General features: G+C 41.3%; 3 protein-coding genes and 1 long non-coding RNA gene across 13 annotated transcripts; 2 read left to right on the top strand and 2 right to left on the bottom strand.

Moving 5' to 3' along the window:
* The first annotated feature begins 8,773 nt into the window (after nt 1-8,773).
* On the top strand, nt 8,774-30,081 carry plekhf1 (pleckstrin homology and FYVE domain containing 1). Of its 2 annotated transcripts, XM_008123331.3 has the most exons (3): nt 8,774-9,061; nt 19,599-19,822; nt 26,706-30,081. In XM_008123331.3, the coding sequence occupies exon 3, from the start codon at nt 26,719-26,721 to the stop codon at nt 27,523-27,525; it is 807 nt and encodes a 268-aa protein (XP_008121538.1). In that variant the 5' UTR covers nt 8,774-9,061; nt 19,599-19,822; nt 26,706-26,718; the 3' UTR covers nt 27,526-30,081. The 2 variants fall into 2 exon arrangements, with proteins under 2 accessions (XP_008121538.1, XP_003229359.1); XM_003229311.4 differs by lacking the exon at nt 19,599-19,822.
* LOC134294928 (uncharacterized) lies at nt 22,879-23,951 on the bottom strand. The gene is made up of 2 exons (XR_010001538.1): nt 23,793-23,951; nt 22,879-23,372 (listed from the first exon to the last, which is right to left on the bottom strand). It is a non-coding gene; the product is annotated as an uncharacterized LOC134294928 (long non-coding RNA).
* Nucleotides 30,082-36,486: 6,405 nt separating the features above from the next.
* LOC100552296 (protein C19orf12 homolog) lies at nt 36,487-41,510 on the top strand. Of its 5 annotated transcripts, none has more exons than XM_008123328.3 (3): nt 36,487-36,853; nt 39,292-39,520; nt 40,539-41,510. In XM_008123328.3, the coding sequence occupies exons 2-3, from the start codon at nt 39,361-39,363 to the stop codon at nt 40,802-40,804; spliced, it is 426 nt and encodes a 141-aa protein (XP_008121535.1). In that variant the 5' UTR covers nt 36,487-36,853; nt 39,292-39,360; the 3' UTR covers nt 40,805-41,510. The 5 variants fall into 5 exon arrangements, with proteins under 5 accessions (XP_008121535.1, XP_008121534.1, XP_008121532.1 ...); XM_008123327.3 differs by lacking the exon at nt 36,487-36,853 and adding an exon at nt 36,870-38,526; XM_008123325.3 differs by lacking the exon at nt 36,487-36,853 and adding an exon at nt 38,540-38,933.
* An 11,936-nt stretch (nt 41,511-53,446) lies between these two features.
* On the bottom strand, nt 53,447-69,603 carry cunh19orf12 (chromosome unknown C19orf12 homolog). Of its 5 annotated transcripts, none has more exons than XM_062966816.1 (3): nt 69,579-69,603; nt 56,498-56,673; nt 53,447-54,749 (listed from the first exon to the last, which is right to left on the bottom strand). In XM_062966816.1, the coding sequence occupies exons 2-3, from the start codon at nt 56,655-56,657 to the stop codon at nt 54,484-54,486; spliced, it is 426 nt and encodes a 141-aa protein (XP_062822886.1). In that variant the 5' UTR covers nt 56,658-56,673; nt 69,579-69,603; the 3' UTR covers nt 53,447-54,483. The 5 variants fall into 5 exon arrangements, with proteins under 5 accessions (XP_062822886.1, XP_062822882.1, XP_062822884.1 ...); XM_062966812.1 differs by lacking the exon at nt 69,579-69,603 and adding an exon at nt 67,386-67,611; XM_062966814.1 differs by lacking the exon at nt 69,579-69,603 and adding an exon at nt 61,740-61,870.
* Nucleotides 69,604-71,920: the final 2,317 nt, after the last annotated feature.

Genomic DNA, 71,920 nt, shown 5'->3' on the forward strand with positions numbered 1-71,920 from the left:
AGAAGAGGCCTGAAGCCTAACTGTGCCTGTCCCCTGGGCTGAGTAGGTTGCTAAGAGACCAAGTGGGCAGAGTTTAGCCTTGTAACTGGCAGCAATAGGATAAAAAACAATTATTCCTTTCCCTCTGATTAGGACTTTATTTTTCATTCTTTTTGTTGTATGAACGTAGAGGCATGGATGAGGGGTTGTGCTGCCAAGTTTAGTGTTTCTGGGATGTGTAGTTTTGTTGTTTTGTCCTAGGCCGAATTTTTTTTAATCTATATATATAAAAGAGTGATGACATCACGGCAATTCACAAAACAACAAAAGTACAGGCCCCCCAACCTCAAAATTTGACAACACAACCCACCATCCACGCCTCAAGGTTGATACAACAAAAAGAAAAGAAAAATAAAGTCCTAATTAGAGGGAGAGCAATAATTTTTTTTATCCAATTGCTGCCAGTTTAGAGGGCTAATCTCTGCCCACTTGGTTGCCTAGCAACCAAGGGACAGCCAGGTTTCAGTTAGGGGACAGGCAGCCTTAGGCCTTACTTAGGCTTCTTCCACAGATTATCTAATTTGCACTGGATTATATGGCAGTGTAGACTCAAGGCCCTTCAACACAGCTATATAACCCATTTATAATCTTATATTATCTGCTTTGCACTGGATTATCTTGACTCCACACTGCCATATAATCCACTTCAGTGTGCATTTTATACAGCTGTGAAGAAGGGGCCTCATATAATCCAGTTCTAAGCAGATAATATAAGATTATCAATATACAGTAGAGTCTCACTTATCCAACATAAACAGGCCGGCAGGATAAGTGAATATGTTGGATAATAAGAAGGGATTCAGGAAAAGCCAATTAAACATCAAATTAGGTAATCGTTATACAAATTAAGCACCAAAACATCATATTATACAACGAATTTGACAGAAAAAGTAGTTCCATGAACAGTAATGCTATGTAGTATTTACAGTAGAGTCTCACTTATCCAACACTCGCTTATCCAACGTTCTGGATTATCCAACGCATTTTTGTAGTCAATGCTTTCAATATATCGTGATATTTTGGTGCTAAATTCATAAATACAGTAATTACTATATAGCATTACTGTGTACTGAACTACTTTTTCTGACAAATTTGTTGTCTAACATGATGTTTTGGTGCTTCATTTGTAAAATCATAACTTAATTTGATGTTTAATAGGGTTATCCTTAATTCCTCATTATCCAACATATTCGCTTATCCAACGTTCTGCCGGCCCGTTTATGTTGGATAAGTGAGACTCTACTGTACTGTATTTACAAATTTACCACTAAAATATCACAATGAATTTAAAACACTGACTACAAAAACATTGATTATGAAAAGGCAGACTGCGTTGGATAATCCAGAACACTGTATAAGCGAATGTTGGATAAGTGAGATTCTTCTTTAATATGAAATAATTACTGGGATAGAATAATGCAGAACAATATAATCTCTAAAACCAAGACAGTAAATAAACAGGGGAATTCCACACAGGAAACAATCAGGGCCAGCTAACACCTCCCAACAAAGTATTCCCATCATCAAAGTCTGGCAAATCCTGTTTTCTCAGGGCCACAGACAGTAGAAGCACATAAAATATCGCAAACAACACCACTCTGAAAACAAGGGAATTCCAGACAGGAAACAATCAGGGCCAGCTAACACCTCCCAACAAAAAAATTCACTCAGGGAGGAAACAGCCATGCTTTAAAGCTGCAAGGCCATTACATCCTAATCATTTTTCCTAATTGCAGCATTCATACTTGCCTCCAACAAACAAAAAAAACCAATCAGAAATATTGTATATTCACAACCTTTCGGAAATAATATCCCCTGATGGCGCAGCATGTTAAAGCGCTGAGCTGCTGAACTTCTGGACCGAAAGGCCACAGGTTTGAATTGGGGGAGCGGAGAGAGCCCCCACTGTTAGCCCCAGCTTCTGCCAACCCAGAAGTTCGAAAACATGCAAATGTGAGTGCATCAATAGGTACTGCTCCGGCGGGAAGGTAACGCCGCTCCATGCAGTCATCCCACATGACCTTGGAGGAGTCTACGGACAACGGTTTAGAAATGGAGATGAGCACCAACCTCCAGAGTAAGACACGACTGGACTTAATGTCTGGGGAAAACCTTTACCCTTGACCTTAACTACCACCAATTCCTCAATACTTTATTTCCCATACCACCATACTTCACCACAGCAACGCGTGGCCGGGCACAGCTAGTCCTTTTATATATGTAGACTAGTTATGCCTGGCCACGCGTTGCTGTGGCGAAGTCTGGTGGTATGGGAAATAAAGTTTTGAGGAATTGGTGGTAGTTAAGGTAAAGGGTCCCCTGGGCTGAGTGGGTTGCTTAGGAGACCAAGTGAGCGGAGCTTAGCCTTCTAACTGGCAGCAATTGAATAAAAACAATTATTCCTCTCCCTCTAATTAGGACTTTATTTTTCTTTTCTTTTTGTTGTATCAACCTAGAGGCATGGATGAGGGGTTATGCTGTCAATTTTCGGGGTTGTGGGGTGTTTACTTTTCTTGTTTTGTCCGCTGCCGTGATGCCATCACTCTTTTATATATATAAGATTGAAAAATCGCAAAACAGTGAATCCATGAAAAGTGAACCGCGAAGTAGTGAGGGAACACTGTATCACCACTTTGTGTTTCCTGTAATTTCTCCTTCATAGTAACCTTGGCTTTTGAAATTGTGCTACTGCTAGATTTCTAATTTTACTTCGGACTTTTGCAATGGATGCGATTGAGAGAAAAGGAGAGAAGCGGGATTTGCCTTAAGAACAATGCCTCCTGTCTCGTTATGAGTAAACAGATTAGGAAGGGAAGGAACCCATGGAAAGAAATGGTGTCTGTTTTTGTCACAATGAAAGACAGCTTTCTATAACACATACTCAAGCCTTGACAGCTTCTTACCGATGGGCCTGAAGCTACCCTAAGTTTTATATTCTGCGTGGTTCTTTTATGTACCTCTGCAAAGGCTCTGTCTATCACGGTGAACACATTTACAACTTTTTAAATTAACTGATGATTATCATACACTTGTCCTCTGCAATATTTTTTCAGTTCTAATATTTGAAGTAGCTAATCTACCTAAGTTTTAGTGTTTGAAATACCTAATCATTCATCACGATTTCCCCTGTATAATAAAAGAACACACACAGAATATAAGATTGCTGTTTAAATAAAAGGGAGCCTGCGAAGAATGAGAATTCAAAACAGGGATCCGCACAGGGCTCTCTTCTTCGGTGAAGACAAAGTGAGGAAATGCACAATAACTTCCATTTCTAGGCAAAGGTAAGTCAACCGATCACAAAAGAACGCTGTTGAGAATGAAACAAGGTAGAATATTGCTTCTGAAGTTGCAGATTTAAAACCTGATTTTGACGCTGCAATAGTGTCAAGTATTACATTTTAAAGATGAATCGTAAAAATGCTAGGTGCTAATGAAGTACATGAAATAGGTAATATGATATTAGTGTCTTTCCCTGGCAATGAAGCAGCACAGCTTCTTAGATTTTGCCTGCTAAATAATTCCATCATCACTTGACACCGGTACACTTTTTCGTTGTCAGAAGCGAATACGCTTAAAATTTTCCATTTCATTTGTGACTGTCAATCTCTACAAATTAAACTTATTGTACACTTTAACAATCATAGTCTCCCTCTAAGAATTCTAGGGATTTTTTAAAAATCACCAGGCACTTTCCAATGGTGAAGTGTTTGCAAAAAATAAAATAAATTTATTTATGATGTCAGAAGCAAATTGAGAATAGTTATAACTATTTAAAAACACAAACAAAATTAAAATCTTGGCATTATACTAGATTTCCTTTGACCAGAAGCTGGCCACTTGGAGTGCCTATGGTGTCATGGTGAGAAGGTCCTCTACTGTGCATGTGGCAGGGCTCAGACTGCATTGTAGTAAGTGGTCTGTGGTTTGCTCTTCTCCACACTCGCATGTCGTAGACTCCACTTTGTAGCCCCATTTCCTAAGATTAGCTCTGAATCTTGTGGTGCCAGAGTGCAGTCTGTTCAGAGCCTTCCGAGTCGTCCAGTCTTCTGTGTGCCCAGGAGGGAGTTTCTCATCTGGTATCAGCCATGGATTGAGGTACCGGGTTTTAGCCTGCCACTTTGGGACTCTTGCTTGCTGAGGTGTTCCCCATGTAAGCTGCCTGAGTCCCTTCAGGGAAATGGAGGCAGGTTATAGAAACAAAGTTGTTGTTGTTGTTGTTGTTGTTGTTGTTGTTGTCAGATCTCTGTGGATCTTAGGAAGCTGTTTCTTGATTTAAGGCATTGGCATGCTGGCTGATATCCTAACAGAGGATGGGTCAGAGATGTCAATGCCTTGGTCCTTTCATTACAGGCTGCTACTTCCCCCAGTGGCGCAGTGTGTTAAAGCGCTGAGCTGCTGAACTTGAAGACAGAAAGGCCGCAGGTTCGAATCCGGGGAGCGGAGTGAGCGTCCGCTGTTAGCTCCAGCTTCTGCCAACCTAGCAGTTCAAAAGCATGCAAATGTGAGTAGATCAATAGGTCCCGCTCCGGTGGGAAGGTAATGGCTCTCCATGCAGTCATGCCGGCCACATGACCTTGGAGGTGTCTACGGACAACACCGGCTCTTCAGCTTAGAAATAGAGATAAGCACCAACCCCCAGAGTCAGACACAACTGGACTTAACGTCAGGAGAAACCTTTACCTTTTACCCTACTTCTGACATTTCAGGTGGTGCAATATTGGCTACAGTATCATTTTTCCAGAGGTGTAGGGTGTAGACATCACTAGATAATGTGGCATGTCTCATTAAGAGCCACATCGACTGTTTTCACATGATTAGTATTCCACACTGGGCATGCATATTCAGCAGCAGAGTAGCCAAGCACAAGGGCAAATGTCTTCACTATGTCTGGTTGTGATCCCCAGGTTGTGCCAGTCAGCTTTCGTAAGATATTATATCTAACACCCACTTTGTGCTTGATCGTCAAGCAGTGCTTCTTATAAGTCAGAGCATGGTCCAGACAACTCTGAAGTATTTTGCTTGCAGTAAAAAAAATTTTTAAAAAAAAACAAGTAGGAGAAGTAACACAAGTGGAAGAGCAGAATAATATCACCCAGAATAAGTCACATTGAATGCTGTGAAGCTTGCTTCTTACATAGGATTGCTTGACAAAGTAACCCAATTAGCACACAGGAATTCCTGTAGGTCAGAACATTGACTTTGTCTGCAGTTTTGCAAATATAAAGACTACTGTGTTATTATTTTGCTCTCTGTCCTACAAAGAACCATATGTGTGTTCTGATTAGCTTTAGAGTGGGCATGATCAAACATCCTCCAGGTGTTTTGGACTTCAACTCCCACAATTCCTAACAGCCTCAGGCCTGTAAGGCAATTGCCACGGTTCTGAGAGACCCCATATGCACTGACCATTTAATGCAGTTTGAAACTAGCTTCAAACTGTGGGGGCTAAGCAACAAACTCCCTCAATGTGCATCAGTGTTCTGTGGTGCATGTCATCACAATTTCCTATATAATCATCTGCACAGAGAAACCACTTTCTTCCCCACTTTCTTCAGGACTGATTTGGAACTGACATCAAGAACTCTCTGTCAGAGAATTGTATCTGTCTCTTTGTAAACTGCAGAGCCCAGGTTTCCACATTATGCTGTTAAAGTGGAATATAGCACTAAAACAGTGTGGTGTGATAGTGTGGGGAATCTTCAAACTCTCTTTTCCTTCTTATCCTCTGCCCAAATGGGAGGCTTTTGAGCAGCCTTGGCATTGGAAGGATGGTGAACACAGGCTGAAAAGACACGGGTTTTCTGCATCAGATTATCACAGCATATCTGCAGTAAAGAAAATAATGAAATTTAAGCTGGGAAAGAATGCTATTCTGTTTTAGCTGATGCTATTGTAACTGTCTGGAAAGGGATCTTGAGGCCAAGGGCCCTTCCACACAGCCCTATATCCCAGAATATCAAGGCAGAAAATCCCACATTATCTGAGTATGGACTCAAATAACCCAGCTCAAAGCAGATATTGTGGGATTTTCTGCCTTGATATTCTGGGATATAGGGCTGTGTGGAAGGGCCCTAAGATTTTAATTCACACATTGTTATGGTTTGTCATGGCAGCAGCTTTGAGTCTCCTTTGGCAGAGAAAAGGCAGGGAATAGATGCAAATAATAATAATGATAATAATGATACACAGCCCAACCAAAAAAAAAAATTAGTGTCTTGATTTTTAGGCCTGTTCCTGGGGTTATTTGGGGCATTGATTGACAGGGTCTTCTACACTGCCATATAATCCAGTGTGTTGAGGCAGATAATCCACAATATCTGCTTTGAACTGTGTTATCTGAGTCACACTGCCATATAATCTAGTTCAATGTGGACTTTATACAGCTGTGTGGAAGGAACCTGAGGGCCCTTCCACACAGCCAGAAAACTTAGAATATCAAGGCAGAAAATCCCACAATATCTGCTTTGTACTGGGTTATCTGAGTCCACACTGCTATGTATTCCAGTTCAAAGCAGATATTTATTATTATTATTAGTGACATTTATATTTATTTATTTATCTATAGTATTTATATTCTGCCCTTCTCACCCCGAAGGGGACTCACATTGTATACATATAAGGCAAACATTCAATGCCACATACACATAGAACAAAGACAGAGACAGACGCAGAGGCAATTTAACCTTCTCCTGAGGGGATGTTCGATTCCGGCCACAGCTGCTTCATCATCCACTGCAACGGCACTTCCTCATTCCAACGGCGGCTGGATGATTTTTTTTAATGGAGTCGTAAATTAGTTAAATTAGCCTTCCCACTTTATAAGTGGTACCTTAATTTCCTACTTGATAGATGCAACTATCTTTCGGGTTGCTAGGTCAGCAACGAGCAGGGGCTATTTTTTATTTTTAATTGTCAGGTGCTCACCCCACTATGGGCTGGCCTCAAACTCATGACCTCTTGGTCAGAGTGATTTATTGCAGCTGGCTGCTCACCAGCCTGAGCCCATCCTTCTCACCCCAAAGGGGATTTAGGGCGGCTTACAAGTCAAGGAGCCCCGGTGGTGAAGTGTGTTAAAGCACTGAGCTGCTGAACTTGCAGACCGAAAGGTCCCAGGTTCAAACCCCGGGAGTGGAATAAGCACCCACTGTCAGCTCCAGCTTCTGCCAACCTAGCAGTTCGAAAACATGCCAATGTGAGTAGATCAATAGGTACCGCTCTGGTGGGAAGGTAACAATGCTCCATGCAGTCATGCCGACCACATGACCTTGGAGGTATCTACGGACAATGCCGGCTCTTCGGCTTAGAAATGGAGATGAGCACCAACCCCCAGAGTCAGACATGACTGGACTTAAGGTCAGGGGAAACCTTTACCTTTACCTTACAAGTCATATGTACATACAGTAGAGTCTCACTTATCCAACATTCGCTTATCCAACGTTCTGGATTATCCAACACATTTTTGTAGTCAATGCTTTCAATATATCGTGATATTTTGGTGCTTAATTCATAAATACAGTCATTACTACATAGCATTACTGCGTATTGAACTACTTTTTCTGCCAAATTTGTTGTCTAACATGATGTTTTGGTGCTTCATTTGTAAAATCATAACCTAATTTGATGTTTAATAGGCTTTTCCTTAATGCCTCCTTATTATCCAACATATTCGCTTATCCAACATTCTGCTGGCCCGTTTATGTTGGATAAGTGAGACTCTACTGTACAATAGATTATATTACTTGTATAGCACAATATAAGCATTATATATTACTATATTGTACTATAACACTATATTGTAATATTATTAGTAACTAGCTGTGCCTGGCCACGCGTTGCTGTGGCGTTGTCTGGTGTTGTTGTTGAGAAATTGTTGAGGTAGTGGTGGTATTGAATGTGTGTTGTATGGTTGTCTTTATGTTTAGTATGCATTTGGTTGTTTGTGTACTGTGAAAGTGGTGAGGATAGAGGGCGTCTATGTGCGGAGCTTAGCCCTCTAACTGGCAGCAATTGGATAAAAACAATTATTGCTCTCCCTCTAATTAGGACTTTATTTTTCTTTTCTTTTTGTTGTATCAACCTAGAGCCGTGGATGATGGGTTGTGTTGTCAAATTTCAAGGTTGGGGGGCCTGTAGTTTTGTTGTTTTTTCCGCTGCCCTGATGCCATCACTCTTTTATATATATAGATATTACATGTAATATAAATATACCATTATAATCATGTATTATAATATTTTATTACATTAAAATAATATTATTAATATTATATGCATATACAATATATTATTGTGGGTTAATGTGTGATCTTACTTAGCGGTGTGGAAGGGGCCTGAGTGTACAGTTCAAAGCAGATCCAGTTCAAGCAGATAATCTGGATTTTATACAGCTGTGTGTGGAAGGGGACTCAGAAAACAAGTAGATTTTAATGTAGTACACTTTTCTTTTCTGCCATGAACTCCTGAGAGTAGTAACGTTTGGTGAGGCCCCAGCACTTTGGCTTTTAGACCCTGCCAAACTACAACTCCCAGGCAGTGACAGTGCTGGGCACTCCCCAAAGCTTTCAGCGGGCGACGCCTTTGCTTTGATTCACTTCGGTTCTTTCCGGGCGTGGCTCCGCTTCCCGCCTGGCCCAATCAGACGCTCCGGGCTCGGCTTCGCGCGCCGTGATTGGCCGCCGCGTGCTTTCGGGGGCGTGGCCTCTCGCAAAGGCACGCTGGCGCTCGGAGCGTCCCAGAACCGGACGGTCCTGCTCGGGAGGCGGCGCTCTGATTGGCTGTTCGGCGGCGGGGCCCGTGGAATGTTGGGGAGTTTGAACGTTCCAGGGATACTTCTCGCACTCCGGAGGCGGAAGCAGAGGGAAGGCAGGAAGGGCTTCCTCGCGGGACGAATGCGGGTTTAACTGCGCGTCCGTGTGAACGGGCTTGGAGCGAGCCTATCCCGGGCGCCTCCCAGCCTTGTCTTCGCATGAGCGGCAAAGGATCGGGTCGCGATTGGGAGGAGAAGCAGGAGAGTCACGAGGAGGTAACATTTGCCAAGAAGTTCTCCAAGTTGGACACTGCCATATAAAATCCACATTATCCGCTTTGAATCGGATTATATAGTAGTGTAGATTTATGTAATCCGATTCAAGGCAGATAATCCGGATTATAACTGCTGTATAAAAACCATGTGCTTTGAACTGGATTAGATGGCAGTGTAGACTCATATAATCCGATTCAAAGCGGATAATTCGGATTATATGGCAGTGTGGAAGGGGGTCCAGGGCTGGTAAACTATTGCTAACTATGTCAAAAATTGCGCCCTTTTTATTGGAGGAGGAGCGAATAATAATAATAATAATATAATAATATTCGATTATTACTACAGTACAGTCTCACTTATCCAAGCCTCTGGATTATCCAAGCCATTTTTGTAGTCAATGTTTTCAATATATCGTGATAATTTGGTGCTAAATTCGTAAATACAGTAATTACAACATAACATTACTGAGTATTGAACTACTTTTTCTGTCAAATTTGTTGTATAACATGATGTTTTTGAGCTTAATTTGTAAAATCATAACCAAATTTGATGTTTAATAGGCTTTTCTTTAATCCCTCCTTATTATCCAAGATATTCGCTTATCCAAGGTTCTACCAGCCCGTTTAGCTTGGATAAGTGAGACTCTACTGTAATGTCAAACATACATGTAGAATCCCTATTTGGATTCTTGAAGTGAATATTTAATTATTAATGATTATATTGAATTAATAATAATAACATTAAATAATTATTTAATAATTAAATAATTATTTAATAATTATTATTATGAGACATAATTATGCAGAGTTTGGGAAAGTTGCCCTTTGGGTGCTAACTCCCAACATTGTAACTCCCAGGGCCCAAAATGTAACTTTTTAAAGCTGTTTGATACCACTTTATTTGACTTAGCGATATCCCATAGAATCCTGGAGTTTGTAGTTTCGTGAAGTACACACCACTAAAACTACAAATACCCTGGTTCCATAGGGCAAAGCTGTAGTAGAAAAACACTGTGATTGCGCTGTAATTATAGGGATTGTTTTAATTATACCCCGTCTTTATACTATGGAGGTCAAAGAGGCATGCAAAGTTCACGTCCTTTTTGTATTTCATATAAAGCTGCAAATTAAACAAGTTAAGCATGAACCAACAATATGATGCAGCAGCAGCAGCAAAAAAAAAAAATCCAATGGGATTTTGGCCTGTATAAATAGAAGCCTAGTGCCTAGATCCAGGGGAATCATGCTACCCCTCTATTCTGCCTTGGTCAGAGGAGGGCAACTAAAATGATTAAGAGTCTGGAGAACAAGCCCTATGAAGAGCGGCTGAAAGAGCTGGGCATGTTTAGCCTGCAGAAGAGAAGGCTGAGAGGAGACATGATAGCCATGTACAAATACGTGAGGGGAAGTCACAGGGAGGAGGGAGCAAGCTTGTTTTCTGCTGCCCTGCAGACTAGGACGCGGAACAATGGCTTCAAACTACAGGAAAGGAGATTCCACCTGAACATCAGGAAGAACTTCCTCACTGTGAGAGATAGTTGTTCAGCAGTGGAACTCTCTGCCTTGGAGAGTGTGGAGGCTTCTCCTTTGGAGGCTTTTAAGCAGAGGCTGGATGGCCATCTGTCAGGGGTGCTTTAAATTCAATTTTCTTGCTTCTTGGAAGGGGTTGGACTAGATGTCCCACAAAGTCTCTTCCAACTCTAGGATTCTATGACTGTATGAAATCCGGGCTGTGGCGCAAGCTGGTGAGCAGCCAGCTGCAGCCAGCTGAGACCAATCACTCTGACCAAGAGGTCATGAGTTCGAGGCCAGCTCAGAGCCTGCGTTTGTCTTTGTCTTTGTTCTATGTCAAGGCATTGAATGTTTGCCTTATATGTGTAATGTGATCCGCCCTGAGTCCCCTTCGGGGTGAGAAGGGCGGAATATAAATACTGTAAAATAAATAAATAAATAAATAAATATAGCAGAAACATGATTATGATGTGATAAGGATGATATTTAGTAGTAGTAGTAGTAGTATATAGATGGGGGAGTGGCCTGGATAAATATTTAGTTTGAATGTTAATCCTGATAAATGTATGTTGGTTAAAATTGTTTTTATTTTTAAATAATGTATTGTTCTTTCATTGTTCTTGTTGTTGTTGTTGTTGTTGTTTTTGCACTACAAATAAGCCATGTGCAGTGTGCATCGGAATTTGTTTGTATATTTTTTTTCAAATGATAATCCGGCCCCTCAACAGTCCGAAGGATTGTGGACCGGCCCTCGGCTTAAAAAGTTTGAGGACCCCTGCTTTAGATGTTGGACAGCAGCTTCATTATTGTTGTTGTTGTTACTAAAACCATTTTTTTGCCAAAAAGAGACTCAAAGCGGCTTACAGGAAAACCGATACAACACAAGTCAAAACCTTAAAATATATGAACATTAAAACAGAATTCAATGTTGGGTTGTTGTGAGTTTTCCGGGCTGTATGGCCATGTTCCAGAAACAACCTCTCCTGATGTTTCACCCACATACAGTTTTAACTACATATTCTGCTGCCTAGGGCTGATGGGAGTTAGAGTCCATTGCCTGATAGGAATCAATATTCATTTCATTACCTGTTCATTGAGGCCTTTGGCTCCTATTAATTCACCTCCAATACATTTGGAAAATTTTGTAGCCTTTTAAGTCTGCTTTAACTCCTTTTTTTCTATTGTTGGCGGTTCATTAAGAAATAGGAAAAGCGAGAAATGTTCCTGTGAGTGGAAGTGACGAAAGAGCAGTTGAATGACTTCATCTCAGGGCCCTTCCACGCAGCCCTATATCCCAGATATCACGGCAGAAAATCCCACAATATCTGCTTTGAATTGAGTCCACACTGCCATACATTCCAGTTCAAAGCAGAAAATGTGGGATTTTATTCAGCTGTGTGGAATGGGCCCCAGAAGGCGGTGGACTCTTGCTGTTTTTGGAAGTTTTGAAACTAATATCAGGTGGTTGCATTTTAGGAGTATTTTTAAAAAATGATTCCTTGCATTGTTAGGAGGTTGGATTAGACAACCTCGAGATCCCTCCTGACTCTTACCATTTTAGTAATAAGACGAGATAAATTTCATCCATAAACAGAGCATTTCACATTGGAATTATGCAACAGGTTGTTAGCCACAGACATTGGCCACTGATCCATTTCTGTTGAGCTGTGCTGGTATTCAGTATAGGAATTGGTTAATGCAGGTTTGGTGTAACTTTGCTGGTAAATATAGACCAGCCAAGGGTAAACTTCGGCCCTTCAGGTGTTTTGGACTTCAACTCCTTCCGGCTGTTAGGAATTGTGGGAGCTGAAGTCCAAAACACCTGGAGGGAGGACCAAAGTTTGCCCATGTCTGGTATAAGACAGGATTTGTTGTTTGTTGTTGTGTTGAGTGTGGATTCCTAATTCATTGTCATGGTGCACCCAGATCTTGAGGTGTTAGTTGGCAAAAATAGAGATGGGCGTTGTTGTGACTGGATAGGCCGTGAAATGGGAAAAGGCTAATATTTGCAAAGCCCAAATGTATACAAGCTAGAGCAGTGGTTCTCAACCTGTGGGTCCCCAGGTGTTTTGCCCTACAACTCCCAGAAATCCCAGCCAGTTTACCAACTGTTAGGATTTCTGGGAGTTGAAGGCCAAAACATCTGACTGAGAATCACTGAGCTAGAGCCAATGTGGTGTTGTGGTTTTATGTTGGAGTAGATTACACTATGCAACACAATGTTTGTTCCTGGGTTGTAAACATAATTTCCTAACTGGTTCTACTATAAAAACTTGGAATAAGTGTATTAAACTGCAAAAACTTTGCTTTTGCGGTACTTCCTATAGCACATTTTGCTATAGCTTTTCAATGAATATCTTAGCTAGTATCAATCAATTCAACCTAGTTTGTGGCAGCCGCAAAAATGAAGTTTTTGGAGTAGAACAACTACTTTCAAAGTAAGGACCACACAGATAATAGGAAGTAACAATTTTAAACCAGGAACAGAAAATCTTTTCAAATTTTGTTATATAGTGTTATGGAAATCTATTCCAACCCAATGGAAATCAAGTGGATGAGAAGATAGAGAACTTTTAATGAGGTTACTACTCCATTGTGTTTGTTCCTATTACTTAAAAAAAGTCCTGAATTTTGACCCTGCTAGTCTTCACTCCACTATGACCTTGATCCTGTATGTGGAAATCTGTCTTCAAGAGGAGCAATACAGGAATAAATTGCATTTAAAGTGAGTGTTAAAATGCTAAATGGGCTAAATGGAGCCCATGTGGGAGTGAATCTCAAGTTATGACCTCCTTGTCACATTTTTATAACAACTGTCGAATTTGGCACAAATGGGTCTCCATCCACAACAGGCTCGGAGGCATCCGGACCACACAGAGAGAAGGTTCACATTCCCACAAAGCCATGCAATTCATCAAATTGGTTGTGAATTAGAAGCAGAAGTTCTGGAACCAATTTACTCCCATCAGAAGAGAACGGGGAATCCCACAAAAGGATTGTTGCTATCCTCATGAGTCCCAAACTTGAACATGTAGCTTTTTGTGGACTACAGAATCCAGAAGCTTTGTGCTCCAAAAAGCTAACTTTCCCAAGGTCTGCTCATGACTCATGTTCAGTCCTACTTAGTTCGCAGAGGAGTTTCTTTGGAAACCTGCAGAAATACAAAGGGATTCCTTGCCCAGAGGTTGTGAGTCATGGCTCCAAGTGTCACACGCAGGAATGCTCCAACCAAGACTCCCTTCTTTGACTCATCAGATTTGTACACTAAGGCCATGCTATTATTTCTTTGGAAGTAGTTCAGAAACAAAAAGACAACTAAGCTATGCAGGTGTAGTTTCTGTTTTTGGCTCTAACACTGTGCCAGGCCAGAATTGCCGTCCTTGACTGTTCTACAACAGCAGATGTTGCTGGGTTGCAGATCCCATCAGTTTTAGCTAGTGATAAAGGATTGTGAGGCATTAAGTCCAACAACACCTGGAGGGCCATAGATTGCCCAACATTAATATAGAGGAGGAACCTGGGGTTAAAGTGCTGCTCCCTCTTGTCCCGGCTATGTAAGGATAAGGCTGCACTTCTGCACTTGGTGACCTTGTGCAATTCATACTCTCTTGGCTTCTGAGAAAGGCAAACTCCTCTGAATAAATCTGCCAAGAGACTCCTTATAGTCCTCAAAGGTCAAAAGTGACTTGATCCCCCAAATGCTAGTTCAGCAGTCTAACTACTGCATTGCAATAACTGCTGTGGTTTTTTTTTGTTGTTGTTAATAATTATCCTGCCCATCAAGGCTTCAGTCCAAAAAGTTAGAAAACATAATGGGGGGGGGGGGTGGCAGTCAGGGAGGGGATTAAAGTCCAGCAAATGCTGACTACTATTCTCTCTTTCAGAGGCCACAGCAGTTCTGCTATGCAGTAGAGATATTGGTAGTACAATATAAAATCAAAACATTTTGGTCCCAAATCTGGGCCCTCCGGCTCCCCAAAGAGGAGCTCTTTTGCCATAGAGTAGGAGTCTTGTAGATGTCTACTTTGGCAAATCTCATTGAGTTCATTGAAGCTAATCATATTGATGATTGAAAAAAGGATATGGGGCTGTTAGGCACATCAGTGTTAGAGGGGCTGAGTTAGGAAACTTTTCTCCGTCCCTTGCATTTGAGCCACTTTGCTGTTGTGGCAGGATCCAGTCCAGGATGCAGTCTTCATGGGTCAATAAGTGCCTTTGTTTGTTCAGGGCAGAGGATGGGGAGGAAAGTCAGTGCCTGGGTGAAACAGAGGTCAGCTGCTCCACCCCATTGACATCTTCCTCAATGGGCGAGAAGGGCTTGGCCTTCATGCTTCCTCCCATGGTTACATTTGGGGCCAGAAGCAAAAAGAGAATGGAAAGGATTGGGATTAAAAAGAGGGGCAGTTCAACGCATTTTGGATAACCTTTTATTAAAAACTAAATGTGTATCCTTGTTAATGAAACAACCAGATCAAGTGAGCATTACGCAAGTAAAGAATAATATTGTGAACCTTTTGGAGACCATGTGAAGGCTTTCTCCAAAATACATGTAGCACTGGCTTTTTCTTTCACCAGCTTCTACTTCTCTTGTGGTTTCCATTTTGGCCAAACTTGCAGGTCTATCTATGTTTCTGGGCATAACTGGAGAGGCAGGCTTCTCTGTTGTCTTGCTGTTTTGTTGCTTGTGGATCCTCGGTTTCTCAGATGCTGAAGGCAGCTGCTGTTTGTCTTGCTTGTTGTAGGCAGGCATACATGGTTTCAATGGTAAATGCAATAATAGAATCCTGCTCTTTTTCTGCCCAGTTTATTGCATTGTTTGCTGAAGATGTTTTACTACAACCTAACAACAGACATGACTCTGGATGTAAGGCCGATCTGCCTGCAACATCTTTCTCCCCATTGATTGCCAGAATTGATAGTCAATTTCCTGTAGTCATTTTGGACAACTAAAGATTTCTAGAAAGAACTCCTCTTTAAGAATCTATAGGTTCTCCAGTGCAGTTCTATGGTAAACTTCCAATTGAAAGAGCTAGTGATTCTTAGAGAGGTGTGCCCCCAGGTAATAAAAAAGCAATTTCATAGGGTCCTGTGACCCTAAACCCAAAAATGTGAAGGGCAGACTGGACTTCCATCTATCCCGAGTATGTGCACACACAACTGCTTAACATTCATGAAGCCAATTGGGGCTTCATGGGATTGTAGGCCAGATATTTGCTATATCTATTCCCTGGGGTTGATTCATAAAATGATATGACTGTCCATGTCCTAAGAGGCATTAGAGGAATTAAACCTCAAATGTGCTTTGCGTGAACTCTAGACCCACATTCATGCTATGAATGGGTGGATTTTGGGGGAGCGTTCGTTCCTGTGCAGCTACAATCTAGTCCAATATACATGTTCTCCTGGTGTCGCCTGTTGTCTCCTAGATTGTTGTGTTGAGTTTCTGCAGCACAAAGACATGCTTTGACTTCTTTCCCTTGTGACATTAGAAAAGACAGTATTCTGTGTGGTCAGGATACAATGGCAAACTTGTTTGCCTTTTCCCCTTTGAAATCCGACTGGCTAAAGAAAGCTACATGCTGAATGAGCCCCACTGAATACATTAAGCTAAGGGAGGAAGTATGTGTTTACAATGTGTTTCATTTGTTTCAAGATCGCTGGAAACAGTTACAACCCAAATCATGTTTTGTTTGCCTTTTTAAAAAACAAAATGCATGTTGAAGCCAGGCTATAAATCACGGCTGTAGCGTTTGCAAAAGTACATTTGGAAAGAAAGAGGGCGGCCTGCCCATGACTTGGTAAAAAGTCATGGCAAATGATTTCCAAAAGCCGGATAAAACTGTTGTCTCAGCTCAGTCGTGTCTGCTCTGAAACCTGCTGACTCACACTATTCTTGTCCTTTGTGTCCTTTTCCTGTTTGAATTTGCTTGCGTATCCCTTCCCTTGTTAAAATGCATCCTGGTTTTTGCTTGACCCAAAATCAGTGGCCAATTGTTTTACAATCCCAGCCATCTTCTTCAATTATTGCCATCCTTTAGGATTAGATCAACTTTTGCCCTAGTTGCATGGAATTGCACAATGGCCTTACAAGACAGTGGCACATTTATTCAGTGGCTCCCAACCCGCCAATTTGGAATTCCTTCTAACAATTCCTTCTCACAGGTTCTGCCACTAGTCAGCACATAGTCATAACATCTGAAGAATGCTGGAATGGTTGACATAGGTCTTTCTCCTGCTTTCTCGTTGAGATCATCTCAATAGTATCATATTATATATTAAGCTTTTCACCAACTATAATATGCAGATAAAATTATTATTCCCCTGACATCCTTCCAAAATTCGTGATATTTCATTAATGGGAATTATGATTACACTATATAACACAATTTTTGTTCCTGGGTTAGAAATGTGATTTCTTAATTGGTTCTATCATAACAACATGGAAAAGGTTTGCTAAACTGCAAAAGCTTTGTGTTTGAGGAACATCCTGCAGCACATTTTGCTATAGTTTTTCTATAAATATCTCATCGTCACGTTTCAACCAATCCAACATAGTTTGTAGCAGCCACAAAAACAAAGTTTCTGGAGTTGAACAACTACTTTCAAAGTAAGAACCACTCAATTAAACAGGAAATAACACTTTCAAACCAGAACCATTTTCAGATTTTGTTTCATAGTGTAATTAAATTGGCTTGGAATGACTCTGACAGTTTTATCCAATAGAAATAAGCTGCAATAATTTCCATTAATGTCATGGGGCCATTACAAGGGGCCATGATGGTGCAGCGGGTTAAACCGCTAAGCTTCAGAACTTGCTGACTGGAAGGTCAGCAGTTCAAATCTGCAGGATGGGGTGAGCTCCCGTTGTTAGCCCCAGCTTCCTCCAACTTAGCAGTTTGAAAACATGCAAATGTGAGTAGATCAATAGATACTGCTTCAGCAGGAAGGTAACGGAGCTTTATGCAATCATGCTGGCCATGTGACCTAGGAGGCGTCTACGGACAACACTGGCTCTTCAGCTTAGAAATGGAGATGAGCACCACTCCCCAGAGTCGGACTGATTAGACTTAATGTCAAGGGGAAACCTTTATTTGCCTTTTAATAAACTTACAGCCTCCATTTATAATGTTGATGCACACTGTGATACATTGGCTCAATTTACACATCACTGTGAAACAATATCCTGTTTTATTGAACCACAGTTATGTTCACAACAGGTACGTACAGTCCCACTTGGTCCCTCCTGCTCAAGACAACAAATACATCTGATGATCATGGCAGGTTTAGCAGGATGCCTCCAAACTGGGCACCATGTTTTCCTTATTGAAACAAGATTGTTTTAAGCCAGGGTTTCTTAGTGGGAGGCTTTACAATAAATCCTGGGTTGGCCATCAAACAAAGTATTTGCTGCCTCTTTTGTTTACCTGCGTGTGTGAGAGGTGGAGGGTGAAAATAGGAGCAAATGGGCTGCATGTTTGTTGTGGCTCAATAAGCCAAGATTCCTGTTTTATTTGAAATGACAAGGAAATGCAGCCATTCTTTGACTCCTCCCTGAACATCACTTGCTTGTGCTGAACAGTGTGGTGTAGTTGTTTGGGCATTGGACAGAAGCTTTGGAGGCAAACACCTTCTAACACATCTTGACAGGAAGGTTTGCATTAAGGTCACCATGAGTTAAAACGGCTTGAAGGCTTTCAAGATGCATTTGGCAGGGACCAAGATTGAGGATGTAATAGTGGTCAACTAGATTAGAAATCAGCAGCCTTGAAGGCTTCCTACCCAGGAACCTCAGAAAACGAAATTAGAAGTGGCTAGAAATCTACGTCTAGTTTTGATAAAAACCACTGCTAGGAGGTGATATAAGATGTGAGAAGCTTGTGCCTTATTCTGTGCAAGAACCACAGCTTCAAGAGCAGCAGTTCACATTTTCATGGACTAAAACAAATAGAAATAGAGGCTAAATAAACCGAAGCCATCAGGTTCGCTTCCGATATTGGATGCTAAGCAGGGACAATCCTGGTTAGTACTTGGATGGGAGGCTGCCACTAAATACCAGATCAATGGTTCTCAACCTTTCTAATGCTGCGACCCCTTAATACAGTTCCTCATGTTGTGGTGACCCCCAACCATAACATTATTTTTTGCTGTTACTTCATAACTGTCATTTTACTACTGTTAATTGTAATGTAAATATCTGATATCAGGGTGTACTTTCATTCAGTGGACCAAATTTGGCGCAAATACCCAATACACCCAAATTTGAATACTGGTGGGGTCAGGGGGGATTGTTTTTGGTATTTGGGAGTTGTAGTTGCTGAGATTTATAGTTCACCTACAACCAAAGAGCATTCTGAACTCCACCAATGATGGAATTGAGCCAGACTTGGCTCACAGAACTCCCATGACTGACAGAAAATCCTGGAAGGGTTTGGTGGGCATTGAGTTTTGGAGTTGTAGTTCACCTACATCCAGAGAGCACTTGGACTCCAAGCAATGATGGATCTGGATCAAACTTGGCACAAATACTCAATATGCCCAAAGGTGGACAGTGGTGGAGTTTGGGGGAAACAGACCTTGACATTTGGGAGTTGTAGTTGCTGGGATTTATAGTTCACCTACAATCAAGGAGCATTTGGACCTCCACCAACGATAGAATTGGGCCACACTTCCCACACAGAACCTCTATGACCAACAGAAAATACTGGAGGGATTTGGGCTCCTAAGACCATCAGAAATATGTGTTTTCTGATGATCTTTGGCGACCCCTGAAACCCCCCTCGGGGATACGCTGTACCAGATTCTCTAGGCTATATTTCAGAGGAAGGGACTGAAATTCATGGGATAGTCTCACACACTTAGATATCAACTTAGAAGCGTAGCTTGAAAGCAGCAGAATAAATGAAGTCCTGGCAACTTGGAAGCGTGTGTAAATATTGCAGATATGATGTGAGAAGTATGCTGTCCCTCTGGACCTAATGTACCTTTGGTCCAGTTCCAGCAGGATCTTTCTTCACCTTCTTTTCCAGGACTGGAGTTTGGAAACGGAGAGCAAAGTGCTCCCGACTGTTCAGAGAGCTAGTTCCAAATGGCTTTGAACCTGCATCTCAGACCAACCTCTTCCCCTGCCTTTCATCTTCAGCTGGCACCAAGGCATGCAATTAATGCTTTCACATGTGACGCTCCAAACATTTCCATTCTAAGGGGAGAAGTCCAGCGTCACTAATCAGCCCCATGGATTCCGCGATAAAAGGTTAGCACAAGCCCCCTGCTAAGAGCACTCATGAAAACAACTGCTGTCTAATAGCTATAAAAGGTTGGCTCACCAGCAACCCTCTCTCCCTCCTCCTCTCTCTCTATTGTATAATTGGAGTTGCCGTTTTTTTAAAGCTGTGTGTTCCTACTTCAAATGAGCACTGAGATCAGAAGGAGGGTAGTTTTAGTTTCCTTACAAAGGGCTTTCATGCGCCAGTCTCCCTTTGCTCTGGAGTGCACAGAGTCATTATGTTCATAGGAGTGAAATGACTTCATAGTGGTTTTCTTTTTGGTCTCCTAAATGATCAAATTATTATCAGAGTGACTGATGCCGGGAAAGTGAGTTTGTCACGACCGCAAGCTCACCCTCAAAGCAGCCCGGCATCGCTGCACTACACCACCGGTTGTTTTTCAAAATGGCACCAGAGCCCATGATCCTTGTGTTCCACCTGCATATTTATTTCTTTATTTACTGTATTTTTACCCCACTCTATCTCAACCTCGAAGGGGACTCAGAGCGGCTTCCAAATTGACAATAATTCAATGCCATATTAACATATACCGTATATACTCGAGTATAAGCCAATCCTAATATAAGCTGAGGCAACTAATTTTACCACAAAAAACTGGGGAAACATATTGACTCGAGTATAAGCCGAGGGTGGAAAATGCAGCAGCTACTGGTAAATTTCAAAATGAAAATAGATCCCAATGAAATTATATTGAAGCATCAGTAGGTTAAAAGTTTTTCAATATTTACCATATTTCAAAGAAAAACAGTAAACTTGCTCTACAAGTGGAAAAGTAGAGTCAACAAAAAACAATATGGTATTAACAATAACATAATAATAATAATAATAATAATAATAATAATAATAATAATATAAAACTTCATTTGTACCCTGCCCTATCTCCCCATGGGGACTCAGGCCGGCTTCCAACATAGTAATAGGCAAACATTCAATGCCTATATAAACAATGCAGAGCTAGATATAGATCTATAATTATATATATTAATTTCACATATGCGTTTCCCCTGAAATCCTCTCTCTATATGTGTGCATTTCCCTCCAGCAATATTTACAAGCCCTATATATTTATGTTTATATCTATCTAGAAATCTATGTGTGTGTGTGTGTGTACGCGCGTGCATTTCCGCTGCAATATTTGCAAGCCCTACATATCTATATTCATATATATCTATCTAGACCTCTCTCTATGTGGATAATAATATCTGTATAGGATTTGCATTGACTTGCAAACATATGAGGCAAAAATTCATATATAAAATAATGTATACACACAGATACAGATATACAGGTACATTGATATCTCTAGATATCTATATGTTTATAGGATTTGCAAAGACTTGCAAACATATGAGGGGGAAATTCATATATAAAATTAATGTATATAGATAGATAAATACAAATATAAAGGTACATAGGGATTGCAAAGGCTTGCAGGGGGAAATGTCTATATATCTGTAGCAGAGATTAACAAATATTTCGGGGAAAAATGCTTCTATAAGATTAATGGGTATATGTGTATATATATATGTATATATGTGTGTGTGTGTGTGTGTGTGTGTATATATATATATATACACACACACACACACATATATATATATATATCCTGACTTGCAGAGCGAGGGAGACTTTGGAAAAGAAAACACTGATAAGGGAGGGTAAGGTGAGAGATAAATATATCATATATCACAAGCAACCCGCCTCCAGGTTCTACTGGCTTGACCTTGACCCAATTATAAGCCAGGTGTCACAGACAGAATGCCAGCGAGTAAAACAAAACTCAGTTTATTGAGGTTACAGAACTAAAAACGCCCGTAGGAAACAAAGAACAGGGCAAACACTTGACTTCAGTGTGATAAGTAACAAAAAACAGCTCAGTTTGAGCTTAAACGGTTCAAAGGGATAAACCGGGTTAAACAGAAGTATAATCCGGATTAAATCAAAAGTGCTTACTTCAGCCTGGCAAACAATGCAAACAAAAGAGGATCAACAGGAGTCAGAATGTAAACAACAGACTGGTAGCAGATTCTTCTCTGCTACTCAGAAACAGCAGGAGAATAAACCAGGCTTGTTTATTCCTTCCTGCAGCGAACGAAAAGCGTGGTCGTAGTCAGGATTCAGTTTAAGGTTCAGCGGCCAACGATATCCAGGTCCAGGCACAGCAGTCAAGGTAACGGCAGTCAGCAGGGTCCCAATCCGGTCCAGAGGTCAATAGCCAAGCGTAGTCGTCTAGAAATCCAAAGGTCTCACCGATAGCCAGCAGAAGGGATAATCCGGAATCGAAGTCAGTCAGTCCAGCGTCAATCCAGTGCGAGTAGATATTGTCCGTCAAAAAGACGACGGAGGTCCAAGCTATCGAGATTAAACACAAGTTGCACAGAGAAAAACCCCGCACAGTTCCTCCCGCCGTCGATGCCCAGTGTCCTTGGTAAACTTATGTATCCAGTAACGAATCACACCAGTCTTCAGGAAGTTCCCCAACAAAAGCCCAAGCGTCCGTCCAGATTACCTTGCCCAACGCAATTAGACATTGGTCCCAAACCCCAATTTATCCCAGTTCAAGCTCATCATCGCTGTCAGCTGCCATCCCAATTCCAGGTGCCCCAACATCATCATCCTCATCAGAGCTTAAGCACCTTTGACTACGCCCCACAGCATCCCCAGCTGTGGATCCCGCTCCATCCCTCCAGCCAGTCCATGGGTCTGATCCTGCAACCCGCCAATCACCTCCCATGCTTTCATTGCCTGTTTCCCCAACACCCAAATCCTCCCTCACACGAGTCCATTCCATGTCGTCCTCCTCCGAGCTGGCCATCTCTTCCTCCAAACCCTCCGAAAAACCCTCAAATGAGTCCTCATCTGTCGGGTCTGTAAACAAATCCCGGAGCCGTTTTCTTTCACGCTCCTCGAAAGAGTCTGACTCTCGAGGAGTCTTATGACCCCTTCTTCTATTACCGGAGCCCGAAGGCTCAACCATAACACCGGGAGAGGCTTTTTCTGTCAAGGACAGAACGCCACAAGATCAAAGATAACAGAGTTTATTGGATTTACAGAACTCAAAATGCCCGTAAAAGACAAGGGCAAGGCAACTTTAGCCTTTAAAAACAAAAAGGGGCAAGAAAAACGTTCAAAAGATAAACCGGATTAAACCGGAGTTTAATCCGGGTAAAATCAAAACAGCTTGCTTCAGCCTGGGGATAAACAAACAGAAGCTGGGAAACAAAGAGTTCAAAAGAATGCAACTAATTGGCAGCAGATGCCTCTCTGCTGCCAGCACTATGTTTTGAGTAACTAGGAGTCACTCCTTCACACAGCAAGGCAAATTTCCAATACAAACTCAGCAGCCAAGGATTGAAGCAGTAGCGTAGTCCCAGTTCGTTCCGTAGGTCGAGAGGCAGAATCAGACGTTTGCAGTTTTCCAAGTTCAATAGGAGAAAGCGAGCCCGTAGTCAGTTTTCAGTCCGTAAATCCAGAGTAGCAGATGGCGTCCGTCAAGAAGACGACGGAAGGTCAAAGCTATTGAGATTAAGCAGAGGTTTTGCACAAACAAAAGCCCACACAATTCCTCCCGCCGTCTGAACCCAAATTCCAAAACAACTTACGTATCAGCACACGAAAACACACCAGTCTTCAGGAAAGCGTCCCACACAGATCCCAAGCGTTCGTCCAGATTACCTTGCCCAACGCAATTTGCAATTGCTCCCAAGCCTCATTTTATGCCAGTTACAATTCCTCATCACTATCAGCTGCCCTCCTTAACCCCGGCGTTTCCTCATCACTTTCCTCATCAGAGCTGGAACACCTCTGACTACGCCCCACAGCATCCCCAGCTGTGGATCCCGTCCCATCCCTCCAGCTTGTCCATGGGTCTAATCCTGAAGGTCCCCATTCATCTTCCATCCCATTATTGCCAGTGGCACCCAACTCCTCCCTTACCCGAGTCCAATCCATCTCATCCTCTTCCGAGCTAACCAGCTCTTCCTCCATTCTCTCCGTGAACCCCTTAAAAGACTCTTCGTCAGATGGTTCTGCAAAGATATCTCGCAGCCTCTTTCTTTCTCGCTCCTCGAGAGTATCTTACGTCCACGTCTGCCAGAAGCAGAGCCATGAGGCTCAATCATAACATTTTCAGCTCATAAATAAGGGCTGAAAAACTCGGCTTATCTTCGAGTATATACGGTACATAATATATAATAATATAATATATTGGAACTGCATTATATGGTCAGTGTAGAATCATACAATGTAGTTCAGTGCTGGATCTACTCTGCCATATAATGCAGTTTGGAAATGCATTATACAGCAGTGTAGATCCAACCTATGCCTGGATTTGGAGTTTGACAGGATACCATATTTGCCGCTTGGGTAAGGCAATTTTCTTTATGGGTGACAGACTTGTGATTTGGGGGGATTGTCTTTCCTTGTAGCAGCCATTTTGGAGCATGTGCATGTGTTACAGAGACCTATTCTTAAGGTGTACTGTGTGGAGAACCCTATTTTCTCAGTGTACGAGGTCCAGCACCAAATGTGTGCCTATTAAGTACAGTAGAACAATTTCTTTTCATCCTGGACATTCTTCATAGACTGTGATCCAGTAGCTTGCAAAATACGACTGGTCCACGGACAACCACTTTGAGTTGCACCAGTCTACAATAGGCTGTGGTTCTCTTTAGAGTCACAAATAGACTGTTTGGTCAGTTTTTACCAGTTCTGTGATGCTACTTTGCTGTTAATGTGGACCAAAAAGTTATATACTTTGAATTTTCACCAAAAGAAAGGCAAGTTGGTTTGAGATATTTCCCAGTTGTGTCACAACATAGAACTTGAACATGAAACAAATATGAACTCATGGACTTTCCTTGAGTTCCTTCCACTGATAGTGATAATGACTCTTGAGCCACATGTAGGAAACATGAGATTGCTAGCAATTTTTTCTCTTCTCCTAAAACATTTCCTAGAAGTTGCCCAGTAGTTCCTTAGCTTTTCAAGGAAGAGTATGTTACATACACAAAACTACAGCAATGTTGGATTTTTTAAAAAGCTCCTGCAGAAAAGGAACTTGGGCCTCTTCTGATCTTTAGTTTTTGAGCTCTTATGTTTCCTGGTGAATGAAATTATATTAAGTGTTGTGTGTACTTTTAGGAACACATGTGTGCTCTTTGTAAAGCTCAGATTACCGTTGCGCATGAGGAAATGACTCAGCCTGTCCATATCTGCATGCTGTCCCTATAATGTGTGTTGTGAAGCTATGTTTTTTTAAGCCTAGGAGAGTGTTTTCTTAAGTCTAGGACCAGTTGATCCTGTCTGGGAGTGTTAAGTGAGCTTCTGGGAACAAAACTATTCAAAATTGTAAAATATAAGCTACCAGTATGGATGGTTTAATTGCTTGAAAATAACACATACAGTAGAGTCTCACTTATCCAACATAAACGGGCCGGCAGAACGTTGGATAAGCGAATATGTTGGACAATAAGGAGAGATTAAGGAGAAGCCTATTAAACACCAAATTAGGTTATGATTTTACAAATTAAGCACCAAAACATCATGTTATACAACAAATTTGACAGAAAAGGTAGTTCTATACGCAGTAATGCTATGTAGTAATTACTGTATTTACGAATTTAGCACCAAAATATCACGATGTATTGAAAACATTGACTACAAATACGCGTTGGATAATCCAGAATGTTGGATAAGTGAGACTCTACTGTATATGCATTTTGATCTTATTTTTAATCTAACATCACTATGTAACAAAATTTGAAAAAATTCCTTTCCTGTTTTGAAAGTGTTATTCCTATTTAATTGTGCGGTCCTTTGAAAGTAGTTGTTCTACCCCAGAAACTTTGTTTTTGCAGCTGCCACATATATACTGATATATTGAATTGGTTGAGACTCAATGAGATAACCATTTGAAAAAGCACAGCAAAATGTGCTGCAGGGTGTCCCTTCTACAAAAACAAAGTTGGTGCAGTTTAATAAACCTTTTCTATGTTTTTATGACAGAACCAATTAGGAAATGACATTTATAACCCAGGGACAAAAATCGTGTTATATAGTGTAATGTGTGTGTTGTCTTGAATCCCTGTATTGAGAACGTTGTTGTTTTGTTGCTGTTGTTGAGTCAAGTCATTTCCGACTTCTGGCAACTCTGAAGCAAACCTGTTGAAGAGTTTACTTGGTTAAATTTGTTTAGATTGCGGAAGGCAGAGGAAACCACTATCAGAACAAATTTATCAAACATTCATTGAAAAACTATAGTAGGACATGACATTTATGTGGAGATTTGTAAAATAACACCATGATGTAATGGCTTGTCTGGAAAGGCATGTGTCAATAGCTGATTGACTGAGCCAGCCAGGAGCCAGAATTCTGATTGGCTACTGTCTCTAGCTTGTTGCTGAGATGAATGGTTTTAACTGCCACTTTCACCTTGGAGAGTGATAGCGCTGACTAGGAAAGGAAATGGCTGCCATCTCTCCAAAGCCTGATTAGAAGGAAATGAGGCATATTTAAAGACAGTTTAAAGGGACTGTTTATTCCCTCTGTGAATTCAGAAAGACTACTGTTTATATTGTTGCCCTGTTTGATCTTTTGAACTGAAGTAAAGATACTGTTACTTCTTGCACAAGCCTGAGTGACACTTTATTATACTGCAGGATATATCTTGGTTCAGAAACTGTAGTAAAGCTTCTATTTATTTATATCTACAACCTATAACAATTTATAACCCAGGAACAAAAATTGTATTACATAGTGTTATTTGAAGGATTAGAAAAATTCACAGTTCTGTTTTTTATTTCTTGGAAAACTCACATTTTCTGTTTGATATTCTTCTTTTCCCCTTAGGTGACCATCCAAGATGGTAGACCACCTGGCGAATACTGAGATTAACAGCCAGCGCATTGCCGCTGTGGAAAGCTGCTTTGGCACCTCTGGGCAGCCCTTGGCTGTGCCGGGAAGAGTCCTCCTGGGTGAAGGGATCTTGACCAAAGAATGCCGCAAAAAGGCCAAGCCACGGATTTTCTTTCTTTTCAACGACATCCTCGTCTACGGGAGCATTGTGATCAGCAAGAGGAAGTACAGCTCCCAGCACATCATACCGCTGGACGAAGTCACCTTGGAAACGTTGCCAGACACCTTGCAGATGAAGAACCGGTGGATGATCAAGACGGCCAAGAAGTCTTTTGTGGTGTCGGCCGCTTCCCTGACTGAGAGGAAAGAATGGATCAGCCACTTGGAGGAGTGTATCCGCATTTTATTGTCCAAGACGGGCCAGCCACCCCCCACCGAACACGCCGCCCCATGGATCCCTGACAAGGCCACCGATATCTGCATGCGATGCACACAAACCAAGTTCTCAGCTCTTACTCGGCGGCACCACTGTCGGAAGTGCGGCTTCGTTGTATGCGGAGAATGCTCCAGGCAGCGGTTTCTCATGCCCCGGCTCTCCCCAAAGCCATTGAGGGTTTGCAATCTGTGCTATAAACAGCTAATGGCGGAGAAAGAGGAAGCTGAAGAGCAGTCAAAACGAGTCCCATCTCCTTTGTCTGGCTATGAACCTTCCAGCGGGGACGATAGTGACCGATCCGATGAGGATCGACTGGAATGGTCGCCGGAGGCCGAATTTTACACATCGGACGTGGCTTGGTCATCGTTCCACAGTTGACCTCAATTAATTTTGGGGACCTTGTTCTTCTTTCCAAAGCACACACATTTGCCTTAATGTACTTTCAGAGGAGTAACTTTATAATTATGCGGTTTAATTCCATAGCAGCTCCTGCCAACCTAGCAGTTCAAAAACATGCCAATGTGAGTAGATCAATAGGTACCGCTCCGGCGAGAAGGTAACGGCGCTCCATGCAGTCATGCCAGCCACATGACCTTGGAGGTGTCTATGGACAACGCCGGTTCTTTGGCTTAGAAATGGAGATGAGCACCAACCCCCAGAGTCGGTCACGACTGGACTTAACGTCAGGGGAAACCTTTACCTTTAATTCCATAGCACTATGTAACAAAATTTGATTTTTTCTGGTTCCTGGTTTGAAAGTGCTACTCCTGTTTAATTGTGTGGTACTTACTTTGAAAGTAGTTTTTAGACTCCGGAAACTTCATTTTTGTAGTTTTGATAAACCTTTTCCATGTTTTTATGATAGAACCAAATAGGAAATGACATTTATAACTCAGAAACAAAAATTGTATTACATAGCATAATATTCCATGACAAAGGGAGGGCTTATCAGGTTAACATGACCAAGGGTTGGATTGTGGAAATCATAGCCCAAAACTTCGTGTCGCTTTTTTAAGGAAGTCAAAGGCAGAATTGTATTTTGGTCCAGAATATGCCAGATAATAATGAACATTTTCCAATCCTGCTGAGACTTGCAATTATTTTTACTGCTGACACTGTCCCGGTTTGGATTTCAATGCAGTTAAAAACCTGTGGAATATACCAGGGAAGGCTGCATTGTTTTAGTCTGGGAGTTTGACGTAGTTCTCCCATTCTAGAATAGGAAGTATCGCCATGCGAATGCTCCAAGCCATATATGAGGAAGGAATCTAGTTTTCTGAAAAACATAGGACACTGTTATTTATTATCTAGCCTTGCCTTCTGGGCTTTGACTTGAGCAATAACTCTCCACGGTTTCAAGCAAGATGCTCTCTTAGCGTTATCAAGGGTGCATTTACACTGTAAAATTAATACAGTTTGGCACCACTTGAACTGCCAGAGCTCAAGGCTATGAAGCTGTAGTTTGGTGAGGCAGAGAAGGTTAACGACCTTGTAAAACTACAGATCCAGTTATTCCATAGCATGGAGCCATGGCAGTTAAAAGTGGTGTCAAACTGCATTAATTCTACAGTATAGATGCACCCCTAGTGGTTTCTCAACCCATATACTAAGTAGGCCTGACCCTGCTTAGCTTCTGAAAGCAAATAGCATCGAACATGGCCAGGGCATTATGGTGACTTATAGAACTATAGATCACATTTGCTTTTACATGCTTCAATGCACTCCAAATTTTATTACCATATATACTCGAGTATAAGCCGACCTGAATATAAGCTGAGGCACCTAATTTTTTAACAAAACTGGGAAAACCTATTGACCCGAGTAGAAGATGAGGGTAGGAAATGCAGCAGCTACTGGCAAATTTCAAAAATAAAAATAAATATAGATACTAATACAATTACATTATTTGAGGCATCAATAAGTTAAATGTTTTTGAATGTTTACATAAAATTGTAATTTATGATAATAATAATAAGACTTTAATAAGATAAGACTGTCTAAGTCTGATTACCTATATACTTGAGTATAAGCCGACCCGAACATAAGCCAGCGAGGATCCTCACTCGAGTATAAGCCGAGGGGAGCTTTTTCAGCCCTAAAAAGGGCTGAAAAACTAGGCTTGTACTCGAGTATATACAGTATGTACACAAATTATTAAAGATATTGTATAAAATTACATTCAAGCTATGCATATATGAAGGAGCCCCTGGTGGGGGCTGAGCTGCTGAACTTGCAGACCAAAAGGTCGCGGTTCGAATCCGGGAAGTGGAGTGAGCACCCGCTGTTAGCCCCAGCTTCTGCCAACCTAGCAGTTCGAAAATAAGCAAATGTGAGTTGATCAATAGGTACTGCTCCGGTGGGAAGGTAACAGCTCTCCATGCAGTCATGCTTGTGGCCACATCACCTTGGAGATGTCTATGGACAATGCCAGCTCTTCGGCTTAGAAATGGAGATGAGCACCAACCCCCAGAGTCAGATATTTAATGTCAGGGGAAAACCTTTACCTTTGCAACATACGTTAATTTTGTGTTTAGAGTACGATCCAGTCTTCAAGTTAACTCATTTGTATACATATACAAAAAACACCCAAACAATTCTGGTCCCAAGCATTTTGGATAAGGGATACCCAACCTATATTTACGTGGCTGTAAAGTTAATCTAGGGTTTTAATAGTATTCTGTTCCAAGATTCAAAGCCATTATATTAAGCTTTTAGCAAAAGAATGAGCTCTTTAGGGCCAGCTTGATGCAGAAGCAGATATTAAGAGAATTCTAACCATGGATGCTTGTAAACATATTCTCAGCCATTTATAAAATAAACTTCTGGCTCCTAACAGTGGTACTATATTAGGAACCTGAATGTCTAATATTCCTTAGCTTTCATATTTTTGTTTTATTTACGCTCTTCAGAATAATAAAATAACACAGGCACCGACTTCTCAGCTTCTTGTTTGTGAAGATTGTCGCCCATAAGTGCCATGTTTGTCACCATTACGGGAAGGTATTTTTTGAAACACTAATTTCCGAACTTAATTTGTCGGTGCTCCTGCCTTTTTTGTCTAGGCCAGAAGGCCAATTATTTTAATTTACTTTCTTAAATTACAGTTACGTGCTAAACATTTGCCACTTCTGAACAGAATGGTGCTATAAACTGAGTTCTTTTTGAAAGCAGGTTCTCTCGTCCATATATCACAGATGTGAACTTTAACATTATTGCGGTATCTGTGGAATTTGTGTTTATTGCTTCCGGTCTTAGGGATTGTTGCCAATTCCCTATCAGAATTGATGACAATTAGAAGAAACTGTATACAAACAGCAAATAGATTCTGTAGTAGAGACTTCCATTGAGATATGTGGTTTGGTGAGGCCCCAACACTTTTTGGCAGGGAAGGCTAAAAACCTTGTAAAACCACAAGTCCCGCCATTGCCTAGCACTGAGCCATGGCAGTTAAAGTGGTATCAAACTGCATTAATTCTACAGTGTAAATGTAACCTATAAACTTAATATTGCATGTGAATACAACACTATAGGTTGCATCTACACTGTAAAATTAATGTTATATGTGAATGCAAAGGTTAAACCCTTGTGCCGGCTGAACTGCTGACCTGAAGGTTGCCAGTTTGAATCTACGAGATGGGGTGAGCTCCCATCTGTCAGCTCTAGCTTGCAGGAACATGAAAGAAACCTCCCAGTAGGATGGTAACACATCCCCTGGGCAATGTCTCTATAGATGGCCAATTCTCTCATACCAGAAGCAACTTGCAGTATGTTCTCAAGTCACTTCTGACACAATTTTAAAAAGTGAATGCAGGAAATTCCACTGTCGTCTTGAGCTGATGGCATCATTTTTCAGACATGCTTCGCACCAACGTTATATATATATATGTATAAATATCAATGTATGTTAACTACTCTTTTTGTGAGTCCTTAGATAGTTGTGATGCTGCTTCAACCTATTTTAATCAGAGTGTGAATATTTTAGCATTATCTTATTTTTGATATGTTGTTTTTCTGGTAAAAATATTACTTAATAGCTTAAAGATGTTGTTTCCTAATCAGCTGGTTTTTGTTTTTATTCAGTTACCTATATGTTTACATTATAATAGGTGGCCGATGAAATCTTTGTTTAAATCAATTAATCGCGTCGGGATTTTTTTTACCTTTTGAAGTTGATGGATAAATTTCTGATTAAATATTACCTAGACTCAATGCAGTATTAAAGATGGTTAATTCAAGACTGGAAAATAACCCAGCATAAAGGGATTCTGTCTTTTGCATGCCATTCCCAGAGAGCTGAGTTTTGGTCGCCAGTGAAATCGTAGTAAAATTTGAAGTACTATTAGCCTTTATCGTGATAATCTTCTTAGCCATTATTTCAAGAAGAGCCAAGACATCCAGACAAATGTTTCAAACAGAAGTTTTCATCACCAGGAGCAAGTCTTTTGTAAACTTAATGGATCTTAATTGCCTAATCAAGTCCAAACCAATGTAAATACTTTGCTGTGTTGCTGTGAGTTTTCCAGGCTGTATGACCATGTTCCAGAAGCATTTGTTCGTGATGTTTCACCTGCATTTATGACGGGCATTCTCAGAGGTTGTGAGGCATGTTGGAAACTAGTCAAGTGGGGTTTATATATCTGTGGAATGATGTCCAGGGTGTAAGAAAGAACTCTTGTCTGTTTGAGGCAGGTGTGAATATTTCAATTGGCCACCTTGATTAGCATTGTATAGTAAGCAGCCAGACCTTGAAGCTGAAAGGCTATTCAATGCTAATCAAGGTGGCCAATTGTTCCAGGCACCATCGAATCTAATTCACAACTCAATTTTCGATACCCTGAAACCAAGAAGAGTATTTTATTTATTTATTTACAGTACAGTAGAGTCTCACTTATCCAAGCTAAACGGGCCGGCAGAAGCTTGGATAAGCGAATAACTTGGATAATAAGGAGGGATTAAGGAAAAGCCTATTAAACATCAAATTAGGTTATAATTTTACAAATTAAGCACCAAAACTTCATGTTATACAACAAATTTGACAGAAAAAGTAGTTCAATACGCAGTAATGTTATGTTGTAATTACTGTATTTACGTATTTAGCACCAAAATATCACGATATATTGAAAACATTGACTACAAAAATGGCTTGGATTATCCAGAGGCTTGGATAAGCGGGGCTTGGATTAGTGAGACTCTACTGTATTTATATTCCGCCCTTCTCACCCGAAGGACACTCAGGGCGGATCACATTGTACACATATAAGGCAAACATTCAATGCCATATAACATAGAACAGAGACCGACGCAGAGGCAATTTAAACCTCCAGCTTCCTGAGGGTATGCTTGATTCCGGTCACAGGGGGAGCAACTGCTTCATCATCCACTGCGACGGCACTTCCTCATTCCAACAGCAGTTGGATGATTTTTATGGTGTCGTAAATTAGCCTCCCCACATATAAGTGGTACCTACATTTCCTACTTGATAGATGCTACTATCTTTTGGGTTTCATAGGTCAGCAACAAGCAGGGGCTATATTTTATTTTTAATTGTCGGGGTGCTCACCCTGACACAGGCTGGCCTCGAATTCATGACCTCTTGGTAAGAGTGATTTATTGCAGCTGGCTGCTAACCAGCCTGTGCCACAGCCCGGCCCCTGCTGAATGTAACGCATGGTGGGAAAAAGTGCACTCTTTATAATATGGCCAAAAAAGGTGTGCATTTCAGTTGCTGCCAGCTTATAATTCCTTCTTTGAAAACAAAAGTGTTGGAGCACCAAAGCTTCCAGCAATGGAAAGGAAAACCTTGGGTTGCATCTCTGCTGTAGAATGAATGCACTTTAACTGCTTTCATTCAGTTAAAAGGAATCATGGGGGCTGTAGTTTTATATGGTCTTGAACCTTCTCTGCCAAAGAATGCGGATGCCTCACCAAACTACAGATCCCAGCATTGAGCCGTGGCAATCAAATTAGAGATGAAGTCCCTCAAATTGGAGCTCCAGGGCTGCTGAAGCATCTTCCCCTTTTGCTTTGGCTCCGCACTAAGATTACCATATTATACGAATCTAATGCACACCCTATTTTTTACAAGGTAATTTCGCTGAAAAGAGTGAGCATTATATTTGAATAAATAGGGCATCGTGATACGAAACCAGAGGCCATGTTGTCTGCGGATTAAAGTGGGAGCAGCATGATGATCCAAGCAAAAAATCTTTCCCACACCATTATGGGCTACATAACAGTACGTGACAATGTGATGACAGGACTTAAAAGCCCTATTCAGTCATGCTTACAGCATGTCAAAAAAACGGAGGGGGAAAGCCATTCGTTATCAGATCCAGCCGCACAGAGTTTGAAGGATTGGAGAGAAAGAATGGGAGTGAGGGCATTGTGTCTGCCTTCCTCGTTTCTCTATTCAGCAAACTAGCAGGGCTCATATGGGAAAGCCATCCGGTCATGTTTATGACTTTAAAACAGAATTCCAGAGTAAGTCACCAGTCATATGATTTTCATTGAAACGGCCCATGTGTGTGGGTGTGTGGAAACAAGCTCTCCGGTCATTTGGTGAAGGCTTCCAAGTTGCAGAAGTCAGGAACCAGAGAAGGGGGATTAATGGGAAACAGCTTTTTTCCACTGCCACATTTATAATGTTCCAGCTGACTAAGTTTTCCCCAAGTTGTGTGCCATTCTCTGCAGCTGTTGTATCAAAGGGAGCGGCATTCCCAATCTCTGCCGCCCGTGAACAGAGGACACAGAAGCCGCCGACAGAAGGCCTCGACTGGAACAGATGTTTCTGGTTTGAAAGAGCATTCACAGATACAGTAGAGTCTCGCTTATCCAACATAAACGGGCCGGCAGAACGTTGGATAAGTGAAAATATTGGATAATAAGGAGGGATTAATGAAAAGCCTCTTAAACGTCAAATTACGTTATGATTTTACAAATTAAGTACCAAAACATCATGTTTTACAACAAATTGACAGAAAAAGCAATTCAATACATGATAATGTATGTAGTAATTGTTGGTTGATAGACGAGTCACCTTCCCTGTCTCAATTCCTGCTTTGACGATTCTGGCTGTCTGCTCAGAACGCACAGAATTAATTTGCTTCACGACTCCTCATCTTATCAAAGCGGCTCAAACTTAATTTAAGTACAGTAAAACCCCGCTCGTCCGAGCCCTGCTCGTCCGAGCCTCCGTGCAATCCGAGCGGGTGAATGGGGAGGGTCGCAAAGGCTCTCCCCGTTCACCTGCTCGCTGGCTGGCTAGGTGTGCGTGTTCCTGGGTAGATAGCAAGCTACCTAGCAACACACACTGGGTGCTCGCCCCAGGGGTGAGCGCCCCATGCGTGTTGCTAGGTAGCTTGCTATCTACCTAGCAACATGCACAGCTGGCTCCTTCGCCACGCCGGGCGCCGGTGCTGCCAGCCCCTGGCGTGACAAAGGAGCCGAGGCACAGGCGGGCGGGTGAACGGAGAGGACTTTTGCGGCCCTCCCCATTCACCCGCTCAATGGCTGGCCCAAACGCCCACCGAACGGAGAGGTTTCCTCTCCGTTCAGCGGGCACTTGGACCCAGGGATGCGGGAAGCGTGCCTCTTCCCTGGGTCCAAGCGGCCGCCAAAGGGAGAGGAAGCCTGGTAATCCGAGTGATCCGGGTTGACCGAGCTGAGGTCTGCCTGTTTAACTCGGACTACTGAGGTTCTACTGTATATACAACTTATTTACAAGACTGATCGGACAATTACCAGACTCCATCTGACTACATCAGAGAATGCTTCAGGAGTGAACATTCCATTCTTATCTCTAAACATATGTCTGGCTAGCAACCGGAAACTTCCCAACGTTACTCTCTAGCAGTTTCTTTTCCATTCTATGCATTTAACCTCTTCACTTCTAGATTACATACGCAGCTTTAAACTCTAAGCACAATTTGACACTATACCAATACATTTTACCAACAGTAATAACTATTTCTCGACACGAAGATCACTGCAGATGCAGACTGCAGCCAGGAAATCAGAAGATATTTACTTCTTGGGAGGAGAGCAATGGCCAACCTCGATAAAATAGTGAAGAGCAGAGACATGTCAAGGGCAACGAAGGTCCACATAGTCAAAGCAATGGTATTCCCCAGAGGAACCTATGGATGCGAGAGCTGGACCATAAGGAAGGCTGAGCGAAGGAAGATAGATGCTTTTGAACTTTGGTGCTGGAGGAAAATCCTGAGAGTGCCTTGGACCACAAGGAGATCCAACCAGTCCATCCTCCAGGAAATAATGCCCAATGGCTGCTCACTGGAGGGAAGGATAGCAGAGGCAAAGATGAAGTCCTTTGGCCACATCATGAGGAGACAGGAAAGCTTGGAGAAGATCATGATGCTGGGGAAGATGGAAGGAAAAAGGAAGAGAGGACGACCAAGGGCGAGATGGATGGATGCGACTGGTTGACCTTGAAGGAACTGGAGGCGATGACAGCCGACAGGGAGCTCTGGCGTGGACTGGTCCATGAGGTCACAAAGAGCCAGAAACGACTGAACGAATAAAGAAGAATTACTGTATTTATGAATTTACTACCAAAACATCGCAATATACAGATAACATTGACTACTAATAAAGATAGAATTTCATAAAATGAACTTACAGTAACAAAATTGTTGGAAGTTAAATCCATTAAAAGTTCAGTCTTTGCTACCTAGAGAAACAGCTGTGGATTCAAGCAGGAGGCAGACTGCATTGGATAATACAGAACGTTGGATAAGCGAGACTCTGCCACTATGTAACATGATTTTTGTTCCTGGGTTACATAGATAGGAATAGATAGGATTAGAAATGTCATTCAAAACAATACAGCACTTGACATTGAGGACACTGCACAGGAAGAAACAGAAAGGCAACTATTTCAACTATTTTATATTTCTTCTCTGTTGCTCCCTCTAATATTTATCCTCTAGACTATACCACTTCCTTATAACCCTGTTCGCTATGGTTTTGTTTTATGTTTCTCTCACCCCGAGTTTTAACTTAATGTTCATGTGGACCGCCCTTGTTCTCATTGTCCCCTTGATTTGTACTGTAATTGGATATTTTTATTTATTGTATCGTTTATTGTGTTGTGATGTGTTGTTCTTTTATATGCTGTTTATACTGTATTGCTTTGGGCATGGCCCCATGTAAGCCGCCCCGAGTCCCCGTTGGGGAGATGGTGGCGGGGTATAAATAAAGTTTTATTATTATTATTATTATTATTATTATCATCATCATTATTATCATTATTATCATCATTATTATTATTATATTGCTTCTTCCCATCTCGCCCTCTGCCATTCTACATTAGGGCCCCCCATTGCAAAACCTGTACTCTTTGGGTCCAGTCCTTCTTGCATCATTAAGACTTTATCAACAACAGCAACAGATTCTGGACATAGGAGAGGCTACTGAACTAGTCCTATTAAATTTTAACATTTTCTCCACGAGAACTTATCTGTAAGGTAGAAGCTAAAACAGCTTTAGATCTGATAAGAACCTGAGCCAGCAATTTCAAGGGTTGGTGACATGAAATCACATGGCTAGCACTCTGGTCTTGTTTCTGGAGTCCAGTCACGGATAAACAGAATGCAAGATGAGGCGGGGTTTCGTTCCTGAACCTTGTTTTCTGAAAGAATATGCACTCTGGGAATGCGATACATATTTCTGGGAAGACTAGACTTGCATTGTAAGTAACCACAATGAGTTTCTTTAAAATAGGCAAATTGCTTTTAGACACAAATCAATGTTTGTATACTTACTTATCTATGTGTAATTCTTGCCTGTTTTCCAAGAAAACTCTGCCTGGAGAAATGCACAGAAAACAGTCAATTCAAATGAACAAGCAGCCACGTTGTTGTATCCAACCTAAACAAGGAGCCTCCGGTGGCCAAGGGGATAAAAGCCTGGACTGTCTCACACAATCCAAACGCTCCTGATAGATGGCCATCCAAGCTTCAGAGAAGGAGACTCCACCATGCTCTAAGGCAATGCAGATGGCCAACTCCCTCATGCCAGAAGCAACTTGTAGTTTCTCAAGTCGATCCTGGAGCCCCCGATGGCATAGTGGACTAAAGCCTTGTGACTTGAAGGTTGTGTTGCTGACCTGAAAGCTGCCAGGTTCGAATCCCACCTGGGGGATAGCTCCCTCTATCAGCTCCAGCTCCATGCGGGGACATGAGAGAAGCCTCCCACAAGGATGGTAAAACATCAAAACATCTGGGCGTCCCCTGGGCAACATCCTTGCAGACGGCCAATTCTCTCACTCCAGAAGCAACTCCAGTTGCTCCTGACACGAAAAAAAAAATCCAACCTAAACCATGCTTTGAGTTGTAAGTGCCTTTAATTTCAATCAGCCTGTAATAAGCATTCTTAGGAGCCCCCTATGGCACAGCAGATTAAACCGCTGAGCTGCTGAGTTTGCTGACCGAAAGGTTGGCGTTTCGAATCCGGGGAGCAGGGTGAGCTTCCACTATTAGCCCCAGCTTCTGCCAACCTAGCAGTTTGAAAACATGCAAATGTGAGTAGATCAATAGGTACTGCTTCTGCAGGAAGGTAAAGGCACTCCATGCAGTCATGCTGTCCATATGACTTAGGAGGTGTCTATGGACAATGCCGGCTCTTTGGCTTAGAAATGGAGATGAACACCAACCCCCAGAATTGGACATGACTAGACTTAATGTCTAGTCCTTTACCTTTACCTTTAAGCGTGCTTAAGTCCAACCAGGATGAAGCTATAGAGGCAACTCCTGTATTGCAAAGCATTTTAGAATGGCATAGTCTTGAAAGTACAGTTAAGACCCATTGCTTGTATAAAAACCCTGCTTCTAGTGAATGCAAGGAACGTTACTACAGCAAGCTTGTTACAGAGCAAGACATCTGCTTGCCTCTTTCAGTTCTCCGTGGGGCTATGGCTATAGGAAAATGTATGAAGAACACCAGTACTTTCACTATTTCTCTACCACACCACTCTCAACAATACAACAGCTGAGCTCCCTTCTACAATTGCAAATTCCACACCTGGAAATAAGGATGGGAAATCACAATGACAGGGGTAACAGTAAGAAAAGGGTATATTGCATGGAATTGATTTTTTTAAATGAAATATTAAGAAGAGGGTGCATCAGAGATAGGGATAGTTAACCTTTTTTGTGTGTCAGGAGCAACTTGAGAAACTGCAAGTCGCTTCTGGAGTGAGAGAATTGGCCATCTGCAAGGACGTTGCCCAGGGGATGGCCGGATGTTTTGATGTTATTTCCATCCGTGTGGGAGGCTTCTCTCATGTATCTGCATGGAGCTGGAGTTGATAGGGGGAGCTCAGCCACACTCTCTCTGTGTTGGATTCAAACCGGCAAGCTTCAGGTCAGCAACCCAACCTTCAAGTCAGCAGTCCTGCCGGCACAAGGGTTTAACCCACTGTGCCACCAGGGGACATTTAATGTAAAGGCATCACAAAACTGGATCTCTAAACAGGGATGTAGTCTCACACAGAGAGAGAGGGTGTTTCACAGAGCAAAAGGAAGGCTGCTCTCTTACAGATCTCTAGAGATCTCTTCTAGATCTCTCTTACAGATTCCTGAGCAAGCCATTCTTGAGGGAATGAATGCCTGGCCCTTTCTCATTCTCTCTCTATATCCTCCCAACATTTAATCTTATTAGAAGTCAAACCACATTAGAGGGTGGTCAAGATGGCAAAACGTAGCAAAGAGGAAAAATACATAAATTAGTTGAATCTGCAAGATACTAATCTACTTTAGCAGTGCAAGCAAGTAAGTCACCTTGGTTTCAATAGGACTTACTCTCATGTAATTATGTGGTTCCAGTTACATGCCTTAATTCTTCATTGTTAAAGATGTAATGGTAAGATTTTTTTTATTCCTCAGCTGTTAAATTAAACAGGAAATGTATTACTTCTGGGGAGGAAATGCTGTTGTTGTGTGTACAGTATTTCTTACTTTTCTTACTTACTTTTTTTACTTATAGTTTTCTTACTTTTGTGGGGTTCCCTTAACTCTTGCAAATGTGGAGAGCCACCTGTATTGAGTGGTGCTTTCTGGAAATCAGAACCCCCTGCTGATGTTTGCACAGGGTCGTAGCCTGATCTTCTTCTCTTGGACTCTGCTTTAGGGGGTCTTCTTCACTCCTAAGCTCTAGCTCCATATCTTCCAAGACGTGTAAAGGTGCAAACCAAGCAAGATGCCCATCAATCTGGATGATATGATGCAACTTCTGTGCCGTGTCTCTGAAATGCGGGGGATGAGGGCTGCCCTGATGCACTCCGGACGGGGGGCACTTGCAGCATTTATGGGTGCTTTCTGTGGAGGCTTAATGGGAGGCCCGCCTGGTATTGCTGTAGGTAAGTAATGTATGCATTTTGTTACGAAAGGGAAAACCTTGTTGGATGCCATTGTCTTTATAGCAGAAGTATCCAACTTTGCAAAACCTCCTATTTCACAACCCCTCCCTTTTTGTTCTTTTTCATTCCCATACTCTATCCTACCCCATTTTTCATTTATGATCGTCTTCTTCATATAACACCATGTAACATGATGTTCCTGGGTGAGTTTTTCAATTAATTTCTCATTGAGCTTCATCCAATTTGACATAATTTGTGGCAGCCCCAAAAAAGAAGTTTCTGGAGTAGAACAACTACTTTCAAAGTAAGGACTGCACAATTAAAAAGGAAATAACAGGGATAATAACAGAAGATGTGTTTGTTGTCTGTGGACGAATGAAAACAAATTTGCAGCAAACCGAAGTTATCAAAATATGATAACTTTTCTAGGTAAAGGTAAAGGTTTTCCCCTGACGTTAAGTCCAGTCGTGACCAACTCTGGTGCTCATCTCCATTTCTAAGCCGAAGAGCCGGCGTTGTCCGTAGACACGTCCAAGGTCATGTGGCTGACATGACTGCATGGAGCGCCATTACCTTCCCGTTACCTATTGATCTACTCACATTTGCATGTTTTCGAACTGCTAGGTTGGCAGGAGCTGGGGCTAACAGCAGGCGCTCATTCCGCTCCCGGGATTTGAACCTGGCACCTTTTGGTCCGCAAGTTCAGCAGCTCAGTGCTTTAATGCACTGTGCCACCAACTTTTCTAAATTATGAGAATTCCCTAGCAAGAGTGCCTTGGGTTTCTAATAATGGTCTCTAAAGAAGAGATCTAAGGTGTTGAACCTACCTCCCCAAGTCTGCCAATTTCCAATAATAAGAGAGTACCTTTTCCAAGCTCTGGGTCAGTGCTTAGATCTGAAAGTTGTGCAAGTATGAACAAAGTCCAGAAGTTGTGCATCTGCCCTTGAGTTCTGGATTGTGAGATCCAGTTTTTGGGAGCAAGGCAACTTAAAACACCCCTTTGTGTTTCTCATCTAGGAAGTGCAGTTGGTGGTCTCCTCGGTTATCGCTTATCCAGTGGACAATTCAAACCTGTCCCTCAGATTATTCTGGAACTGACTCCCAGGGAGAAGAAGAAGCTTTATGATGAAGCCTTTGCTATAATTAGGAATCTGGAATGGACCGACGCGGCGCAGGTCACAGCCTTGGTCATGGGGAATGCAGGCCTTCAAACAAAACTGCTTGGGGTGATGACGAATTTCCTCACCAATGAGCTCCGAGCTGAAATCCAGTATGGACAGTAGTAACGCTTGTGTGGATATCTGCGGAAATGAATGGGTGGAATTCCCAAATACTGTTATAAATGCATAATCAGAGTTACAAATCCATAGCTGATTCGTATTCATGATCCCTACATATTCAATAGGATATGTAAGTCCTCTGGTTCTGATATACCAGGCAGCAGCTGATGCAAGCAAAGGAGCTCTGTTCTCTTATCAATTCAGATACAGCAGGCTGATGTTTCCAATCCTCTTCTGGCAGTGACTTTCATGTGAAGAGGAACTGGAGTAGGATCCTGCTTCCGATTGTCACACTAGAGATCACTGTCAGGAAGGGGACAGGACAGTCTGTTTGCTGCATCCCAGTTGACTGCAGAACAGACCTTTGTTGCTTGCAGTGGTGGCTGTCTGGGAAGTCAGGTTAGGATGGGAGTTGGGCCGGAAGACAATATTTAGCTATGTAACTCATCAACAAGTAGTTTATCTATAATGCTAGTCATTGTCATCAATGGGGCTGTGTATATAAGGTTCAAATCTTAGGTTTCATGCTTCCCTTTCTTTGCCTAATACTCATTGTTAGTTTTGTTTCTGGTGGAATTCCTTGATTTCAAACAAGCAAAGAAAAAAGCAACTCCCAAGTCACAAAATGTATTTTTATGTACGGAGCAAATGACACAGCAAACCTGCATTTTTATATTCTTGGTATTGAAATAAATGAGTTTCCTTTGAATTTTCCTGTGTACTAGGTTCTTTCAAAAATGAGCCAAGGCATTTGACATATGAAACACACTGGGTAACCTTGAATTATGATCTATTTGGTCCTATGACTCTTGCTTGCAATCTGAGGATTGGCAGTAGGTCTAAGGTTCATTCTGCCTTATCTCATTCAATAATCCCTCTTGGACCTGTAGGCTGAGAAAATCTCTTGTCTAAAGTGAAAGAAAGCTCTGGCTAGCCCTGAATGGTCAAGTTGAGTTGAAACAGATAGGCCTGAAACCTGTTGCCAGTCACAATAGCGGAGACCAACTGAATCAATTGGATTTACACAAGTATTGAATCATCATTTAATAATTTATAATGTTGAGACTGATCCATGTGATTCAAACCATTATTTATGGTTTAACACACTTCTAGGGGCTCTCCATCCTTATGGATATCAGTGTGGTATCCAAATATAAATATTGGCTGGCATTGTGCATTGCAGTTAGATTCATAACCTGGAACTACACATCCTTAGCTCGTTTGTATAATACAGTGGACTATTTGTATCCACTGGGGTTTGCTTCCACAACCTCATGGATACCAAAATCAGTGGATGCTCAAGTAAAGGTTTTCCCCTAACATTATGTCTAGTCGTGTCCGACTCTGTGGGTTGGTGCTCATCTCCATTTCTAAGCCAAAGAGACGGCGTTGTCTGTAGACACCCTCAAGGTCATGTGGCCGGCATGACTGCATGGAGCGCCATTACCTTCCCGCTGGAGCGGTAACTATTGATCTACTCACATTTGCATGTTTTCGAACTGCTAGGTTGGCAGAAGCTGGGGCTAACAGCGGGCTCTCATTCTGCTCCCCGGATTCAGCGAAATAATGTTGTTTCCCTTATATAAAATGGCAAAATCAAGGTTGGCTTTTTTTGGAATTTTTTGCCTATGTTGAATCCATGGATGTGGAGAGCTGACTGCAAATAGGAGTCCCCCAACTTGTGAATGGATATATGCAAGTATACTTTCCATTCTCGATCTATGGTCTTTCCTCCAGACTGCAACCTTTTCACTTGTTTTGCACGTCAGAAACTGGTAAAAAGGTAAAGGTTTCCCCTGACATTAAGTCCAGTCGTGACCACTCTGGGGGTTGGTGCTCATCTCCATTTCTAGGGCGAAGAGCTGGCGTCGTCCGTAGACACCTCCAAGGTCATGTGGCTGGCATGACTGCATGGAGCACCGTTACCTTCCCTCCACCGTTACCTTCCCTCCTATTGATCTACTCACATTTGCATGTTTTCGAACTGCTAGTTTGGCAGGAGCTGGGGTTAACAGCGGGAGCTCATTCCACTCCCGGGATTTGAACCTGGGACCTTTTGGTCCGCAAGTTCAGCAGCTCAGCGCTTTAACATACTGTGCCACCAGGGCCCCCCAGAAACTGGTAGTTAATGTCCATGTCTCTCAATCCCGGCAGCAGTGTTTACTGGGTTTTGTAATGAGGAGGATGTGCTTGTTTTGGGGACGAGAAGGTGCCACTTGGTAAACCCCTCCCCCCCCCCCCCCCCCCCAGTGTTCTGCTGTCGGCTGTTAAGATGGCAGCTCCCGTTATCTTCCCCGGCTGCTTGATGCCAAGTGCCAAATGCCAGCCGCATCAGCGTAGCCTTGGAAACCGAGAAACGTGATGCCAGCACTTTCCTCAAACAGCTGAGAAAGCCTGAGTGTGGAGAAAGGGACATATTTGTACCAAGGAACCATCTGTTCCCGCAACGGTTATTAACCTGGTACTGCTCCGGGTATGACAGAGTCAAGCTGAACCTTTAGCAGGCAGATGGCGAGAGCTTTTTTGCAGTTGTTGCTTCTGTTTTAACAAAAAAATCCCCTTTCCCATGTTCCCAGTGGAAAATAAGCAAAAGCATTGACGGTTATAGAGCAAATGAACTGGAGAAGGTTCCTCCCACTTTGCAAGTTTAATCCCAGAAGTGATGGGTTCCTTGAAATCTGCTGCTTGCTGGCCTCACATTTAAGACAATGTCGAAGAGATAAGCAAACACTATGAAGGTTCAAAACATAAAAAGAGATGTGTATATTAGAGCATCTTGCCAAGGCCACAGAAATAGTCAGGCCTCTCTGAGTATAGAGCTATCTTCCTTCTATGTAAAAAGGATAAGCGAATACTATAAAGTTTCAAAACATAAGTTGCACTATGTAATTTAGAGCACCATATACATACAATATTACCTGAGAGTTAACAACAATAATGAAAATAATAAGTACAGTCAACTGTTATAATCCACAGTAGTATCTTCCAGACTGTAATGTTTAAAGGAAACTGTAATTATCAAGGCTTATGTTTTGAAACTTTATAGTATTCGCTTATCCTTTTTACATAGAAGGAAGATAGCTCTATACTCAGAGAGGCCTGACTATTTCTGTGGCCTTTGCAAGATGCTCTAATATACACATCTCTTTTTATGTTTTGAACCTTTATAGTGTTTGCTTATCTCTTTGACATTGTCTAGTATAGACATTTGTGTATATTTATCACTCACATTTAAGATGCTGGATTGAAATCTGCAGCAAGTATATGAACAATTTTGTATCTGTTAGAGCTAAGAGTCTACCAAAGAAAGACAATGTGTGGAGTAGACCTAAATTGGAAATGACTGAAAGAAAACCATTTCTGATTTTGAACTCCAGCAATGTTTTTTCCCTGCTGATAAGGGAGGCCATACTATTTGATCTCCCATATATCCAGGTGAATACATCTCTGGATTTCACATGTACAGTAGAGTCTCACTTATCCAAGCCTCACTTATCCAATGTTCTGTATTATCCAAGGCAGTCTGCCTTTTAGTAGGCAATGTTTTTGTAGTAAATGTTGCAATGTTTTGGTGCTAAATTTGTAAATACAGTTATTACTACATAACATTACTGTGTATTTGAACTGCTTTTTCTGTCCGTTTGTTGTAAAACATGATGTTTTGGTGCCTAATTTGTAAAATCATAATGTAATTTTATGTTTAATGGGCTTTTTTTCTTAATCCCTCCTTATTATCCAACATTTTCACTTATCCAAGGTTCTGCCGGCCCGTTTATCTTGGATAAGTGAGACTCTACTGTATATGCAAAACTGTGGATAATAGTGAATGCTATTGAAATGAAAGATTTCTAGAATACCATAAAATTGTACTGGATGACCTTAGAAAATGCCTAGAGAGGACACGTTTTGTTGGATGTCAATACAACAGCGATCCCATGGTTATGGGACTTGTATTGTATTGATAATAAAGGATGCTAGTGATGGATATAGCTCTGAAATCTATTGTAGAACAAGTTATCCAATTATTTTTAAATGCAATACAAAAAACGTACACATCCATATAATTAAAATGTTCAAGTTCATGAAATGAAAATAAAGCAGAATTCTAAACGTATTGGAAAGCACAAATATTTTTAATTGGAATAAAAAAAAACAATGGTGGGCATCCTGAACTTTGGTTCCTCTGACTCTTTATTGCTCATAGGATCAGAAGAATTCAAAAGGGAGGGAGGTGGTAACAGAAGAAAGAGCATATAAAACAAAAGGCTCTTCTGGAATTCAAATCCCCTTTTGTCTCACATCAGGATGCAGGCTTTCATCTCCTTATTTCAAGGGATCATAAAATCAGTGCATGTCCCCAAGCTGTGAGCCGTCGATACACACATCTCATCACTTAATTGCTGCAAACTCTCTGCTAATGCCTCCCATTAAGTGTGATAGATGAGCGCGGCTAAAAGGCAGGAAACATAAAACAGGAATTCACCCCCAAACTTTGCAGGAAGGAACGGCGGGATTCCAAAAGCCATTTGGTGACTGAAAAGTATTTCACTTCATAGATTAAAACTTCACTTATTTTGCAATTTCAATCTATGGCTCCATCTATATTGCCACATAATGCATTTGAACTGCACTACCCTGTTTCCCCGAAAATAAGACATCCCCCAAAAATAAGACCTAGCAGAGGTTTTGCTGAATTGCTAAATATAAGGCCTCCCCAGAAAGTAAGACCTAGCAGAGTTTTTGTTTGGAAGCATGCCCAGCGCCCGCCAAACAAAACACCAGAGCACGAAGGATTGGTAAATGTACATACCAGTTGTACATGGAAATAATGGTAATAGCAAGAAATTCTTGACAGGAGTCACAGTTTGTCTGGTTTGGTTATGCTGGTTTGTGATGACAACTACTGTACAGTATATAATAAATGTTCATTTTTTTGTTCAACAATAAATGTGAATTCTTCTTCATGGAAAAATAAGACATCCCCTGAAAATAAGACCTAGCGCATCTTTGGGAGCAAAAAATAATATAAGACACTGTCTTATTTTTGGGGAAACACGGTATATGAGTCTACACTGATCATGTAATGCAGTTTCAAACCGCATTATGTGGTCAGTGTAGATGGATCCTAGGCTGCAGTGGTGGGGTTATTAACTGACTTCAAACTGACTTGGTTTATGGCGATCCTATGAGTTGGAGACCTCCTAAAACATGCCTTGCAGACTCAGGGCTATGGCTTTTTAAATTGAATCTTGTCCTGATTGTTTAGTACGAGAGCGCACAATAATACAAGATGCCCTAGAATCATAGAATAGTAGAGTTGGAAGAGACCTCATGGGCCATCCAGTCCAACCCGCTGCCAAGAAGCAGGAAATCGCATTCAAAGCGATTTGTAATTTCCCTTTATCAGATTTGTTTATTTACATATTTGATAAATATATTATTGATATGGAATTTAGACTATAATCATATGAGGGGACTACCTGGAAACCATTATGCTAACCAAAACTAATAATCAGAGTTCCCAATTAAAGTCTCACCAGACATTTATTTATCATATCAGAAGCAAACCAAGGGTACAGTTGTAATGTATTTAAAAGCACAAATACAGTAGAGTCTCACTTATCCAAGCCTCGCTTATCCAAGCCTCTGGATAATCCAAGCCATTTTTGTAGTCAATGTTTTTAATATATAGTGATATTTTGGTGCTAAAGTTGTAAATACAGTAATTACAACATAACATTACTGCGTATTGAACTACTTTTTCTGTCAAATTTGTTGTATAACATTTTGTTTTGGTGCTTAGTTTGTAAAACTAAGCTGTGGCGCAGCTGTTGAGCAGCTGCCTTAAATCTCTCTGACCATGAGGTCATGAGTTCGAGCCAGCCCGTGGCGGGGTGAGCACCCGTCAATTAAAAATAAAAAATAGCCCCTGCTCGTTGCTGACCTAGCAACCCGAAAGATAGTTGCATCTATCAAGTAGGAGATAAGGTACCACTTATAAGTGGGGAAGCAAGATTAACTAATTTACGACCTGGAATGAGGAAGTGCCGTCAGTGTGGATGATGAAGCAGCTGCTCCCCCCTGTGGCCAGAATCGAACATCCCCTCAGAAGAAGGTTAACTTGCCTCTGCGTGTGTCTCTCAGTCTCTGTTTGATGTGTTTATGGGCATTGAATGTTTGCTCTATGTGTGTTATAATGTGATCCGCCCTGAGTCCCCTTCGGGGTGAGAAGGGCGGAATATAAATACTGTAAATAAATAAATAAATAAATAAAATCATAACCTAATTTAATGTTTAATAGGCTTTTCCTTAATCCCTCCTTATTATCCAAGATATTCGTTTATCCAAGCTTCTGCCGGCCCGTTTAGCTTGGATAAGTGAGACTCTACTGTATAGTTAAAAACTTGGCCAGGAAACATCCCTGAGTGCTACTGCCCTGCCTTGAGTTCAGAGAGTTTCTTATACATATAAGGATAAGCTAGAATAAGAGTATAGTTTACACATTCTATAAATCTATGGAATAGATATAGTATACAGAAAAGTTATGGGAAATTCTGAGGAGCAGATGTAAGTATGGTAACTGCTGCTGGTTTTTAATAACCAAGCTTTGGATGTTAATTCAGTGTTCAAGTAAAACCTACACAATGGGTTTTTGTTAGAGGGTCACCCCACCCTTGAAAGAGTTCAGGGAATTCCTCTTTGGGATCAGTGAATGGTGACTGACCCTAGTGATTTTGGGCAGAAAAAAATATACACTTTGCTATAAATGCACATATAAAACCACACACACACACATAATGAGAAGGGAATCTTGGTGCTGCTGGTCTGTTGTGGGGTGGCAAAGACTTCACACAAAAAAGGAACCATTATATTTTACTCTGGCTTTACCCTTTAGGAAACTATAAATCTTTGGGCGGGGGGGTTGCCAACGTTCTCTCTACAAATTTCTAGGTCCTCCAATGCCAATCTATGGTTAACTGTTGTCAGGAGATGATCACAAGAGTTGTGTTGGGAGTCCTAGAGAACATTTCTCTAGACTTTTTAAGTCTTCCAGCGCAACTTCCACTGGAAGCTGACCACAGCGAGTTGCAATTGAGGAGGTAGAGATTCCTAAAGAGGTATTCGTTCATGTTGAAAATGCATTTAAAATTCATGTTTTCCAGCAAATGAGTAAGGATGATTGTATGTCATACTTAGTTCTTGTTTTGCTTTGCAAGCTATGACTAAGGGTGCATCTACACGGCGAACTTAAGGCTTTAACTGCTGTGATTCAATGTTATGGAAACATGGTAATTGTACTTTTTCAATGTTTGTATCCTTCCTTGCCAAGAGGGATGATGCCTCACCAAGCTACAACTCCCACGATTCCATAGTATTGAGCCAAAATCAGTTAAAAGTGGTGTCAAACTGCATTGATTCTATAATGTAAATTCACCCTAGGACATAGAAGAGCAGCTATGATGGACCTTGATAATATCCTCTAATGGAAAAGCGTATCATTGAATACCGAAGTCAGAATCATCCTTTTCTAAGACCCACAATTCCACAGCATTGAGCCAAAGCAGTTAAAAGTGATGTCAAACTGCATTAATTCTACAATGTAGATGCACTCTTTGGGGATGAGAAATACATAGGAGAATCTGCTCAGGTGCACACAGCAAAGGATTTCCCCATATGCTATTTTATCCCTATAATAACATACCTTATGATATTTCACATAATTTCTAGTGGGAGGCATCTGCTTCTGTTGCCAGGCTCCTGTTGACTGTGGTTCTTTTCTTCGTCTCTTTGTCTGGTGTGTCTGTTGACTTTGGACTCGCCCGAAGTGTTGAGTTTCATCCTTCGACAAGCCAAAAGCACAGCATTTGAGTTGGAGTCCCTCCAATGCTTTCTGAAGTAGAGAGGCTGTGAAGGAGAATTTGTCAACTCTGCTCTTTCCATCGACCCCCTTCTCCAATAAATACACTGCTTCCCAAAAATGAAACTTTTTTTTACTTTCCAATATTGCAGTAATTTAAACCTGAGTATTTAAAAATAAAGCTCATGTCTCCCAGGAAAAAAGTTCAGGCAAAGTTACCCCTGGAATGCAAACAGAGCAAATATAATAACAATTCAAGCTGTGGACAAACATTCCTTATTTGACTCTGCAAAGTGTGGCATTTGGGACTTCAGGGAAATATCACTAGGATAGGAGTTTTATTTGAGAGACAATGCCCTCATTTCCAACTCCAAAATACACCTCTTATTCTTATCTTCAAATTCATTAAGCAGCTTTACGTTGCTGTTTCAGAGGAAATCATAGATGACAGTGCTTGAGATGATGAATTTTATGTAAATGATGCAAATAAATAAATAAATAAAATTTAAAAACTTTTCTTTTTCTCTCTTATTTGTTACACTTGTATGTCATACTTAGTAAAGCAATTACTCATTACCCACTACCCTTTTTAGGAGCCAACCCAGGTTTTTATCAAAGTGTGCTTATTGTTTACTGGTATATGTGATTTTATTTGTTTATGATTTGTTTTTATAGCTGAGTTTTATATTGCTTGTTGCCTGGGCTTGGCCCCATGTAAGCCGCCCCGAGTCCCCTCGGGGAGATGGAGCGGGGTATAAAAATAAAATTATTATTATTATTATTATTATTATGCAAAAAATAAAATTTACTGTATAATGCAGTACGCTCATGATTTTGTTCTTTTAAACATATAAAAACTATCATAGACCCAGTAAGAGAATGGGTTCAGGATACCTGCAAAGGAATGCTTCAGAACAGAGTATCTTACACATAACACCAGCATTGAACTATATGATATGAGTCTATAGCAGTGGTTTTCAACCTGGGGTCCCCAGGTGTTTTTGGCCTTCAACTCCCAGAAATCCGAACAGCTGGTAAACTGGCTGGGATTTCTGGCAGTTGTAGGCCAAAAACATCTGGGGACCCCAGGTTGAAAACCACTGGTCTACAGTGACCATATAATGCAGTATCAAGCTGCATTATATGGCCATGAAGATGGAGCCCTAATCAAAGTTAACACGATTCCAATTTATTTTTTCCTTTTGAAAGAAATTAGTTCCAATGTAACTGGATTCCATTTGTTATCTGAGTGGATCACCACTGCCAGAAATGGGGGAAGTTGTACTCCAGCAATATCTTTATTTGAGGAGTGGGAATCCTATTAAATTTAATCAACTTCTGCTGCATTTTTGATTGAGCCAAGACTGAGAAGCCAGTAATGAAGTGAGTGGGTCATCTATTACACTAGTAAAGGGTAAAGGTTTTCCACTGACATTAATTCCAGTTGTGTCCGACTCTGGGGGTTGGTGCTCATCTCCATTTCTAAGCTGTAGAGCTGGCGTTGCCCATAGACACCTCCAAGGTCATGAGGCTGGCATGACTGCATGGCGCACCTTTACCTTCCCACTGGAGTGGTACCTATTGATGTACTCACATTTGCATGTTTTCGAACTGCTAGGTTGGCAGAAGCTGGGGCTAACAGCGAGAGCTCACCCTGCTCCTCGGATTCAAACCGGCGACCTTTTGGTCGGCAAGTTCAGCAGTTAAGCGGATTAACCTGCTGCTCCACCAGGGGCTCCAACACTATTACACTACAAGCAGCATTTCTCAGTGTCTCTTTGCGAACATGAAACACAACAGTGACTTTGCTCTTTGACTCACCTCTGTTTTGTTTTCTGGTGTTGAGTCTAAGCAGCCACCTGAACCACTTTGAGGCTGCAAGAGCAGGGTTATGGTCACCAGTTTTGCAATGGGGGGGGGGGGGAAGACCTAAGGTAGAATGGCAGAGGGCGAGATGGGAAGCATCAATGCAGGAGGAAAGGCACTTATCCTTCTGTTGCTTTCTGTGCAGCAAGTGCTGTATTGTTTTGGACGACATTTCTAATCCTGTCTATCTCTGGAGATATAAAGGGAAACACACGGCAATAAAGGAATTCCATTACCATTGCAAACGCCAGAATCTGGGGACAGTTTCTTTCCTATGGTGAATACTATGAGGATCAGAGACCTTTAAAAAATACACAACAACAAAGTTTAAATATTTGGGAAAGCATTCTGATAGCTCCTTTGAGAGCAGCCCTGATGTAAGGAATTAATGAACATCAGGAAGAATTTATTGACAATGAGGACTGTTCAACAGTGGAACTCACTGCCTTAGAGTCTAGTGGAGGCTTCTTCCTTGGAGGTCTTTAGGTAGAGGCTGGATGGCTATCTGTCAGGGGTGCTTTGATTGTGCTTTTCCTGCATGGCAGGAAGAAGGGGGTTGGACTGGATATCCCCTGGGAGAAACATATCAAGAGGAAGAAAGCACCTTAAGCAAACCCTTCCACCTGGAAATGGATGTACTTACCGCAAAAGGATATGTGGATTCAGAATAGTTCTCTACAGTCATTTGCGGACCCACCGCCAAGACTCTACACTTGGAAGACAATCAGACTGGGCTGCAAGGGATAGCCAATGATGATGATGGTGTTGGGTGGTCATCCACAAAGAAATGCCTTGACCAGAAATCTACCACAGACTCCCTTATAGAGACATCACTTAATCCAAGTAGTTTCACAGCAAAGCAATAGGTTGAGAGCTTGGGCATTAGTCCCACTTTTTCAGCACCGGAGGAGGCAACCCTCTCTGAACCAATTTCACCACGAAAATGTAATGACAAGATGGAAATGGCTTGAAGGCACAGAATGAGAATGGCATTCTATTAAGCCAAAGCATGGTTGCATCCAGCCTTGGATCACTTCTGGTGACTCTTAGCATCTTCACTGTCATTTTCTCTCTCTATTGTTATAATCTAAAAATGATTTTACACTTTTGATACATTTCATCGTGTTTTAATATAACTTGTCTAATAGTGTTACCTTTTCTGAATTTCAGCTTTTTAATCGGGTTTTTAGTTCTAGCTTAGTTAATTTATTTAAATATTTATATCTCACCCTTTATCCAAAAATGTTAGGGCAGTTTACTACAAAAAAATCTAACACATTTAAAATCATATAAATACTGTATATACTCGAGTATACGCCTAGTTTTTCAGCCCTTTTTTAGGACTGAAAAAAAACCTCCTCGGCTTATACTCGGGTGAGGATCCTGGTGGGCTTATATTCAGGTCAGCTTCTACTCAAATATATATGGTATATTTATTATTTTTCTCTATTATTATTGGTATTGTTACATTTATTATTTTACTCTATTAATTATTATTATTACCTTTATTATTTTACTCTATTATTGATGTTACTTTTACATTTATTTTACTCTATTTTTATTATTATTAATACATTTATTATTTTATTCTATTATTACATTTATTATTTTACTGCATTTATTATTATTACATTTATTATTTCACTCTATTATTATTAAAATGATACATAAGCACATTTACGTTGAAGAAGATGAAAATAATGATTTAATCAGAATTGAACAATCATATCTTAAATTACAGTTTGATGTAAAGATTCAAAAACATTTAAACTACTGATGCCTCAATTAATGTAATTTTATTGGTATCTCGGCTTAGACTGGAGCCAATGTTTTCCCAGTTTTTTGTGGTAAAATTAGGTGCCTCGGCTTATATTCGGTTCGACTTATACTCGAGTATATACGGTAATTCAGATATTTTTAAACACCTCAAAGCAGACCAAACAATTAAGACTAAAGGACCGGCCTGAAGAGTTAAAATCATTCAAAATAGATCAAAACCATGTATACAGGGAAGTTTCGTAAAACTGATTGGCACAAAAAGCTTTCATGTAAAAAACCTATTTTTACTTGATATCTAAATAGGGCAATGTTGGTAGCAATCAGGCCTCCAAAGGGAGAGAATTGCACAAATTGGGAATTGGAACTTTGTTGTTATCTTAGCCTTTTTGCAAGCACCTTAGGTTTGAAGCTAGGTGGAAGGCAGGATGTTTATTAAATAAATAAGGCAAGAAAACTTTTTAGCTCTTTACTGTAGGCCTGCTGCATAGTGCAGCTTAGCTCCTCCTCAACCACAGCCCCTTTTCAGCAAACCTAACAGCAACTGTGGCTTGCAATTGCATTTCCTTCTTGTAAGTGACAAGCTATTCCGTAAAGGCCCAGAGTATAACTATATCTAATATTGAAACTTCAGTGTCCATTAACAGGAAGTGAACCTCTGAACTTAAGGAAGGCAATCTGTGATTTCCGAACTGTGCTTGCCTCCTACCTCCCCAAAATGAACATAGAACCCAAGAGGAAATTAATGTTTAAGATTAAGAAAAATCCTGACATTCGGTCTACAAGAGAATGTCCACCTAGCACACACAGAAAATGACGTTTGGGAGAGAAAGAAAAAAGGGGCTGATACAAAAGATCAGTTCTTTTGAGTATTAATATGTAGGTGGGAAAATACATATGTAATATCCCACAGCTGACTTGACAGCCGCCAAAGAGCAGATGAATGAGAATTTGCCCTATGTCTTCCTTTGGGATCTAAGGAAGTTTTAGATGGGTTGTTGTGAATGAGAAACATTTAACATATTTCACATATTTAACATTTAACATTTAACATATTTCACATATAGTATTAAACCCCTTATCCACAAATTTGAAATCCAGAGTTTCACTTACTCATGCTCCAAAAAGACATTTCACGCTGAAAGTGTTTGTGAGCTTCTCTTGGTTCTCCAGTGTGATTTTATGGTATGCTTCAGCACATGTACAGTCAAAATATAAGGTTCATTATTATCCAAAGTTTCAGGTATCCACAGTGAGCCTTTGAACATATCTCCTGTGGATACAGGGGTCATGTGATAGTGGTTATCCACCATGGGAACATTTTTTGTAGAAAAGCAGGATACAAATGCATACACAAAACAAGATATAAATATATATATATACACAAAGAACAAATAAATCCAAAATTAAGTTATTTCATCTGTCCAGCTGCTGTTAAGTCAGAACCATAATGTAGTCTTAATCACTCACATAATGCTCTTTTAAAAAAATGTCCTTCACAATAAGTGAGGTAAATAAATCAAGGCATCTTGACAACGATCATTCCAAGCAGTGTTATGAAAAAAAATACCAAAATACACAGCAAATCATAGCAAAGTTATCCATATCTAATGTTAAGAGATTCACATTGACCAGTACAATCCTCTTGCTTGCCCACTGTAGCATTATTTTATTAGAATGCCAGCTGGATCAGGCCTACTTCCAAGGACTGCCATAGTTTCAATCCCTAAACCAGTCTTGTGCGCATTTAGATATGTAGTTCAAAAACTAAGTTTATCCAAGCTTTGAATAAGATGCCCTCATTGACCAGCTACCGAAATACTACTTTTGCAGCATTCTCTTGCTCATCCAGAGAGCCATGCTTATTTGGATACCCAGCCAAGGTATTTCTTCAAGTGAGCACAATTACACACAGAGATCAAAATTAAGGTGCTGGCAATTAAGGGCAACAAAGGAAAATGTTTAGGGAAAAGAGATTCTGGTATTGGAGCAGAGGAAGGAGTCAAACCAGTCACATGTGACTCTTTTTTAGGAATCACTGTTATCTTACCAAGATGACTACTACTTTGATCTACTTCATTTATTCATAGTAAATCTATTCTTCACTATAAAAAACATCCTCTGCACCCTGAAAAAAACAATAAGAAGAAAATGTCAAACACAATCGGATTGAGGTCGGAATCTAGCTTCCATACTGGATTTCTGCTCTGAGTTCATTGGTGATGTAGGTAGTCAGCACGGTGAGCAACTTTTCCTGAATGGCCACGTTTCCCATGACGAGGGCGATGAGCTGTGCAGCGTCAGTCCAGTCTAAATTGCTGATGATGGCGAAGGCCCGGTCGTAGAGCCTCCGCTGCTCCACGGGAGGCAATTCCAGGAGAATCTGAGGAATGGGCTTGAACTGTCCGCTGGTCATCCAGGCCCCGATCAAGCCACCAACGGCCCCTCCTTGGAAAGCAACATAGAGAGACATTTCAAAACATCACAGTCAGCCTCCCGGTAGCCATATATGATCTTGATATCATCAAGTTGCATAACAATTCCTAGTCACCTTAATAATGATGGTCCCATTGCCATAATCATACCCCAGGAGCCTATCTTCACCTGCAGTGCCCTATTCACTAGCATCACAGAATCCATGTATTGTCGAAGGCTTTCACAGCCAGAATCACTGAGATGTCTGGGTGATGTTCATTAATCACTATCTTGATTCTAGTGTTTTTCAAATAATATCCTGTGCCCAGCTTGGCTTATCAGCAATAGCAGAACACATGATAAACCAAGCTGGGCGCAGAATATTATTTGAGAACACAGAAATTTTGGACCACTCTGACAACCAGTACATCAGACTGTACAGAGAAGCCAATGAAATCCACAAGGACATGGACAGTTTCAACAGGAAGGAGGAAACCATGAAAATAAACAAAATCTGGCTACCAATATTGATACTGTCTAAAATCAACACAGTGATAATGAACACCACCCAGACACAGGAGGTCTCCAGGCAGTAAGCAATCAAGAGCTAGTAAACACCACCAAGACAAAGGATGTTTCCAGACAGCAAACACTTTAAAAGGAACAAAGGCTACTTTGATACAGATACCCTACTTTGATACAGATAACCTTCATGGTTACTCACATGCGAACAGGTGAATCCTACTCCACACATAAAAATCTAGTTTGCTAATTGTGCCCTTTACACTTGCTCAACAGACAATTGTTCTTTTCTCCCACCCTGGACATTCCACAGGTATATATACTCCACTCGCTTTACTACCATCAGATCCTCTGAAGATGTCAGCGACAGATGCAGGCAAAAAAGATTCTAGAAGACAGCCATACATTCCCAAAAAGCACACAACACCCCAACCACAGAATCCCTTTGCTCGGGACAGCTGACTCTCTTTTAAGGTGAGTTTCTGGGGTTCCTGGTGGAAATCCCTCCAGATATTGTGATCTCCAGCTCTTGCTAGAAAAAACAAGGATAAAGGTAACTGTAGGCCATATGTTCGAAAGGGAAGTCTCAAGTAGAAGAAGCCTACCTTGGTACGTAACTTAATTCTATCTTAAACTATACTTGGCACAAAGCCTTACTGCTTATCTTCCCCATATTCAGACACTGTTTTCAAGCTCAAATAAGGGCACCAATGCGAACAATCTGACAACCAAATCATGTTGAGAAGCATGCTGTATCACAAAGCATTATCAAAGAACAGAGATGGGGAATCTTCCATCCTGTGTATGTTTTGCTTTATCATTTCCAAAAACACCAGCCAGGTGTTACTAAAGAACTGTAGGGGTTGTAGGACTGAGAAATATCTGAAGGGCTTACTTTCCAATTCTGAAAACATACATAGGGCCTTTCCAGACAGGCCTTATATCATACCAGGATCTGATCCCGGGTTTTCTGTTTATCCCAGATTATATGGCAGTGTGGACTCATCCAGTTTAAAGCATAAAACATAGGAACAGATCCTGGTACGATACAGGCCTGTCTGGAAGGGCCCTTAGTAGCCAGGCAGCTGAAGAGGTGTAAATTGCCAGATCATGTCTGTTCTCAGATACTAAGCAGAATAAGACCTGGTTGGTACTTGGATGAAGGAATACCAAGATATAGCAGGTGTTGTAGGCTGTATTTCAGAGGAAGGCAATAGCAAATCACGTCTGAGGGTTTAGGTATAAGATGGCTTACTCACCTACGGCTATGCCGGGAGGGCCTCCCACCAATCCCCCAACAAAAGCGGTGGCACCGGCCACCAACGCGCCCCGTCCAGAGTGCTTGACAGCCGCCTTCATTTTCCGCTCTTCTGACACATGGCACAGGAGCTGCATCACGTCATTCACATTGACAGGCATCTTGCATAGGCTGCACCTTTAAAGAATTTTATATCAAGAGGCTTAATATGTAGCTGACACAATGCAGGCGGTTCCTTCCTATCATTAAACCACATGGACTCCTGGCACCAGTGGCCATTTGGGTGAGGGATTTGGGGAGATATAGTCAGAAAATGTTAATATTTCTTAGATATGCTTATATGCATATCAGAAATAAACATAAAAACATTTTGATCCTATGAGTGAGCTCTCACCTGGAAGTCTGCACTACTTCCGTAGATCGTGTTCTAAAATAGAGCTTGCAAGCGGTACTATAACTACCAAATTCCCTCTACCAAGGGTCAAAAACTAAAGCTACAAATGAAGAAAAATGCTTTCTGTAACAAGGGTGTGTATGGCTTTGCTTGTGGGAAACTGGTTTTAGAAAGTAAAAAAGAAAGTAGATTAACAGGGAAATGCAAAAAGCAACTCAACTTCTGTTTTCTGTCTCCATGAGTTGCCTCATGCACAGAATGACAAAAGCTGGATATTACCATGAGAGCCATCTGATCCAACCCCTCACTCAATGCGGGACCTCCAGCTAAAGGTAACTGTCCAGATCCTTTTGGAAGATGTCCAGAGAAAGTGACCCCATCACCTTTATAGGCAATTGATTCCACTTCTGGAATGAGCTTACTGTCAAGAAGCTCCTTACCATCAGGAAGTCCTTCCTAATGTTTATATGGAATCTCTTTTCCTGAAATTTGAATCCATTACTTCATGCCCTAGTCTTTATAGCAGCAGAAAACCCGTTGTTTTCCATCTGCATTTCCAATGGTTTTACATTTTATCTATTTAGACTAATACAGTTGGAAGAGACCATATTGGCCAACTAGTCCAACCCCATTTTGCCATGCAGGAAAAGCACAATAAAAACACCCCCGACAGATGGCCTTCCTGACCCTGTTTAAAAGCCTGCAAGGATGGAGGCTGTTGTATTTTAATTATGTCATAATCCACCTCAAATCTTGGGAAGAGGCAGAAAAGAAGTAACAACCACCACAACAATAATTTAAATTGTTCTTGTTGTTATTTTAAAATCCAGCCACTCTGGGTCCCCTTCAGGTGAGATAAAGCTGGGTATAGATAATAAATATAATAATAATAAACCTTAAAAAGTTACAGAAAATGAAGTCAAACTACTCTGGGACTTCCGAATTCAGACTGACGGAGTTTTGGAGCACAATACTCCTGACCTCATGATCATGGAAAAAAACAACGTATGGATTGTCAATGTTGCAATCCCAGGCGATAGCAGAATTGATGAGAAGCAACTGAAAAAACTGACATGATATGAGGATTTAAAGATGAAACTGCAAAGGCTCTGGTATAAACCAGTAAAGGAGGTCCCAGAGGTGATTGGCATACTAGGCACAGTGCCTAAAGACCTTGGCCTGCATTTAAAAACAATTGGCACTGCAAAAGGACACCGTACTTGGATCTGCACACATTATTTGCCAATACATCACATAGTCCTAGACACTTGGGAAGTGTCCAACATGTGATCCCATACAACAGCCAGCATTGTGATCTTGTTTGTTGTATACTCATCTTGTTGTGTATCAAATAATAATAATAATAATAATAATAATAATAATAATCCGAAAATACATCACAGTCCTAGACACTTGGGAAGTGTTCGACTTGTGATTTTGTGATACGAAATCCAGCATATCTATTCTGTTTGCTGCGTCATACAATAATAATAATAATAATAATAATAATAATAATAATAATAATAATAATAATAATCTTCCTGACAGTAGAAGCCCAACTTACAAGACTTTCCAAGTCTCTTTTGACCTTAAGATATTTGTACTTACAATTTCCCTATGGCCTTCAGACCCCAAATGTCAGAATGGAAGAATGACAGCTACAGTCCCCACATTAAAATAGCATAAACACATTCCCCAGCAGTCTTGCATCCAAGCACGCAATCCACCCAGATCTGCCTGGCTGCAGTGCAACAGAAGAGCCTGGAAAAGTGTCTTCCTCTTATTATTACACAACTCCCTTATTATTACACAATTAAGGGATTCTGCAAGCTGTAGTCTAAAATAAGCAACTTTTCCCATTGCTACTGTTGTTGGGAGGTCATAGTCCCATGACTGGTCACATTCAAAAGACAAAAGCAAAACATCCCCGGCCTGCATTGTATGTTGCTCTCCATTTGATGCACAAACACAAAGTATCAAAGTATCATAGATACTTTCAATTCTGTTTCAGAATAAGCCATGAGAGTAAAGACAAAGATCCACCCAGAGGAAAAGTGTTCTTACCATACATTAAGGGAACCATTGACCGCATAGGGAAGCTGATGAAGAAACACAACCTAAAACTATCTACAGATCCACTAAGAAAATCCAACAAATGCTACGTCAGCAAAGGACAAGAGGGATCCTCTCACCTCTGCAGGGGTCTACCGTATACCATGCAGCTGTGGACAAGTCTACAGAGGGACCACCAAACGCAGCAGCATTGCCCAGGCACGAATCAAGGAACATGAAACACAGACTAGCTCAACCAGAGAAGTCAGACATAGCAGAGCACTTGATGGGCCAACCTGGACACAGCATATTATTAGAGAACACAGACATGCTGGACCACTCTAACAACCATCATGTCAGACCACACAGAGAAGCCACTGAAATCCACAAACAGGTGGACAATTTCAATAGAAAGGAGGAAATTGTGAAAATGAACAAAAACTGGCTCCCAGTATTTTTAAAAAATTCTAAAATCAGGACAGTAAATAAAGAACAACACTCTGAAAACGGGAATTCCATACAAGAAACCATCAGGGCCAGCCTCCCAACAAACATTCCCCCAGGCAGGAATCAGCCAGGCCTTGAAGCTGCAAGGCTTTTTAATGCTAATCAAGGTGATGAATTGCAGCATTTACACTTGCCTCCAACAGACAAGTTTTCTCTCCCACCCTGGACATCATTCCACAGATATATAATCCCCACTTGCCTAGTTTCCAGCATACCTCACAACCTCTGAAGATGCCTGCCATAGATGTGGGCCAAACGTCAGGACAAAATGCTGCTGGAACATGGCCAGACAGCCTGGAAAACCCAAAGCAACCCACTTTCAATACTGTTTTAATAAACTTTGGAAGAAGATAGGTAACCAGTACTTTTTGAAAAAATAATAATAACGAGTACCTGTTCCAGTGTTTAATTTTTAACTTAGCATCAACTACTATAGTCACTCAATGGCATTAAAAGGCATGCTCAGATGCATGTTTGCCATCCTTTTCCCTAAATGCTTATTTGACGGAGCAAAGAAAAACCCTGCATGGGGATTGGAATTGTTTTTAACATTTGCTTAATTGTTTTGTGTGGGTTTTTTTTATAATAATGACAACATTTAACTCTTACTTTAATACTTATATATACAGAATATATAGATATAGATATATAGGTTTTATTAAATTGTACAGTTTGGGAGGCTGTGAGCCAATAATAATACAGTATGGTCTCACTTATCCAATGTTCTGTATTATCCAACACATTTTTGTAGTCAATGTTTTCAATGCATTGTGATATTTTGGTGTTAAATTCGTAAATACAGTAATTACAACATAGCATTAATGTGCAATGAACTACTATTTCTGCCAAATTTGTTGTATAACATGATGTTTTGGTGCTTAATTTGTAAAATCATAACCTATTTTGATGTTTAATAGGCTTTTTCTTAATCTCTCCTTATTATCCAACATATTCGCTTATCCAACGTTCTGCCGGCCTGTTTATGATGGGTAAGTGAGACTCTACTGTAATAATAATAATAATGTAGAGTCTTGCTTATCTAACCTTCACTTATCCAACGTTCTGTATTATCCAGCACAGTCTGCCTTTTAGTAGTCAATGTTTTTTCTAGTCAAGGCTTTCAATACATTGCAATGTTTTGGAACTAAATTCATAGTAGTAGAGTCTCACTTATCCAACATAAACGGGCCGGCAGAATGTTGGATAAGCGAATATGTTGGATAATAAGGAGGGATTAAGGAAAAGCCTATTAAACATCAAATTAGGTTATGATTTTACAAATTAAGCACCAAAATATCATGTTATACAACAAATTTGACAGAAAAAGTAGTTCAATATGCAATAATGCTATGTAGTAATTACTATTATTTACGAATTTAGCACCAGAATATCACGATGTATTGAAAACATTGACTACAAAAATGCGTTGGATAATCCAGAATGTTGGATAAGTGAGACTCTACTGTAATTGCTAAATAATATTACCTTGTATTGAACTGCTTTTTCTGTCAATTTGTTGCAAAGCACGAATGTTTTGGTGCTTAATTTGTAAAATCATAATAAAATTTGACTTTTAATAGGCTTTTCCTAATAACTACGTTATTATTATTATTATTACAGTAGAGTCTCACTTATCCAACATAAATGGGCCGGCAGAACGTTGGATAAGCAAAAATGTTGGATAATAAGGAGGGATTACCTCCTTATTATCCAACATATTCACTTATCCAACGTTCTGCCGGCCCATTTATGTTGGATAAGTGAGACTCTACTGTAATAATAATAATAACGTAGTCTCGCTATTCCGACCTTCACTTATCCAATGTTCTGTATTATCCAACGCAGTTTGCCTTTTAGTAGTCAATGTTTTTCTAGTCAATGCTTTCAATACATAGAGATTTTTTGGTACTAAATTCATAAATACAGTAATTGCTACATAATATTACCTTGTATTGAACTGCTTTTTCTGTCGATTTGCAAAGCACGAATGTTTTGGTTCTGTATTATCTGCTGGCCCGTTTATGTTGGATAAGCGAGACTCTACTGTAATGCACAAACCATAAAGGCTACAATAGTGAAATTGCAGTTTCAGAAGATCTTGAGATCCCTTTGCCAAAGAGGGCTGGTGCCTCTCCAAACTACAACTCCCATGATCCCACAGCATGGAGCCAGGACAGTGGAGAGGCTAACGGAGCCACCCGGCTGCCCTATTTCCACTTCCTCTTCCTCCCATGCCTTTCTTTCCAGATCCGGATCCCAGCCACCAAAGTCACCAGCTGCCTTTTCCTACCTTTCCCGGCGGCGTCCCCTGACGTCATCACGGGCCCCGCCCCGCCCCGCCCACTCAGCCAAAGAGAAAGACGCCAGTCAGACGAAAGGGGCGGAGCCTTTCCACTGGTGGAATGAGTGGAGTTTGACCCCACTTGACCTCTCCTGGCTCAAAAGAGAAACACTGCTCTAGATCAGGCCCATCTGCTGCCATATAATACAGTTTCAAACTGTAAGATATAGTCAGTGTAGACCAGGCATGGGCAAACTTTGGCCCTCCAGGTGTTTTGGACTTCAACTCCCACCATTCCTAACAGCCGGTAGGCTGTTAGGAATGGTGGGAGTTGAAGTCCAAAACACCTGGAGGGCCAAAGTTTGCCCATGCCTGGTCTACACTGACCATATAACATAATATAGATTATAATTAACCTACAATCAAAGAGCATTCTGAACTCCAGCAATGATGGAACAGAACGAAACTTGGCACACAGAACTCCCATGACTGGCAGGGTTTGCTGGGAACTGACCTTGAGTTTTGGAGTTGTAGTTCACCTACATCCAGAAAACACTGTGGACTCCAAACAATGATGGATCTGGACCAAACTTGGCACGAATACTCAATATGCCCAAATGTGAACACTGGTGGAGTTTGGGGGAAATAGTCCTTGACATTTGGGAGTTGTAGTTGCTAGGATTTATAGTTCACCTAAAATCAATGAGCCCCTTGAACTCCACCAATGACAGAATTGGGCCAAACTTATCTGAAATAAGTGTTTTCTAATGATCATTGGTGAACCCTCTGACATCCCCTCGTGACCCCCCACCCAGGGGTCCCAACCCCCAGGTTGAGAAACGATGCACTGGATTAACCAGCATTACTTATAACCAGCACTAGGTACCCCCGGTGGCGCAGTGTGTTAAAGCGCTGAGCTGCTGAACCTGCAGACCGAAAGGTCGCAGGTTCGAATCCAGGGAGCAGAGTGAGCTCCTGCTGTTAGCCCGTTTCTGCCAAACTAGCAGTTCGAAAACATGCAAATGTGAGTAGATCAATAGGTACCACTCTGGCGGGAAGGTAACGGTGCTCCATGCAGACATGCCAGCCACATGACCTGGAGGTGTCTACGGACAATGCCGGCTCTTCGCCCTTGAAATGGAGATGAGCACCAACCCCCAGAGTCGGTCACGACTGGACTTAACATCAGGGGAAACCCTTACCTTTACTATAACCAGCACTAATGTGTACTATTATTAAAAGAAAGTAATAATAATAATAATAATAATAATAATAATAACTTAATTTTTATACCCCGCCCCATCTCCCCAGTGGGGACTCGGAGCGGCTTACATGGGGACAAAGCCCGAAACATACAACAATAAAATGATAAAACAATTATTCCAACAGTAAAACATCAATATCAATAAAACCATCATAGTAATCAACATACAGCATAAAGTATTAAAAACAGGAGACTAAAACTAGGATCTGGGCCAAAGTGCAGAATATATCAAAATGGGAGAGGTAGTTTCTCAGTCAAAATAGTACATAAAGTGTAAAATAGTAGTGGCAGAAAATCCTATAGTTGGATGGGCAGATAGTTCAACCTAATAATTAATCGTCGAAGGCCTTTTGGAAGAGCCAGGTTTTTAGGCTCTTCCAAAAGTAAATGGGTTCACATCTTAAAAGTGTAATAAACGTACATCACTGGTGGAGTTATATGGCTCAACGTATGGAATTTGCCTCATTTTGATTTGTTCTTATTTGGTGAAAATCTAGGTGCCTCTGCACTGTAGAATCAATGCAGTTTTTGACACCGCTTGAACTGCCATAGCTCAAGACTAGAGAACCCTGGGAGTTGTAGTTTGGTGAGGTTCCAACCCTCTTTGGCAGAGAAGGCTCAAGACCTTGCGAAACTACAACTCTCAGGATCTCATAGTACTCAGCCACGGCATGGTATTTAACTGCATTCAAAGCAGAGATGCACCGTGAGCATCCATGTGGAAGACCTAATGCAAAGATAAGTGTAAAGTGGATAAGGGTCCTGCACATTAAAAGCAACCGGGAAAAGGGGTTCAACCAATGTTATGCTGATGGGAATCAGGAAATGGATGGCCCAACAAACCTTAGAGGGTATTTCTACACGGTAGAATGGTGGCACTTTAGCACCATTTTCACTGCCATAACTCAAACGTTGTGGGAGCCTGGGAGCTGGAGTCTTGCAAGTCTCCTTCTGGAGAGAAAAAGTGGGGTAATATTAATAATAAAGAGCTGAGCATTTGATGAGTTCTCTCATTCATAGGGTGGCAACTGTTATCCTTCTAGCAATTACACACACACATATACACACATACACACACCCCTCCCTCCTTTATCCTTTCACTTCTTTTTCTCCTTTCTTCATTCCTGTGTCATCTTTCTTTCCAATGACATCACAGAGGACCACTTCACCTACCAACAACCAATCCAGTGACATCACATATGGCCACTTCACTTAGCAACAGCCCTTGTGTTACAAACATACATACTTTTACTTTGTTAGACAGACAGACAGACTTGGGTTTCTCATTTTAAAGCAGGCCTAGGAATCCCTGCAGCAAGAGTCAGAACAGCCAACAGTGAGAAATCATGGGTGCCATAGTCTTTTTTTATTTGTATAAAGTAAAACCAAGTGGCCCATTCCTACTTTACAAGGCTGTTAAATGCTAGTATGGCTACATAAACGAGCATAAGGAAAGAGCCCAGAGTGAAATCTAAGCAGGCAGACGCTGGGAAAAAAACAGAAGGAAAGACAGCTTTAAAGAAAGAAAACAAATGTGGCCCTCTGGAAGCCTGCCTCCCTTTCTCATTAGCTTATTCAAAATATTTGATATAATTTCATGCTCCCTGCTTTCCTGAACAGTGAGAAGCCTCAAGGAGAGCCTTTTCTACATTCAGTCTCCTGCTGAGGACAGAATACACTCTTTGGTGATTCCCCCCCGCCCCCAAATATACAAGCCGATAATCTTAAAATCTTCTAAATCTCCCAAATCATTTGGCAGCATATGGAGCTTCCTTGCCCATCCACCTTGATACCAAAGGTGTGAATAAATGTATGTTTCGCTGGCTGTATTCCAACAGCTTCCCAAAAGTTTTCCTCCCATCTCTGTGCTCAGCACAATGTTTATTAGCCACCGGCCATCAAATTACGCAGGAACTTCTAGGCATTGAGCAGCTGCCTTTTACAAAAGCCTCGCTGTCATCACCCAATCCAACAACATTTCTAATTCATTTTGTTTTGTATGCTTACCAGAGGGCTCACACTACAGTTCAAAGACATTATTTCTGTTTTGATTGACAGCAAATTCAGTATCATAACAACAATAACAACAAAACAGGTATGAGACGATGGACAAAAGAGGATTCCATTCCAGCAGATGTAGGACACTATTTTAACTAACGTGCAGTGGAAATTATGAAGAATACGCTGCTTCTAGACAACTGAGCCACATTTTTGTACTTCTAGCTGATAAGAGAGAGCCAGTCTCTACAGCATTAAAGAGCTTTAATGTGGAAGCGACAGTTTAAGGGGAAAAAATAGAAGTCAGCAGAAGGATGCAGAAAAGGAAGTGGAAATACCTTTGAAGTTGCCTTTATTACACAAATAGCCCCATCTGGTGGCTATACTACAACTTAACCATAAAATATATAGTTGTCAGAACTTTTGAGTATGGATTGAAGGAATTTGAAGGAATTGGTTCCCTATTAGTCTTTAATCCTTACTTAGGAGGAAGCATTACTAAACTTGTTAAGAATCTGGGTTGCTGTGAGTTTTCTGGGCTGTATAGCCATGTTCCAGAAGCATTCTCTCCTGCCGTTTCACCCACATCTATGGCAGGAAATCTCAGAGATTGTGAACTCTGGCCTCACAATCTCTGTGGGATGCCTCCCACAGATGTGGGCAAAACATCAGGAGAGAATGCTTCTGGAACATGGCCATACAGCCTGGAAAACTCACAGCAATACAGTGATTCTGGCCATGAAAGCCTTCGACAACATATTGTTAAGAATTGTTTGCAAGTACAGTAGATGCACCAAACTGGGTAGTAAGAGTGTCTACTAGGTTCAAAGCTGAATCCTGGAATTTGAAACTATTCACGTCCAGTTAAATTTGTTTTAAGTGAAGAAGTTAATCCCCCTGAGTCCTATAATGAATAAACCAATGGCAATGTAGGAGATACAGTAGAGTCTCACTTATCCAACATAAACGGGCCGGCAGAACGTTGGATAAGCGAATATGTTGGATAATAAGGAGAGATTAAGAAAAAGCCTATTAAACATCAAAATAGGTTATGATCTTACAAATTAAGCACCAAAACATCATGCTATACAACAAATTTGACAGAAAAAGTAGTTCATTACACATTAATGCTATGTAGTAATTACTGTATTTACGAATTTAGCACCAAAATATCACGATATATTGAAAACATTGACTACAAAAATGCGTTGGATAATCCAGAACGTTGGATAAGTGAGTGTTGGATAAGTGAGATTCTACTGTATTATGTGTTTCAATGAACTTCCAGGCATATGTATAGCTCCTCCCAGACAAAAGCAGCCTCAAATTCTTCTCTATGGCTAACCAAATCCACAAAAACGAAATCCTTCCAGCTTTTACCTAAAGATCCATTGACACTTCCAGACACTTTCAAACTTTGCAGAAGCAAACAAAGGAAATCAAAGTGAGCAACCATCGCCATCTCCCTTCCAAAAGCTATGAGAACTGTACAAGTCTTTAGAAACAGAGAAGTATCTATTCCGCCAGTCTGTTATCAGCCTTCAAAATTTTCCCCATCCTTAGGTCTGAAAAGAAATGCAAAAAGTATCAATTCATATTAACCATTTCATTCCACCAGGCAACTATTAATGCATGGCTATGATGCTAACAAGGACTCCAAAAAACATTTGCCTGGCACTGCTGGGTAGAAATACCAAAGAAAACGGTTTAAAAGGCAGCATAGCTGTAATGATGTGGATATGTAACTTTTTTTTTTACTATCTATCAAACAGTAGATGTCTCCCTTTGCTTGTGGCTGTGTGATGATGTGCCTTGCTAAGCAAACATCGGCTGCCAGTATTAATTTTCCTTTCCCCAGCTAACGTTCCCATCATGCTTTGTAGAAAACCCACAGGGGAGAGGAGATAATGTGGTGTACAAGCGCTGAGAACACAGCACCATGAAAGCAACACATTAGAAACTCCGCAGAAGAGAGCCATTTCCCACTCTTCCCTGTCAGTAGGATCACAGGCCTGGTCCTTTAGTCAAAAGCCTGCTCCTTTGCCAGCAGATTCAAGAGAACCCTCCGCAAATGCTGAGCGGTTCCTTTCAAGCCACGATTCCTCACGACGACAGCAGTGAAACTGAACGGAGGATTATGGGCACCGATACTGGGGAAAAAATGCTGCTTGCAGAATAATACAGCAGAGACAATGGGGTCACCGTTCCGGCAGCAAAGCAGAGCACAAGAGGGGATTGCACATTTTGGAGGCCTCTCGTGTGTCGCGGAATTTGGCAGGACTCCTGTTGCCTTCCCCTCCAAACAATGAAGCTAAACCCCCCCAAGTGTAAGAGCACTGGCAACAACAACAACGACAACAATTAAAATGAAACATTAAAAATAATTCTCCTACCTAATCACGCCGCATGCAAAATCAGGAGAACAAAAGGCCTCTGCAAGGCTTCCCGTGCCATTGGGGAGATAATTAACAATGAATGAATCCTGTGCCGTGGGTTTGAAAATGGATGCGGAAACCTTCTTAGAGGAACAATTCTGTTTGTTTTGTCTGGGCCAAAGCTTCCCCTCTGCTAAAGGGATGCGCAAACATGTGGGAAATCTGCACGGTGTTGAAAGAAAGGGCCTCTGCAATGGCAAATTTGCACAAACACACAAAACTGTTTTCATTGTTACTGATACAACTAGCATCCATGAAAAAATAATAAAATTGTGATATAGGGTCTAGTGAAGATTCCATACCTTCCAACATTACACAGGTGAAACGGAGACTTGTGGCCAAGCAATGCCAGAGTAAAGAATAGTTGTACATAAGAACACACAAGCCAGGAAGGGATGAACCAGTTTGCCAGTCTACTGGGATTTTACTCTCTACCTCCTCCTAAGCTAAATGGGAGCAAACTGCTGTTGTTTTTTTAACATATCAGAAGCGACTTGAGAACATATTGCAAGTTGCTTCTGGTGTGAGAAAATTGGCTGTCTACAGAGCCGATGCCCAGGGGACAATGCTTCTCTCATGTCTTTGCAAGCTAGAGCTGACAGACGGGAGCTCACCCCATCTTGCGTACTCAAACTGGCAACTTTCAGGTCAGCAGTCCAGCCAGCACAAGGATTTAACCCATTGTGCCACTGGGGGTTCTACCTGTTGTTGTACATTGAACTGAATATACAGCAACTGCTGTAAGCAGAAGATGAAAGTGGGAGAAGACACTGGGATATTTTCAATACAGATGGAAAGTAGGACAGCAAAGGGCTATTATTCAGGTCTAGTAAATTGGGACAGTTGGAGGATATGAGGTCTCCCATCTAGTCCGTTTCATGCAATACCAAAGAATTTTCCACTGCTACGTCTTCAAGCAAACCTAATAATCTAGATGCCTCACTGCTCTTATATGATAGTAAATCAAATATGTATTCAAAGGAACTTTGCCAACTCATAATAATAACTCTAATATGTCAGTTTCCGAGAGACCTGAACCACCTAATTCCATTTTGCAATTTCTGAATATCACTAGAGTGTGCTGTAGCTCATGAAATCTCGGAGAGGTAACCTTTTATAAGTCGTCTTCACCACTTGGTATTTTAGATTCAGCAAACACAACATATTGAATAGCAGGTCTACATACAAAGCAATGTATGTTATCTAGAAAGGATGAATCGGATGGAACTGCAATATCGGATTACAATGCACTGTTTGGTGCTTTTAAAAAAAATTAAAAGGATATATAGCATTAAAGGTTGAAAGCATTTTACATATATCATCTCAACGTACTGTCTTCATAATCATTACAAAATAGAAAAATGGAATTTTTAGTTTCATAAGAACAGTCCTTATAAGAAGTCCTTATAAAGGTGGGCCAGTATAACTATTTTTGCATTGGAGATTAGAAGCACCCAAACTTTGAAAGAGCTCACCTGCTTTATGGCTCAATTTTTATTGCAGAGGTAAATATAACTGGATTATATGATTATTAACATGCAGATAGATATATCTAACTGCACATTAAAAACAAAGTAGGATGTCACGGAGCAGTTTTTTAACCTGATTAAAATAAGGATTATTTTTCTGTGTGAAGGATTGTTCCATCATAGCACACTATTTGTGTTTTTATTCTACTGACAGTATTTATTAACTGTGCAAATGTATGCACATATTTATCAGTTTCTTAATACCCAATAAATTATTGTACAACAATAAAAATAACAAAACACCGAAGACAAAAATATTTGGAATAGCTAATTATACAATTGTTCTAATCTATCGTATACTGGTCTGAGGTTGGTGACCAACCCAATATGTAGGCCAAGGCTGGGGAAAGTACAAACCCTGCAAATAAATGGGCAGTTGTCTTGCAAAAGGGTCCAAAGCAATGATTAATGTAAGGATCATGATGCAGAAACAGCTGTAGAGTGACTGACAAGAACGCCTCCATCTCCTCAAGTTTGGTATTATATTTTCATCTTGCTGCTTCATCACCCTGATGTTGTTCATCCCTTCCCACTTTTATTGCCTTTCAATCTCAATTTATTGAAAAGCTAAAAGATGTTTTCTAAAAATAACTTTGAAGCTGCTAAAAATTCAGCCCCTTACTTGTAAGTTTCCACCAGCTGGGCCCGTCTGCTTCAGAACTGACACTCTTGAGAATTACAAATAGCATTTAAAGCGTGGATGGGGAGGGAGAGAATGACAAACAGATTATTTTGGAACTGTTATTGCATCAAAACATCATGCAGAAAACTCAATACATGAAGAAGACCTTTATTTTAATTTATTTTGTTGTTTTATTTCTTTAAATGTTTTGATTCGTCGACATTGGCATGCCACATATACTCTAGTGACCTCCCCCAGATCCTCCATTGGTCTACATTAAGGTCTCTGGCAGGATCGTTCCTTGCTCTGTTATATAAAACAATGCTTTATTTCAGCCCAAACTGAGTTCTATCATTATATAAGGCTGCAGAACTTGGAAAGTGACTTATTTTGGACCGTAACTTCTCATGGCAATCCCCAAACAGCAATGTTTCCACATTATGCTAATTTAATCATTAATTCATAAATTAACATGTACTTGAACATCTGTATAAGATCTCTTTGATAGAGCAATGTGTCAAGGACAGAACGCCACAAGATTCAAAGTAACAGAGTTTATTAGATTACAGAACTCAAAAATGCCCGTAAAACACAAGGGCCAGGCAGTTTTTGCCTTTAGGAGCAAAAAGGGGCAAAAGTAAATGTTCAAAAGATAAACCGGATTAAACCGGAGTTTAATCCGGGTAAAAACAAACTGCTTGCTTCAGCCTGGGTATAAACGAAACGAAAGCCAAGGAACAAAAGATACAAAGAATGCAACTAATTGGCAGCAGATTCCTCTCTGCTGCCAACACTGTGCTTAGAGTAACTTGCGTCGCTCCCCCACACACACAGCAGACAGGATCTCCAACACGAGTAAATCAGCCAAGGATTGTAGCAGTTGAGTAGACCAGTTCCGTTCCGTAGATCAAAGCCAGAAGCAGACGTTTGTAGTTTTTCCAAGTCCAAGAAGGGGGGAAGACAAGCCGTGGTCAGTTCAGTCCGAGTTCTCAAAGCAGGAGATGGCGTCCGTCAAGAAGACGACGGAAGGTCAAGCTAATAAGAGTAAGCACAGGTTTGCACAAACAAATGCCCACACAATCCCTCCCGCCGTCTGACCCTGGATTCCAATCAACTTACGTCACAGCACAGGAAAGCACACAAGTCTTCAGGGAAGCGTCCCACACACACACGGATCCCAAGCGTTTGCCCAGATTACCTTGCCCAACGCAATTTGCAATTGCTCCCAAGCCCCATTTTATGCCAGTTACAAATCTTCATCACTGTCAGCTGTCCTCCTTAACCCGGGCGTTTCCTCATCACTTTCCTCGTCAGAGCTGGAACACCTCTGACTACGCCCAACAGCATCTCCAGCTGTGGATCCCGTCCCATCCCTCCAGCTAAGCCATGGGTCTAATCCTGAAGGTCCCCATTCATCTTCTGTCCCATCATGGCCAGTGGCACCCACTTCCTCCCTTACCCGAGTCCAATCCATCTCATCCTCCTCCGAGCTAACCAGCCCCTCCTCCATTCTCTCCGTAAACCCTTCGAAAGACTCCTCGTCAGATGGTGCTGCAAATATGTCTCGCAGTCTTTTTCTCTCTCGCTCCTCGAGAGTATCTGACTCTCGAGGAGTCTTACGCCCACGTCTGTCAGTAACAGAGCCATGAGGCTCAATCATAACACTATCCCCTCTCACAAAGGCCTCCTCCCCCGATGGCGGAGAAGTGGCAGTGATACCCTCCGCTATAGCACCACGACGACTAGAGGTATCAAGTTTCAACAGCGAACGATGAAAGACTGGATGGACCTTTAAACTAGACGGTAAACGCAAACGAAACGCAACAGAAGAAATCTTTTTAACGATAGGAAAGGGACCCAAATACCGAGGCGCAAACTTTCCCCCAGCCTGTTTAATATGTTTGGAAGATAACCACACCAAATCCCCTTCTTCCAACTCCTCCCCTGCCTGCCTGTGGCGGTCAGCCTGAGTCTTCTGCGTTGCCTTAGCTTCCAACAGTAAGCGACGGGCAACATCATGCAATGCAGCCATTTCCGAAGAGCGGTACACAGGGTCCGAAGAGACCACATTGGTCGACGGCGCCACACCTCCCCGTGGGTGAAAACCATAAGTTAGCTCAAATGGCGTATGCTGACTAGACGTGTGCACCGCATTGTTGTAAGCAAATTCCGCCACCGGTAACCACTTTACCCAAGCCGTGGGTTGATCTAAACAAAAACAACGCAGATACTGCTCTAAGAGCCCATTAACCCGTTCCGACTGTCCATCCGTTTGCGGATGGAAAGCTGAAGACACGTTTAACTTAGTCCCCAAACACTCATGGAAGTGTTTCCAAAAGCGT

The sequence above is a fragment of the Anolis carolinensis genome, unplaced genomic scaffold (assembly GCF_035594765.1).
Source record: "Anolis carolinensis isolate JA03-04 unplaced genomic scaffold, rAnoCar3.1.pri scaffold_31, whole genome shotgun sequence".
In the NCBI taxonomy this organism is placed as follows: domain Eukaryota; kingdom Metazoa; phylum Chordata; class Lepidosauria; order Squamata; family Dactyloidae; genus Anolis; species Anolis carolinensis.

Excerpts from the sequence above, each read along its gene's own strand:
- plekhf1 (XM_008123331.3), top strand. The coding sequence starts at position 26,719 with ATGGTAGACCACCTGGCGAATACTGAGATTAACAGCCAGCGCATTGCC.
- LOC100552296 (XM_008123328.3), top strand. The coding sequence starts at position 39,361 with ATGCCCATCAATCTGGATGATATGATGCAACTTCTGTGCCGTGTCTCT. Across the intron at positions 39,521-40,538 it reads CCCGCCTGGTATTGCTGTAG|GAAGTGCAGTTGGTGGTCTC; the intron begins GTAAGTAATGTA and ends TTTCTCATCTAG.
- cunh19orf12 (XM_062966813.1), bottom strand. The coding sequence starts at position 61,613 with ATGCTGTGGGATCATGGGAGTTGTAGTTTGGAGAGGCACCAGCCCTCT. Across the intron at positions 56,674-61,395 it reads AAAAAGCAGTTCAATACAAG|GTGCAGCCTATGCAAGATGC; the intron begins GTAATATTATGT and ends AATTCTTTAAAG. Across the intron at positions 54,750-56,497 it reads CCCTCCCGGCATAGCCGTAG|GAGGGGCCGTTGGTGGCTTG; the intron begins GTGAGTAAGCCA and ends TTGCTTTCCAAG.